Source organism: Xiphophorus couchianus, chromosome 4, assembly GCF_001444195.1.
Source record: "Xiphophorus couchianus chromosome 4, X_couchianus-1.0, whole genome shotgun sequence".
In the NCBI taxonomy this organism is placed as follows: Eukaryota; Metazoa; Chordata; class Actinopteri; order Cyprinodontiformes; family Poeciliidae; genus Xiphophorus; species Xiphophorus couchianus.
In genome coordinates this window covers 5041288-5113376 of record NC_040231.1, presented here as the reverse complement: position 1 = coordinate 5113376, position 72089 = coordinate 5041288, and the positions used below count along the sequence as shown (strand labels likewise).

Below are 72089 nucleotides of genomic sequence, written 5' to 3'. Positions count from 1 at the left end.
TCATTTTTATTTTTAAGCTGCTACAAAGGATTCCTGCCTTTAAGGTAACATACACAAATAACTCCTTTGTTTAATTCTATCTAAGGTACTTAAGGATCATAGTGAGCCAGAGCCTGCCCAGTATGCATTGATATTTCTGTGTATGTGGCCTTCTCTGTTTGTTAATCAGGTTAAAGAACTATTGATTAAAAGTTTTCTCATAGAATGGAATGTTTTATAGCAGGAGTTCTCAAATTCTGCCAATGTTGGTGGCTTCAGAAATGATTCACAGAAAGAGCAGAAAGTGAGGAAAATTATTTGTATCCTTTTTCTTATCAGTTAAAGCCAGAAATGGTGAAAAGGCCGTATTCTCAGCTGAAGATCAATATCAACAGGTTTGCCCAGTGGGGAATTTTGTGTGCAGCTGCTTTTTGAAGCTTCTTCATATGTCTGTGGCTGAGGTGCCCTACAGCCTTCAGTAACCTCTGAGTTCATATCTGACAGCAAAGATTTTTAGAGTGCCTGAGATGGTGGTTAAGATATGAAGTTGGACAGAGAGAAAATGTGCGTGACGAGCTGGCACCGTATATACGTTTTTCTCCCACAAGAAGAGGAAGCAACTCCCACGTTACTCTCTCAAAGGACAACGTCTCAGAAACCTGAGGTCACTTCAAGCTGCAGGAGTACGGACACTTTTAAATGGTGTGTCTGAAAAATGTAGCTGAGTCATCGCTTCATGACTAAGCAAAGTTCACAAAGACCAAAGACAACCAATGAATGTAGCAGTTATAGTACAGGAGACTACAGCTAATTAGGGAACTTTTGTAATGTAGAACTGAGACAACTCAGAGTTTAAGTGAAAAATCATGTTGAAAATGTCACAGTAAAGTGGACAAAAGAAAGATGCAAGTGAAATGAGTCACATTTGACATTTATTGTCTGAATGCAAAAAGAAATGTAATTAAAAACTGTGGATTGCATAATTCATCTGTAAATGATCATTGAAATACTGAGGTATGTTATACACAAAAAGCCTCATAGGCCATTTTTTGAATGTTATTTTAAAGTTGTAGTATTTCTCTTTTATTGAGACTGAGCAGATGATGCATTCATGAAAGTGTGAGATTAACAAAATCAGTTTGTATTTTAATCCGGTTAATAAAATTAAATGACATCAGACTTGCATAGAGCTTTAAAGATGATTTACATGTAATCAGTTAATTCTATTCAAGCTCACATTCATATCATTCATGTTGAGTATTTTTATTTAGGATGAAAATATTTTATGACTGGTGACATGTCTAGGTTGTACCTTGACTCTCCGGAGGTACGCAGCAACTCACTTGCAACACTTCATGAATAAGTGGTTACAAAAAAATGGATGAACAGATGGATGGTTAAAAATATTTTCATTATGAAACTTTTGGTAAAAGAACATTTTTAGTGAAAGAAAATCATAACTGTGCTCATGTGCTTGTTATCAATTTGCTTTCTTAATATTCCAACACTAGGTATAATGTGTTTTTTTCTTATTGATCATCTTTTCTTAACAAAGTTCATCCATCATAAAATGCCTTGTTCTCTTCAGATTTTTTAAAGCTGCTAAATCTGTTGATCTATTGATTTTAATCTGAGAAAAGAGGCCAAAGTTATTCAGCAGACTTGTGTTAACTTGTTAAAAAGAAAGGTCATGATCAGAGGTGGAGGTTAAAGAGCAGTCTGTCAGTGGAGAGCTGAGCTTTAATTAATAACTGAACGTAAAAAGCAAGTAAGGAGAGTACACTTTTAAGAACAAAGACAAGATTTATCATTTAAAGTTTGTCTCATCTTCAGTGAAAATTACATTAAAATCCCATCAAAAAGCATAATTATTACAGAACAGACAAATCAAGATGTTCCAGAAACATATTTCTCCTAGTTTTTTCATCCTTGATTTTTGCTTGATGTCAGCTGGCTCTGAGCAGAGTGCTGCACGAACAAAGGAAGACGAACTGAGACCAGGTTGAAAAATCACAATGAGACAGTGTCTACAAGCATGTTGGCACCGACAGAGCTGTAGGAGTACGGCTGTGAGATTCCAGTGCCTCTAAAAAAAAGATGAGGCTGGAGTTTTACTTGCCAAAGAAAGAGGACATGACAGGGTTAGAGAGGGGCTCTGCTAGAGGAAAGAAAAGGACTTAACACCACACCAGATGTCTGGTAATATGTTTGTTACACTATTCAGGACTGTTGTTTAATGTTATAGTACTTTACTATTTATTTATATGATAATTTTATAATATATTTGTTCTTGTCAGTGAAAGGCAACACTTTCGAAACAAGTTCTGAATCATGGGAAAATAAATTTCAAAGTAATATATTAACAGATTTGCAGACATCAAGGACTAATAATCTAAAATAATGGTGTCACTTTAATGACATCTTTACATTTTAATAACTGTAAATTGATAATTAGACATATTTTGACTCTTTTTCACCTAAAGAAAAACTTGGAATACAGACACAAATTCTTATCAAAAATCTTAAAAACACATACCACAGTCTGAAAACTAGAAAACTACAGCAGTTTTTATTGAAATAAGAATGAATAAATCTTTAATATGATTGTGTTTACATAGCAATACCTCCTACCTGCTCTCTTGCTGCAATAGAACTTACCCAAAGAAAAATTAGGTTTTGCTTAATTAAAGCTGCAGCAAGAATCCTCCTCCATGTTGACCAGAGAAGCATGTGGGGGTGTGTGTGCGTGTGTGTGGGCGTGGACAGGGGTGTGTGTGCGAGTGTTTACCTTGTGTGTGTCTTTGGCCCTGGCTATGAAAAAGAATTTTCTCCTGATATATAGGTGATTTTGTTTGGCTCTCACATTTAATGTATTTCAGATCAAAACAATATAATTAGCAGGCACAAATACAAAAAGCAGTTTTAAAATGGTGATTTCATTTTGTAAGGGAAAAGGGAGACCCAAAAACAAACTCACCCAACAAGAAATTTCTAATTTTCTGGACATCTGAGTTCAATTTCAGACACCAGGGCCAGGCTGGATTACTAAATGATCTGTAAAATCACAAAATCACCCAAAATATAAAAGCATGGAGTGGACTTAACCATCTCAATAAGCAACTCATCAAAAACATTTGCAAAGAAATTGAGAGAGTGAAGATATGAAACAAAATTGCTGACCTCTCTGACTTACAAAGGGTAAAAATAAAATTTTTAAGATCCACTCCTGCAAACCATAGTGAGAGCCAGCCTCTGAAAATGAAGAAAACATTGTCTAATGGTGAATCTTCCCAGGAATGGCCAGCACACCAAAATTGCTCAACAGCACACTGATGACTCATCCATGAGGTCAAAAATAAACCCAGAACATTTAAAGCACCGAAGGCTTCACATGTGTCATTTAGGGTCAGTGTTTATGATTCTACAACAAGGAAAACAGAAGGCAAAAATATCATACATGGGACAGTTGCAAGGTGAAAACAAAACAAAAAAAAGTTTTGATGGTCAAAACACAATTGAGTCTTAAATTCACCAAACAAAATGCATTGATCATTGTTAATATTTTAGGTACAATTTTCTATGGACCAATGAAACAGATATGAAACCTTTTGGAAGGTGGAGATCCTGTTAGACTTTAAAAAAAATCCCCACCATAACTACACTTAAATATATAATTATATATTTGTGCCATAATGATATGCAAGCCATTCTTAGTGAAAAAACACTCTAGTGTAGCTAGAATAAAAATTATTCCAAGAACACTGGGCTACAATTCCTCTACTGTGATGTAAAAGATCTATTGCAGTGATGGCAGTTAATACCATCACGGTAGTCACAGCCAGTTATTAGATTTAGAAGGGACTCACATTTTCACATAGAACCAGGTTGGTTTGGATAGTTTTTTTTAATCTAAAATATTTAAGTGTGACGAAAGGGAAAAATAGAAAAAACTCTGAAAGAGGGCAAGCACTATTTCATTGTACCGCTTGTCACAGGTATGACACATTGCAATGCAGAATACATGATGGTTTCATATTTTCTTCTGTCAACAATTCTTCTTCACCTGACATGACAATATTATGCTTTTTGATATATGCAGCATCTCCCAAGACTTTGAAAGCAGGTAGACAGGGACACAACATAAACAGTTTGTGTCCTATGTTTGTGTCCTTCCAACACATGTAAATGAAATACTTTTAGTTGTTCAGCTCTGTTGTATCTGCATGAATGCTGTTGCTACTGAGCTGAATGAATTTCCCAGGGGAAGGAGTGGCTAAATACAGCAAATGGGAAGAGCACAAGGAAAGGTCTGCAGGCTTTTAAAGAAGGAGGTTGGTGGGTGAAAGGGGACCTTGCTCGGGGCAAGGATTGAGCAAAAAGCCGTCTGCGTTGCGAGGTTTATGTCTCTCTAAAGACCCTATGTCCCCTCGACTTCCTTCATCCTCAATCGTTTCCTTCCCAGATTTAGCTTTTCAATAAAGGGCTTGAGGGTAGGGGTGGGGCCTGTCACATTTTTGTGTGAAACGAAGGGGAACACAAAAACTGGTGGCAGCTATCAGACACCTGAATTGGTCCTCTCAACCCTGACTGTAGCTGATACAAATCGCTTTCTTTTGCATTCATGAATCCTCTGGCTCTGCTCTATTCAGACTCAAATTCATTCCATCCCAAAGATAACCCCAAGGTAAAGCTTTCTGATGTCGAAATCAGCTTTCCTGGATAAGTCTTGAGTCGTTGTGCTTTTAGTTTGTCTTTGTAAATGTGCTTCTCTGCATTTGTGTGGGTGTGTGCTGTGAGAAGACTCTGCATAGCCAACAATTTTGGTGGGGGAAATAGTCAAAAATCTAACTGGTGTGAAGATATTGTTGAAAACATGACAACTTTACATTTTCCAGAGCCTTTTCAAGAAATGCTTTATAATTAAGCAAAATGCAAAAAAAAAAAAAAAAAAAATTCTTTTCCATACTTAAAACGCAAGTCATTCATTTTCAACAATTAAAATTCTTGAGATGCAATTTGGTCCTGTTATCTCATACTGTCAGCATCCATGAACTTCTGAAGGAATGTGCAATGGCATATCTAGGTCAGGAAGTGAGTGGTGGATTACATTTTAACAAGTCATTGAAGCAACACAGTTTTATTTGGATTAGATTAAAAAGAAGCAAGCTCTTCTCTAAAGCTACTTTAAATTTTCCCTGAAAGTATTAGTTTATATATTTTTCCGGAAAATAGAAAAGAAACCAGCAAAAAACACAACAAATATTGAAAGTTGTTAACTGAGTTCGGTGGGTCATTAGACTTGATAAATGAGGTCTGATATACTTTAACTGTTAACGTCTCCCTCATTAAGAACCTTTGTAAAGAATGTTATATTATGAACTGATAAAAATACTACCCACATGTCAAACTATTTATGCTGTTATAAGAAAAACATGTGGAATCTGCAGACCATTATTGTAATGTTTCAGATTGGACTTTTGAACCACCTGCAAATATACACAGGCTTTGTTTGTTTGCTTGACTGCTTGGTCTTTCTTGTTTCTTGCAGGATGCCAAATGACCTTGGTGCCTCAGCCATACACATTACTTTCACACTCAATGTTAATCCAGTGCAAAGGATAAAATAAAAGGTCTGAATAACAACAACACCATATTGAACTGCAACAGTAAAAATTACTTTTTATGCTGTTGGTTTTTGAAAATTTTATATTGTTTTGGGACTTATTACAATAACAATATTTGAATATTTTTTAGGCGAATTGTGTTCTTGATTTTAAATTATAAGGAATAATAATAGAAGTCTATCACTCTTTTCACACTTTACACACAAAAAAATCGTCTTTCTGTTTCACATCACATGAAGCCATTCTTCATTTTTCATAAACAGTTGTTACCATGCCTTTACAGAAATGCTTGGTGCAAATATTCAGCTAGAGATTTTTTGAGTTGATTACCATGGCAACTGCAAAATATGGGTCAACTCTAACAAAAAAATTAAGATGATCCTCCAGGCAACAGTTTTTTCCTCTCCTGGCAAAAAAAAAAAAAAAAAAAAGGATTTTTTTGGTCAACTGTTTTCTATTTTTCCTTTTTTTTTTGTAAAATATTATTATTCATAAAATTGTAAAACTTAAAAAAATGCTATAAGTGGTAATGATGGTAGTGATCTTATTCACTTTTAAAAAGGCTGATGCACTTACCATTTTTAGTCCTATATTGCAAAATTCTGCAGAACAAAATACTCAGTAGTCAATGGGAGCCTAGCTGTTTCTTTTTCTTATCTCCATAACTTGCCATTTTCTCAAGGTCTGTCAGAATATAAGAGAAAAAATAAAGCTATATGGATACCATGCAGGGACACAGACTTTCAGTTCTATTTGGAAAACAGTTCAATAATATTACTTTTAAGATGTCTGTCACAAGAAAACGAGTCACTCCGCAACCATATTATATGCCAGTCAGACAAGCAGAATGAGTCAGAGGTTTAGTCATTCCTTAGTAGACTGATATACATGCCTTTGCTGCTGGTGATGCTTAGTGCAGCCACAAAAACAGATGCTTAAAATAGCTGACCTTCACTGTCAGGATGAAAAAAGCACAAATCATTTGATTTAAGATGGACTGTCACACATCTAAGAGAATTTCTAAAAAATCCAAAATTCTGAAAAAAAAAGGTTCATAGCTCCAGCTTTTTTCTTATGCACATGTCTAGGGTATTAAGTGTTCCTCTTACATATACATAATATATATCTTTTCCAAGTAAAAACAAAAAATGTGCTGCTGAAATTTTAATCATTTTTTGCTCATATTCATCTTTTTAATCTACTGCATCCCACAATGCTTTGCAGACATGGCTATGGGAGAGCTCGATCTTACAGTATACACTTTATTGTGTCTAATTAAGATCAGATCATTCACACACCACAAAGGAACTGCACCACAGAGGTGAAACAAACCACAGTTAATTTTAAGAAAACGATAGACTTCACGTATAAAACCATCCTAACTCTGTTTATTTCCTGAAGCCTGCAAGTTTTTGGAGATAATTACACGTTATCTCATCACTAATAACATTTTGAGATTGGGTGGTTTTATTGTATATTACTGCAATGCAATTTATTGGGGTCTTATTCTAGTTGGCTTTATAGAGAATGTCCTTATGTAGTTACCATAGCTTAAGGTTATAATGAAAATGGACCTTTAAGTGTACAGCTTTCCTTTTTCACGTTGCTGTTTCTTCACAACAGCAGGATAGACCAGTGGCTCAATTAATACAATTTGTCTGTGCATCTCCGATTCCAAGCTAATTAAGCTTCTCACTTCAGGCGGACACTGACCCCCAACCCAGAGGGAACAGACCAACTTTTTCTGGCCATGGAATCATGTTCTCAGAGCTAGAGGAGCTGACTTTCACCACATTCAGCTGTGAACTGCTCAGTTCATGCTGAAAATCATGGCCTGAAAAACCCAACAGAACCCAATTACCCAACACAGTAATTGCCAATTATTCAATTGGGTAAAGTTTCTTTAAAAATCTAATAATCTAACTGATAAGTACATGAATAAAACATCTATGGGACTAATAACAATATTAAGAACGCAACCATACCTAGCCCTAAAAGTTCTACCAATAAAACAAATATCAAGTCAGGTCAGACAGATGATCCCCAGAAGTGCTACTACCAGGCAAGTTCCAAATAAGAGAAAGTTCTGGAAAAGTAACTTCCTAATTCCAGAAGAGTTCTGGGATGTCAATATATAGATTCTAGGAAGATTTCCATATATTCAGGGAAAGTACATGGAGTTACCATGTACTGTTACCAGCCAATGATAACAAGGAGACTGGACAATGTGTGATATTTAAAGGTTAGGGCCCTGACCCACTACATTGTCTATCCCAAATTTAATCAGAATATTTAGGTGCACATAATCTTTGTCTTATGCATAGACCTCCATTTGTTGGCTTACTAAACTGCCATTCATGTTGTGCCCAAAAAGGTTAATGTGCAAATGTTCTAAAACAAAACCAAAAAAATAAATAAATAGAACACTTAATTTAGTGCTCAAGTGTAAAGGTAATTGTGAAATAAATTCACATGTAATACCGTCATTATACATCTGTGGTTTAACCGAGTTCACCAACACATCACATAAGCAAATTATAGACCAGTGTTTTCATGGACAGAAAAATGCTTGGAAGACAAGAGAAGCTGAGCAAAGGCTCCCAAACACCCATTACCATTATCATACCTATCTCAGTTTGTGACACAGCCATGCCACGGCTCTGTACAATCTATATTAGCCTTTTATATGACAGGCAGGGTGGAAGAATACTACAGGCAGAGCAAGAATAGTCCCTCCATTCACAAAGCATCCTTACAACGTGAATGTACAGATCTTGTTCTTTTTTTTTCTTTTGTGGAATGTTTTGTTCTGATTTTAAAATTGTACTTTCTCTTCTTCCTTTATCTGCTATCATCAGCCATAATATTAACTGCCATAGTCAACAAGACCAACAGTAATCAGCCCGCAGGATGATTAAGAGAGGAGTGGAAGGATGCAGATGTGCCAGACTAATCTGAATCCTTTGATAAGCTGGTGCTGCTGTTGTTGTCGCAGTGGAGTTTTCATTGCATTAGCATCATTACAGCACATATCTGCACCAGACATGAACCTTCCCACATAAGATATGAAGTAGTTGCTCCTGGATCACTTCAGTATAAACAGTATAAGCAGTATAATAGAGACCTAATATAAATTTTAACTTCAGGGTTAACCTACCAGGGTTAAGTCCAGGAGTATAAGACTGTAGATACATCAAGAACACCGATCTATAAGGATATGCTGCTTTTCTTTTTTCTATGGCAAATATTTGTGTAAAGCATTTGTGGCTACAATTCCCTCATGACATTAAGGAACCTTGGTACAGGTTTTTGGTGAACTGTTAACAGACTGGAAGAGTTATCTAGCCATCAGTTTCTCCTGTTTTATGTGGTTTGGTTCTCTCTAAATGGAGCCAATTTCTTTGCTGTCAGTCCAAAATACAGCCAGGCCTTTCAGAGTTGTCTGTCAAACGATAGGACTCTGACAACCAGATGTTCTGCCATTTATTCAGGACTTCAACCAGATGGCTAGCTGTGAAAACGGAATACACAGATGTTAGATTGTTTGCCAAGCAGTAATTAATGCATTCATAGACTAAATTATTAAAGAGCATATTTTGAATTTCTTGCCATTTGAAAAACTGTAAAATTTGTGACTTGGTAAAGTGCAGGTTGCAGATCTGTAACTTGGTAAAGTTACAGATCTGCTTATCGATTTCTTCTTATTTTAGATTCTTTGTTGCATTTAAAATTTTTGCATCATGAAGCTAATTTAAGTCAATGTTTTATATTCAATTTTAGAATACTGAATTTCTTCATCAAGGAAAAAAGGTGTCCTAATCCATCCATATGAGGACTGCCTCCTAAATGTAAGATGTGTCTCACAAAGTATTTAGATTTACATTTACATTGGTATGGAGATATTTTGGCCTACTCTTCTTTGCTGAATTGTTTACATCCAGACATATATGAGGATTTTCTTGTATGACTAGGCTTTTTAAGGTCAAGCCAAAGCATTGAGCATTGCATTTAAATCAAGGTTTTACTTTGAACTCTTGTACTTTATTTAACACTTTTGAGTTATTCAGAAGTGAAACTGCCGGCGATGTCTTGATTATTTTATTGCTGCATAGTTCAGGTATTCTAGGGTTAAGGTCCCATACCAATGACCAAAATGTATCCCTTCAAAATTTTCCTATAGAGGCCAGAATTCATTGACCCATGAATTGTGATAAGTTATCCATGTCCTGGAGCAGCCCCTGACTATCACAATACCACTATCATTCAAATTTAAGGTCAGTGTAATGTTTTATTTATGTTTTATTTATTAGTTTTGCAACAGATGTAACAGGAGAGACAGCTACAAAAACAGTCAATAGAGTATTTTTCCAGAAATCTTGGGGCAATCTCTGTCTTATTGTTGAATTATGAACACTGACCTTCACTTTTTAGACCAGAGAATCCAGAAAAGGTGCACAACTGTTTTATGTTTTCTCCACTTGTGAATGATTGAACTTTCTGTGGCTTGCTGGAGTCCAAAATGCCCATAAATGTCTCTGTTAACCTTTCTTGCTGTCAAAGACTTTGTCAACTGTTCTTGAATTTCTTGGGATTGGAAAGTTTTATACAAACTTATGTTGTCACACAGGTTCTACTTAAGTGATATTCTAGAATCTAGATTATACAAGTCAGCTATAATCAGGCAGAGGTGTAGCTATTAAAAATGAAACTGAAAATGTTTAATCACAGGTAATTTATTCCCTCTACACTTTATTGATAAAGAGATTTGATCTGCAATTTCAAAGCAGATGAATATGAGCAAATTTAGTAAGAAAAAAATAAAAAATTATCTCTCTCTCTTTCTCTCTCTTTCTCTCTCTCTCTCTCTCTCTATATATATATATATATATATATATATATGTACTGTATATATATAGATAGATAGATATGTAGATCTATAGATATACAGATCTATATATAGATATAGATGTATATATGAGCAAACATTAAAGTTTTGACTTAGGTGAATCAACAAAGGGTTATAAATAATCTCACAAATCAATTCTATTTCCTCAGTTCAGTCAGGTTTTTATAAAATATATAGATCTTCAAATAGCTCATTTAAATCAGATATATGGAGTCTGTTTAATTAAACAGAAATTTGACAAAGAACCCAGTACAGCAGAATGACAGCAGCTGCTCTGTGGGTTTGCACTGCATTAAGCTCATCCTCGGGGAGAAGCGTGTTGTTGGAATTTCAAGCAGGCTGATGCACATAAAGCAGTAACCACTGCTGCTTGAGATGGGAGACTTTTCAGGTCACTTACATATTCAGGGTTGGTTCTTTTTGTGCTGAATATAAAGCAGTATCCCATTCTTTCTTTCAATAATCATGGCTAACTCTGAAAACTGTGCTGACTAAGACAGATCCACAGAAACTTAGCAAAGTTTAATTATATTACTATATTTAAACAGATTTTGTCCGTCAGAAGTTATTTAACCTGTAAAAACTATTTTCACTTACACTGTCATTTCAAACAAATAGATTAACAATTACAAATATTGAAAGACGCAAAAAAACAACCTTCACCTCTGAAACATTTAATAGACACAGAAACATTTTTCTTGACATTGCACAAAATAAAACTCACTTCTTATCTACCATCTACTTAAAAATGGAATTTAACAGAATCATAGAGGTATTTTGTGGGTGCAAATCTGAATAAATCTTATTGTTTAAGGCTGTATGTGTATGCAGTCGGCAGTATAACAAATTTTATGATTGTCGTGTAATGTTTATTTTATATGTAAACAATGATAGAGTTAGATCTGGAACTGTGCACATATTTTCACTATATTAAGTCTTACTGTAAAATTAAACATTTTATCCCTGTCAACATTTGACACAATCAGTTAGCAGTGTCTGAAAGATAAAGTTATCCACTTTCATATAATGTGACTTAATAAGCTGCCTATTTCCAATGGAATTGAGCTGACATGAATAGATAATTTCTATCTAAAATCTATCCAATGGCCCATTAGGGTTTATGATATGTTATATCTCATAAGTAGAAGTAAAGCAATGGCTGTTTAGGGAACAGAGCGCAAAAATTATATTCTTCCTATCTGCAGGGTTTCTAATCTAGGTTGATATCCAGAAATCTCAAGACGTTTCTGGTTGTTCATTAATCTACTACAACCACAGAAAGAATATAACATTTTCAATTTAACTGAAAACATTACTGTAATGACTGTCTCTGTCACATTTTTCCCCCATCATTGTTGGTGTTTAAAAAATTCTGTTCTTTGCAGCATTTTTAATTAAGCTGATGTCACTATCCAATCTGTTAACTGAGAAAAGTGGTGTTCTCATTGTTTTTCTTGTCTATTCAATTATGCAAATGAAATGGACAACAAGAAAGCAAATGCTCCCAAAAACACAATAGTCTTAGAGCCATAACATCAGACATAATATAATCTCTTTCTGAGTTCAAGCAACATTTTGGATAGCTTTTCTGTATTGTGTAAGTCACAGACATGTTTATGCAAAAAAAAATTAAGTAAAGTCAAATTTGGAGGGAATTATGTTAATCCCATCACCACTGTATTTCGGTTCTCTACTTGAGGAGTGTAAAAGTATGCACAATTTAGCAAATAATGATCCTGCATCAGTTCCGATATGTTTGACGCTGCAGCAGACACAACTTGCTGTTAGAGAATTTTTGGATATATTGAAAAATGAAGGTGTTTAGCATCACTACTCTGAGATGGCTTTATACAACATGTCTCTCTCAATACAAACTGTTGCTTAAATATAGAAGCAGTGACCTAATAATATTAATATATACATGTTACACTATGCAAATCTTCAGTCAGTGTGGATGAAAATTAATTTACCCCATCCTGATACAAATAAAAACTACAAATGTTGTATCCCTCACTACAGTACACACAGCTACAATGTAAAGTGGTGTGATTTAAAAATGACATGTATGACATGGAAAAACATCATGACTCACAAAATATCCTTCTCCCATTCACATATAGAGCTATATAACACAAAGCATTCATGATTTTTGTTTTGTTTTTAAAACAAACATTGCAGTGATTTTGACAAAATATTCAGATTTTCACCCATGACAAATGAGAGTGAACTGATCCCTACGACTTTAAGCTTTTATCCAATACTGGACTGTGCAGAAAGCTCCTCACTACACAAATCCTACATCATAACCTATAAAATGTAGATGCTGCTTACAGTATTAGAACTTCTTGACCTGCCCTACCTTTATGTAAAAATGACTCGATTGCTTAAATTCCTTCCTTGTGCAGCTTTGGGTGTAGTCTGTGCAACATTTTAATTATCTAATCCCTTATTATGCAGCTCAGTGTTGCTTACCTGATAACTATGTAGGTGGATTGGGCATCATCCAAACTGAATGTTAGCACATCATGCCCTGTTTGAAAGCCAAAGTCTTTTTTTTATATACCAAAAAACCTGTTGGAAGGGTACAGTTGTGTATTGGATGCAAGCATTTCTGAGAATAGGTTAAATATAAGGTGCCTTATGGAATCTGATTTGGGTTAAAAGGCACAATAGAAGTGCAGCCCATTCTCACTCAATATGATCAGGTCACAGCTTATAGATGACCTGCTCTTCAGGAAGGCAGTGTTCGTAACATGTGCCTGTCTAAGTCTGCAGCAAGCTACTGCATATAAAGGAAGAAGGAGACAAATATCCCACAGCTGGGCTAATCAGTCTCACCTGGCACAGCTCCACAGGCTGCCAAGATCCACCTCTTCCACTGAATCTGAGCCAAAACCACAGCACATGCACGTCAGTAATATTGGGTACATTGAATTGATGGATGATTAAATGATTAATAATCAATTAACAGTACCAAAATAATTGTATATCTTAAGCCATTTTTAAGCTCACACTGTTGCAGAAAAATGTATATTAATAGAATTCACCTTACAAAGTACCTTAATATGATTTGGAAAGTTCAATCTTGTTAAAATCCTGTAACAAGAAAAGGCCTATTTCCATCTGAATGCACAGCAAACAACTAGAGCAGCTAAGGTCCATGATGACAGCTACATGAATATACAGAAGGCCCAAGTGATAAATACTAGTCCTATTATTATTTTCCAATTCACTTACCATGACAACCTAGAAAAATTCAGTCACAGGCAAAGATTTTTTTCTTCTGTTAAATAGTGCCCTGGCTAGCAATCTCATTATAGCCTTCTTTTCCACCATGACTGAAAACTGCTTGTTTTTCTTCTGGAGACAAGGGCATAATACATAGAAAAAGCTTTGTTGAAGGAGAATTGAATTTATTTTTGGGAGCCTGAGAAAACAGATTTGTGGTGTGACATCATCAGGAAATGTTCAACTGTGTAATTCTCATGGTCAAAATCTGAGTTAACAGGCTAGTTGTAAAATACATATTACATTTTAGAACTGACTGTTAACTTGCCTTTAGCACCTTTCTTTACTCTTATGTTATGATAAGTAATAAGTTGACACACACAAAGTATGCTTGTGCGTACAATAATCCACAATAAATCAGCCCCGACCCCCACCCCGCTTTGAATAAAACCAGGCTGCTGCAGGGGGACAAGTTAGAGTTTTCTGAGACACTGCTGTTTTTCTGAGACTCGCCCTCGTTGCAAAGAGGGTGAGTCTCTCTGCAAACCCTCTCTGTTTGGTTCTTTATATGTACAGGTTAAAATACCCTACACTATGCAAGGGAGGCAATAACAAGCAAGCACATGCAACCAACCAAATATTCAGTTGTCTGGATCTTGCCCACTTAGAAAACTGCCCATAAACCGCACACTGACATGTTTTTATTTTTGCTTTTATTTGGGGTGGATTGTGCTCTTTGTTTTCTTTCTTACAATTGGCATTTTAGGATAGTTCTGAGTCAAGCTGAAGAAATTATGCAGGTGAAGAAGATCTTGTATCATCTCCATGATACAAGATCTATGCATAGTGTGGCACAATGTCTTTTGACCCCAGAAAATCCATCTTCAATTGTAGCTCTGCTGGCGTAGAATTCTCCAGGATTTGTTCATGGCTTTCTGAATCCTGCTCTGGCCAAGTATTGATTTTTTACGAGGTTCATCTATTTCAGAAGACTATTTCCTTAATTTATTTGTTGCATGCTTAGGTTATGGAGTGCTGTCAAAAGTTGCATTATTTTAGTTCTTCTTTTGTGTGAATTAGCATCTATTTGATCCAACCTATATTTGCATGAAAGTGTGAGTCAAACAACATGTGCATTTTGCCAGTCATGTCATGGCTCTTTTTAATGAAGCCTATTATTCTACATTGATGTGTCAGAAATTTCATCTTGAGGAATTCATAATTAAATCTTACAAACAATTTCAGGGTAAGTCACGAAGAGACAACAGATTTTATTTACATGTAAAATGTACATGTGATAAAAAAATATTCCAGGAGGCAGTTTTAGAGTTAAAAAGCTGTTATAAGTAACCAGATTTAATCATCTTAAATGGGGAAAAACCTATCTATTTAATTATTTTGTTTGCCAAAATCAATTAATTTAGGCTTTTTCCACCACATTTAATAGAAAAGGTAGCAGTCAGGCCTTACTGATACAATACACCTGATAAATTAATAATTAGCACATATGATCACATTTATGAAAGCAGATTGTTTTTGCCAGTTTTAAGAATGCAGGTAAGAATTAACATAATTCCAAAAGCAAAAACATATCCAGCAATATGTGCCACCTGTCAGTATAAAGGTTATACAAGGCAATTTTGAAACAATGTAAGCTCATCAGTTACAGATGAAAAAAAAAGATTATTCACCTTTAAAATATGAAAATGGACAGAGGAAATTATACAGGTGAAAATCATAGACAAACCTTAAAAAGTCCATACCACTCACCTCGGGCCTTAGTTTTTGTGGTTCATGTTAGCGCTCATTAGCTAGATAAAAAAGACCAGACAAGAATGTCTTGCTTAATAAAGTTGTCAGGAGAGTCTCTTAAAAAACTAAAATATGATTGCAATCTCATCCACTTGAACCACAAAACTACTAGAACAATGTTCCTCTGACGCCAAAGCCATAAGGCACAGCATCATATTTTGTGAAATCCAAACACAGTATATAAATGCAAACCACAAATACAATACAAAATCATTTCACAGGGCAAAGATCCCAAACGAATCAGCAAACCTGCAGCAGTTTTGAAATATGAACAAATCAGGATGCTGCACACTTTGGTTCGAGTGCAACACAGTGGTGAGATCTTGACATCGAGTTGGGCTTAAAGAAATCTCTTTGGAATTGAATGAACTGAAACAATGTTTAAAGGACAGTTGTACAAAAGTTTTCCAGTTGCTTTCCCCTCATAAGAATGTGTCTGAATTGATCATTATGCCCACATGTAATATTCTTTAAATAAATTCTTGCTTAGTATGGATTTAAAATGTAATTGTAAGATTAAAGGTGGTAGAATATGTTACTACGGTTGAGGAATTAAACTTTACAGCATGATATGTAATACTGTATAGAAATAGTCAGATTTTACACCAATACTTGAAGATGCTCTTTGATCTGCCTCCCTCATTTTGCTAATAAGAACAGTGCAATCCTTTGGAATCGTTTTTTTTTTTTCACACCGAGTTCCAAGTAGTGAATGAAAAATGCCAGACACAAAACCACGCTTCTGTCGCCATGTGAATGCTGGAATAAAGACGATTGAGAGGAGAACAAAGCAGAATACCCCCTCAACCCCTAACACACATTATTTAGCCTGGCACGTTATGAATCTACTACAAATCCCTTTTCAGCATGCGCAGGAAGAATAGCCTTATGTGATAATGTGCTGAAAGGCTATCATGCTGCAGCAGATGCCTAGCTTCAATGTGGGAGAGCGTCCCTTGACAAGGCTTCCACAAGCTGGGATGTATTGACATGAACACTCTGGAGACAGCCATGGAATCAGGGCTGTATAGCTACTGCTTTGCTGGCCTCCCCGTGGCACAGCTATAAGCGCATCCAGAGCCCTTTCATCTGTAAAGTTGAGACAATAGCTGAGAAGCTCTGCGGAGCATCTAGGAAAGGGTAAATAAATGTGACCATAAACATGTGCGCAGAGAGACACAATCAAAGACCTGCTGAAGCAGATGATTGCCTTTGATAGTCCATGTGATCTCTACTAGAGAACAGTATGCATCTGCGTTATCCAGGGACAACCGCCAGCAGCAGGGAAACAAATGTTTGCATTGCAACCTTTCATATGGCCTACTGAAAAGTATCTCCATGGACTGAATACACTGATGGTCAGGGCTCCTTTTGCATTTATTTCTGCCTGATCATGGTGAGGCATGGAGGTTCTGCTGTCTCTGGTCTTCTTCTTGACAACAACCCATAGATTTTCTGTGGGGCATAGGTCAAGCAAGTTCACTGGCCAGTCAAGTGACAGTATATTCTTTAAAGCAAGTATTGTAATTGAGGGAAGGTGCAAAGCTAATTTAGCATCTCCATAAGGCAAAGAGAAGAACACAATTTCCTGATAGAAAGCTGCACTGATTTTAGACTCGATACAACACAGTGGTCCCACACCAGCTGATGACATGGCTCCCCAAATCACTGCTGAGTGTGGAAACTTCACACTCGACCTCAAGCAGATTGGATTTAGTGCTTCTTCCACTCCTTCTCTGCACTCTTCAACCTTGAAATTCACATTAAATGGAAAATATACTTTCATCTAAAAAAGTGATTTGAACCACAAGGATACAGAATGTCTTTCAAAACATTTATATTGCTTCTGCAATAAAGAATCAAATTGAGCCAAACCTACCAAATGTTGACTTTAACCTCTGTTCGTGTTTTGTCAGTTGTCAAAACTGACAAAAGATGGACAGTTTAAGGACCTTGTCATTTTTATTTTCTAATAAGAAGCATAAGCCACTTTTAGACCTAGAAGTTTGGTTCAGGCTAAAACTAGGCAATATGCAGGCTTGACTCATTATGCCTGTCATTATTAGCTCTAAATCAGGACTACATATAGTAGAATTAACATTGGCTCATGTCTAAGTAAGGTCTTGCCATAATGTTGAATTTAGGTCTATTGCTCAGAGGGAAGACTGCAATCAAGTCAAGTCAGGTTTGAAGTTGAGGCATTGTCTAAATTCTACAGGTATTCCTGGTATGGCCTAATGGTAATCTTTTGAAACGCAGGGTGAGGCTTGTTCTCTTTTATCTTGGAGGTAAGAGTTAGGAAACCAATAAATTATTGTATTAACTTACTGATTAATGCAATACGTTAGCACTCATTGCATTAACCATCTCATTTGCTTTTCTTTGCCGTTTCTTTCAATCCTACATTGTCTGAACATCCTACATTTAATTCCCATATCAGCTATTAGCTGGCCGCCCACTCTTTTATTATAGGTTGTGTATACCCAGAAGACAGGGCTTTGCAGAATCTCATAAGCCAGAAGTGGTAATGCTGATTTGACAAGTTAGTCTTTCCACTCTCCTTCTATTTTTTTTAAACCCAGTTAAGATTTTCCCAGTTGAGGCAGGTGGCCCTAATCTAACCAACCAACTACACTCCCAAAAGATAAGTGAGCTAAAGCTAAATGAACCCACATAAGATGCTGGAGCCACCCTGCCTCATGCAAATCAAACATTTGCAATCAAATTAAATGGAATCACTGTGAACACGCTGCTACTTTGGCTGAATGACAGGAGCTGATTTGCGTGCGTGGATAGTAGTGATGATAATGTCTCTGTGTTACTGTGTGTTTGACAGATAGAGAGAGAGAGTGAGAGAGAGAGAGAGAGTCAGAGGGAGAGAGGCAGGTGGATAGGGGGAGGGGTCGGGGGTGGTCCAGACAGTCGGTCCTTGTGTACCCTACCTCACTCTCTGCCTCTGCGCATCACTGAAGGGGGAGTTTGGCCGCCGCTTTCCTCGGCCAGTTTCACCGCCTGGCTGGTTAATAATAACACTTCCGCTCCTGCGTTACTCCATCATCGTTTCTCTCCTGTTTTATTCTGTGTGTCCGACACCATCCGTTGAACGCGAACGCCTCGCCCCCCGCGAGTTAGATGGAATACAGGGGGTTGCCAGCCGCGTTTATCTTCTCCTAACTGGGAAACAGCGCACGGGAGGGGGGCGGGAGGGAGACGTTTGAGGACTAAAACACAGCCAGCCGTGATTCATGGACGCACCGCGCATCATGAGGACACAGCCACCGACAACAAGGTATAACAAAACTCTATTCAAATACAACCTCAATATTTTTTTATTTTTTTTTAAGTAGCCGAATTCGTGCTTCCTTGTATTTATTCTGGACAGAAAATTTTGAAACGTTTGACTGTGATGCGTTCATGTGTACTATATATTGTCTTATCGCTGCATTGGTTAGTATGCCTGCATCACGGAAAAATCTTTGACAGCCTCTAACCTGTCCCCGCTGCAGTGAAATGGGCCATTTTTTTCTACAAAATGTCATTGAGGAGAAAGCACAGATGTTCTCTGTTTATGCTGTTTGCATTGTGAGAGCTATTAAGCAAGACATCCCCGTCCCTGGTTTAAAAACGCATCCTCCAAGTCTCTCAACCCAGACTAAGTAAAATCAGCTGTATTAGTTATTATGTAACAAATCTGGAATTTTATTTTTAGGCTGTCATGTTACTTTGAAATAGCTTTTCTCTATATTATGCAGGCATATTCGCAATTTATTTACTTTATTCCATTTTCATATAGCTCTTGAAGTGGTGATTTTATTCTCTCAATTAAAGTTCACTATACCGAGGCCGTATATATAGGAGTTATTTAAAAATCCAAACAGAACTCATCATTTATTGTCTTACTTACAGGACTACTTCCCCTTGACATGACATTGGCAGTGAAGCTTGAAACTACATTGTTTACCTTTCTGGGCACTTTTTTCTTCTAATGTGAAGTGGCTTACAGCTCAATGATTTGTCTGTCCTGTCAAGCCAAATTAGATGCGGACATGATTAAACAGACAAAGAACAAGCCTAGATGCATAGTAAGAGGTGATGCAAGATTTATTCTAGTATACTTTGTCTAATAATTATTGTGTGAACTTGTAACATTTCTCAATGCATAAGGGAAAGGAAAATGTATATAACATGATTGGTCGAGCAATTTCAAATCAGAATGTGTCATACTGTATTTTAATACTGTATGTGCCACGCTGTTATCTTGGCTCTGATACTGCTGCACATGTTTTGGCAGGCAGTGTCAGTTGACTGGAAAGTAACCAAAAGCAGGGTCTTAGAACTTCTTTATCTATTTTAATTTCCAGAAATTAGACTGCAGAGTTGGCAGGAGAAATGGGAAGTAAATTGAATGATTAAGACAAGTTATTCTGTCTTGTGGCTGCAGCATTTTTTTTAAAATTCAGATCTGCTTTTGTTCTTTTCTTGTTCGGTATATAAATCATATTTAAACTCATTTCCTCATAAGTATAAAAATCAGTAGGAAGATTTGTGGTAGAATCACAACTAAATACAATGCAGGCGGCACTGAAACCACTGATGACTCACAGTCCGTTCTAAAAATGGTCACAATACAATTTATGTCTTTAAGATCACTAGAAATTCAAATGAAATTGTCTTGTAATGTGGTCTCTTTCTCTATCTCTCAGTTCTGTGGTGCTTGCTTAGCATTTGATTCAAATGGAGGTTTTGCATTTTAGCAAAATAATTTCAAATATTTTTATTAAATAACCTAAGATATGTACCTGCTTCTTGTAATAAAGACAAAATCTTGTTTGTTCACAGGGAGGACCTGGCATAGGCATCTCTGGCTAGATGAAGTGGTTCAGCCATGCAATGTTCCTGGAAGTCAGTGATTCTGCTGGCCTTGGCTTCGATTGCCATCCAGTACACAGCCATCCGGACGCTCACCTCTAAGCCTTTCCAGCTGTGCCCGCTGCCCAGTCCCCAGAACTGCGGTCTCGGGGCTCAGGAGACAGATCCTTCCTTTGAGCGGGGACCAGCAGGTGGGGCAGGCTGTGATGACTACCCTTACTTTTCCATCAACGCCACCCGTAAACTTCATATACTGGTCTTAGCCACCACTCGCAGTGGCTCCTCTTTTGTTGGCCAGCTGCTGAACCAGCACCAGGAGATATTCTACCTGTTTGAGCCTCTTTATCACGTTTATGCCACATTGGTCCCACGTCAGTCACACACCCGCAACCCTACCGACCGCCGCGTGACGCTAGGTGCCAGTCGAGACCTCTTGCGCAGCCTGTATGGTTGTGATCTCTACTTCCTAGAGAATTATATAAAACCAACACCCACAAACCACACTACGGACAAACTGTTCCGTCGAGGTGCCAGCCGGGCATTGTGCCAGCAACCTGTCTGTGATGCCTTTGGTCCAGGGGATGTTAATGTGGAAGAAGGAGACTGTGTGAAGAAATGCTCAACCCTAAACATGACTTTAGCAACAGAGGCTTGTCAGGAGAAGAAGCACGTGGCCATCAAAGTAGTTCGGGTTCCTGAAATCGGAGATCTGCGGGCTCTGGTTGAAGATCCACGGCTGAACATAAAAGTCATTCAACTTGTGAGAGACCCACGTGGTATCCTGTCATCCCGGATCGAGACATTCAGGGACCCATACCGATTGTGGCGCATTTGGAGGGCCACAGGGAGAAGACCGTATAATCTAGACATGAATCAGCTCACAGTTATCTGTGAAGACTTCTTTGGTTCAGTTTCAACTGGTCTTAGTCATCCCCACTGGTTGAAAGGGAAGTACATGTTGGTTCGATATGAGGATTTGGCCCGAAATCCACTTCTAAAGACTCAGGAGATCTATGACTTTCTTGGGCTGCATATGGATAAAAATGTGAAACACTGGATACGTGCAAATACTCGAGGAAGCAATGAACCTTCGGCAAAACACAAGTTTGGAACAGTGAGGGACTCAGCGGCTAATGCAGAGAGTTGGCGTTTGAAACTGTCCTATGATATTGTAGAATTCACACAAACCATGTGTCACAAAGTACTGAAGCAGCTGGGATACAAGGCTGTGAAATCAGTAGAAGAACTGAAAAATCTGTCCTTCTCTCTAGTGCAGGACAAAAGATTTGTACCATTTTTGTAAGAAAGATAGTTCTCTAATAACTATTTTTGATATATTTATATTGTTGCCTTATAAGTTCCTCAGTTTGTTTCATTTCTTATGTGATTTTGTTCCATGAAATTTGCACTAAATTTTGGAGGTGTCTGAATGCACTAAGGGAAGTGTTAAGTCCCCTGTGATACAAAACCACACATTTTTCACACATAAAAGATGCTACGTTGCGAAATTTAAAATTATTTGTCCATGAGTGGAATGATTTCAAGGCGCTGTCTCCGTTATTTGCTGTATAAAATATGTCATTTCAGCAGAAGTTAAATATTTGTTACTAAAAACATGGAAATCAGGAAGGACTCCGTAAGGCATACATGTTTTTTTAAGACCTGTCATGGCAAACTTTAACTGTACAAGCTCTACTGTGCAATAAATAGTGAATGTCGCAGTCAACCTTTATCACTGTGCCATTTTTATCCATGTGGGAAGAGGAGAGATACCTCTGACAGATGCCATGCTTGCAAAGGATAATTGCAGACAATTAATAGGCTCTCAAGTGAAAGGGACAGAATCCCATTGGAGGTCACGGGCATCTCATCTGAGGATTTTATAACCATCTGTGATAGACAAACACTCACAAATGAGAGGTAATGCTAAGATCTTTACTATGGAATCCTTTTTTTCCAAAAGGATTATAAAATTAATGTAGACCATAAATATTCCAATGCAAGTAGATTATGAAGCACTGCAGTGAAGAGCCATTGATTACTTTTATTGTATTTATAATTTTGTTGTAATTTGCTGGGGGGTTTTTTGGTTAAATTTATTTCCCATCCATTTCCGCCAGTGATTACAGTATTTGTAACACTATTATATGTTTGCAGATTCAGGTACTTAGTTAAAAACTAAATAATTTCCTTCTTTTTATGTCGCCTTATAAGCAGGGATTACATAATAAATAACACAACAGAGCAAACAGACCCTATGCATTCTTTTTCAACCAAAAAGCACAGCTATTTTGACATTCTGCCTTGTTTTTGTGTTTATCTCGTAGATAAAAGATTTAGAACCCTGAAAGACAAGTCCTTGTGGAGCAGATTCAAGTGTTTCCAGGATGTGTTCCTGACCAACACTAACACACAGCAACCTTTCTAAAGTTGCATCTACATTAGATCATACACAAAGAGTATTACACTAATGGCTGTCCATAATCTGGGACAAATCCTTTGATCATTAGTGCAGCTGGTGTGCAGTTTTAACCAAGCAGTGTTAATGGACTCAAGGTTGAAATACAGAACACAGCAGTTACATAAATAAATGTGTCAGTCTTTCCTCCAGCTTGCTAAAATAATACTAAACTCATGCGACAGCAGCCAAGGCTTTTGGAAAATGTACCACTTTTCATTTAACTCTGAGAGAAACAGACACCTAATTCCATCTTCAACTGCTTTCCTAAACTCAAGAGCAAACGTAGGGTAAAAATGTGGTGGTCTCATTTAAATTAAAACATAGCATAAGCTGTTGGGTATTGATGGAGTCTCCTGTCATTATTGCTGCAAAAATATACAGTTTGCTCCTCCAGCTGGTGAAAATCTGTATGCTTGGTTTGCACAGTTAATTTGCATTTTGAAGTCATGTTATTTTAGCAGTGGCTTATTAGGTAAATTGCCTTTCCAGTTAGCGGTCATTTCATGCTGCATATTGTACTTTATAATTTCCCTCTGCTGCTATAGGAGCTTAAAATCTATGGTGGTTCAGACTGCATTGCGCAGAAGCTGGTAAGGATGTGAGCACAACGTATGAAGTTGCACCTCTAAAATGCTAAAGAAACACATTTTAGTGTGATTTTGGTAAAGGCATTGCATAATTAAAAAAACCTTGGTGTGTATATGCTACACAGAAAGCAGGTTACTTCAGGGCAAGACCAGATATGATTGTCACTTTTTTTTCATTTGAATTTTTTTCAGAATTCCAGAAATAAAATACTTGCATGGTTTGAAAAGGTAGAAAAGCCATTTTTGTTTTATTAATGAGAAACACAATTAATTAGCTAATAAAAATATTTATGTTGAAACTAATAAATCAACCAAAAAATGGCAAAATACTTAATTTTCTTTATTTTTGGGGCTATTAAATACTTAGGTTTTGGGTGCTGTGAGATACAACTCTTGAGTTAAGATGTCTATTTATTTGCAGACAATGACCACTTGTTTTCCCATAAGATATAAACCCTGTGAATGTAGCATCACACGCCCAAGCTCATCAGTATTGGTGACCGGATGTCCATTGAGATGCAGAGCACAAACCTTTGATCCTCCTCTGTTCTGAGACTGGAGGCAAACTCTCGCTCTTTCTCTCTTCCTGCGCATTCTCTGCCATCTACTTCTTTCTTTCTGTCTTTTTTACAGACATCTCAGGGGATTGTTCCTGTGCTTCAGTGCTCTCTATGTGTTTTTTAAACTTCAGCTTGGACGTTTCTGAATGTGTTTAGAATAGTTTTAATTCCATACTAAAAAGAGGCAGCAGAAATGGAAAACTGTGTATCTTTTTGGCACTTACGGAATGTATTGACAACGAAGGAAAAAAATCCTTTTGTCAGAGAGTAAGACAAGGGGACTAACAAAAGTTTTCATTTTCTTAGCTCGAGTTTGATTTTGTACACTCATTAATAGTTTACCAGTTACCAACTCAGCCAAGATGTTACAATCAATACTAGCTGAAAACAAACTGTAATTTAAATTTGTTTGACAAAGTTTGTAAAATTGTTCCCCTTACTGGCAACAATAAACAGATGAAATCAAATTTACAATTTCACATTCTTATACCTTTAGCAGTGTCATTCAATATTAATTATTTGAAAATGCATAAGCAACATTTGCAAGCTTTATTTTTTTGAGGTTATTAGTACGTCTAAAATAAATGATATTATTGTAGAAACAATTTGAAGTTGAACAAATACGTACATGTTAATGGTTTAATTGCAGATTCTCTCCCATGCACACATACACACACAATCTGCATCATGATCCCCATGTGTCGGTGTGTTGGTGCATCTCTGAGCTTTTGGTGACCCTTGTGTTGTTTTTTGTGTCCCAAGGCTGAACATATGGTTCACAAGCTACTGGGAAAAATGACCAAAAAAATCCTCTTTACTCCACCTCCCCTACCCTCACTGTTTTATTCCACTCCTCTCTTGAAGTGGATACAATAATTTGACCCTGTGACTGCACAGCAGAGCAGATAGATCTCTGCTTCTCTATGCTTTCTAAACTGTGCTGTCAGAAAACGTTCTGGTCATTACATGCAAGAGAGTTAAGGTAATATTAAGTGTGCAGAATTTGCTGTTAGTGATGATGTTAATCTTGGATGTTTTCCGATGAAAATTTGCTATCTACGTAATTTTTCCTTTGTCTTTGTCTCAGTCTGTGAGTGTGACTTGTTTTGTGCTGCCACTTAGGAAACAGTCTTGGTGCAAAACGAAAAGCCCACTGAACTGCACAGATCAGCTGAATTGTGCTGCCTACTTGTGTCACTGCTGCTGAGGCGGATGTGCACGTTTTTTTTTTTTTACTCTGACAAGTACACCTCATCCCTTGACCATCAACAGATCACCTTTTTGCGAGTTGATTGGTGTTCAACTCTACATACGAGCAGCCCTAGCTGCAGTTTGCATAAGTGAGTTGATTTTAGGACAGAGCTAAACAGATCCATGAAGAGAATTCTCTTAAAAATCATGGAAACGTTTTGTTCAGCTTTCCTGCACAGGTTGTCAACCAGGCTCTTATTTGATTGCTGGTAAAAGGACAGTTGGGGGTTGGCAACTGGAGCTTTGCTAAAAATGATACAAGCCGTTTAATTGAAGCTGTCAGCAGGTCAAGGCAATAGAGGCACAGCAACCAGGTCATTATGTAGTTAGAGATCCAGAACACCATGTTACGTGTAATGGGCCAAAGTGCTTTTGAAAAAAAGGAAAAATTTTCACTGTAATAATCAAACTGGAACCCCTAGTCCTGTTGATAAAAACTAAAGTTAAAATACTCTAAAATCCTACCTTGAAATAACATCTTGAAAATAAGTAAATCTAACACACAGATTATTTGGATTTTGTCGGTGCGCTGTTTCTCGACACATTTGATGTTGCACGAAGCATGCTTTTGAAGTATTTCAAAGCCTGAAGTTGCAATGAAATATCACTTGTAATATAATCATTGAATAAATTACTTTTTGTGGTAACCTATTTTTTCATACTTAAAGGTTTAATAAATGAAAGCAGTAATTCTTGTGTCATGCCTGAACTTATTTTAAGAAATTAGTAAGGGGGGTGAAAACTAGAAATGATGATCTGACTCTTAAATACGAGGAGATGCAGCTGCAACTGGCACGGAGAGGATAGTCTCTGCGTCTCCTGCTCTCATATTCCAACACATTCTCACTCCCAACACTGAGAAGCCATTGATGGTAAATCCCCCCGTGGAAAAGTGGTTATAGGTGAGTGAGAGAGAGCGTGTGCATGAAGTTTTAGTCCAGCTTACGTCACTGTGGTCAGCTGTGACCAGGTGTGGTCGTATTGCATTGCTCTCATTGCTCAAATTCTCCCTTTTGCTGGCCTGAAAAACTGAAATGAGATTAGCGCGCACGCACAAAGGCAAACAAGCAGGAGCAGTCATGAGCTTAAAATGAAGCTCTCAGAGCTGTGGGAACAGAGCAAATATTGAAGGATCTCAATTTTGACAATAGGATATGTAGATTTGCAGATATTAACTTGCAAATCTAGGCTGCGGAAACCATGTGCAGTGTCAACCGCACAAGATGCAGAGATTAAAGCTGAACAGGGTGGTGTGTGGACATGTCAACTTTTGAGAATAAATTCTGATCAAACTCTTGACTACCAGACAAGCATTTGTTGGTAGTCTGGTAGCTCAGACTACCAACGGTTGTAAATCAAGGCTCTAGCAGTACAGTGATGAAGTTTTGAATGATGCCAGCAATGCAGAAGTGACGAATGCCTTCTTGGAAAATCCTATTTGTTTTATGAAAGTCCATATCTTGACTCATGATTTAACATCCAATCACTTTTTTTTCTTTATTTTTATATGGAAGAACAAATGTTCACTATAATTCTGAGACAAATCGATTTTCTTATGCATTTTCTGCATCATTATGTAGGCTTGGGTGTAGATTTCCATCAGCACTTTTGCCAAACAGGTTTGTCATGTTCTCTCAAAAAGAGAACATTCCTCCTACATTTCTGGGGTTCTGACTTGCAACATATGTTCTTCTCTACTCTGTCAGTTCTGTAGGAACCACTAACACATGTGGAGTCTACTCTGTCTGCTGTCTTTGCATTCAGCATCCACCCTGAATAAGGCTTTGTATTATTTAGACTAATATTTTATTCAACAACAACCTCAGTGGCTTTGAGGCTGTTCCAAATGACAACACTTGATATGAAACGCTAATTGCAGCATCAGAGATTAGTCTGTTGTGAGCTCCCATGAACCTGGAATTCAGTAATGCAAGTCTATTTAATACACATTTTGTCAACATATATTTCTAGATACATGAATTGGATTTTCAACATCTCAAACTTTAGAAAAAGCTATTTCTTTTTATAAAGCTTAACAAAAGAAACCGGGTCCTACAAGGAACATCAACTATGCAAATATGTGTAAAAATGCTCTTAGTTGCAGGAGCGGTTTAGGAGGAGCCTGAAATTGCTTAAAATATTATTGTTGCATATTCGGCATCAGAGACTCCACAAGGAGCTTTATCAGTCAGCAATGTGTCTGCGGTCAGCTTGACTGCCTGGCAAAAAGCATAAACTTCAAGCAGAAAGTGTTTGTAAAGAATAAAACACATGCATGCAGACGACGGTCTTCCCCCGTAGGAAAAGAAATCTCATTTCAATTTAAGTGTAATCCACTGGCCCTGACCAAAGTGTATTATAATACCCCTTACAACACTGAGCCCAGGGATACTGGAGATATCCACACCAATATCAGTATATGTAATAATATCCACAAATCACTTACTGTTAGTATAAACTTAAGTCAAGCGGATTGTAAAGTTAAACATTTTTTTGTAAAAAGGAATGGCTTTGGAATAATTTGATTGGTTAATAAACATTACTGCTGAAGGATGGCTTCACAGGGCTCACATAATATTAACTTTCACTTGTTGAATGATTTTAAAATAAATCCAATTGTGTTTTAAGCATTTTATCATGATTCAATAATAATTAAATTAGAGAATAAAAATGTAATTAGACAGTATACCACAAGTTATAATGTCTTGTATATCATATAGTGATGACTTGTTTGATAATGGTGAAATATGAATTTAAAGCCCACATTTTTGTAAAATATTCACAATCAAAATGCATACCCTCCAAAAACTTCCTCTTTGTCTTGGCAGTCCATATAATATTTTATAAAAAGTATTAGGTTTTCTGAAGATGCACGTTGGCAAACATGAGGCAGAGTTTTGTATTCGTCTTGGTGGTTTTGCCCAGCAGCTTTCTTATTGTTGCATCATGAACACTTATCTTAAAAGAAGGTGAATAAAACCTGGAATGTTTTAGATGGTGCTCATGATTCCTTTGTGGTCTCCTGAAGGAATAGTCAAGGATTTTGGTACATTTTCTCCTCTTATCAGTTTACTTTGCTGGAGCCTCATGATTTTAGATACAATTAAATATCAATGTCTATCAATATCTTCTTGATTTTCTTCAAATCAGGATTTTTTTTAGCCAACTTCATGTTCTCAGACAGATTCTGCTTTGTAATATATTGATTCTACACATCTTGCAAACAACAATGGATGCAGCAAAATTGAATCCAAAAATGTGGCTATTCACAGTTATTTCATGATTTAACAAGATGACGCAATCATATTTTCACATGGCTCCAGGTTTCTTCAGATAGTTTTTTTTTCTTCCTAATAATTTTCTGAAGTGATGCTACTTTTCTTTGCAATTGATAGCTAACATCTATTATCTTACCTATGTACAGTTCTGTGTTAATAATTTGTTGGCATTTCACATTTTTGTTTGTTACTGAAACAGATTTGAGGTCTGAAAAAAAAAACTGCTAAAGGATGAACTGAGCCAGTCATCTACAGTACAATGCTGTCTTCAAGCCTTCTGTACAGGAATTAACTTTTTCCACACAGGCTCCTCAGTCTGAATACATCTTCTTCATTAGTGGCCTTAATTTGTCAAATTAATTTGACAAATTACATTACATTTTGAACTTTGGATACCCACTGAAGAAAATAGAAAATACAAAATTCAATCCATCTTGATGCCAAAGTAGTTTATCCAGATGTCATGGCCCACTGCTCAGTTGTTAGCACAGTTTCCTTGCAGCAAGAAGGTCTTAGATCTTAATCACAGTCTGGGGTCTTTCTTCCAGGAAATAATGTTTTTTAATGTGGATTCTCTCTAAGTTATTCAGTTTTGTCCCACAGTTCACAGTTGTTAGCTTAATTGGTCTTTCTAAAATTGTCCTAATGAATGAATATCTGTGTGTGTGTGGTGGTTTGTCTTATATCTCTGTGTTACCCTGTGATTGATTGGCAACCTTGACTCTTATAATAATTTAAGAGTTCTGCTCTTTCATCCCCCACAACTGCAACCACCACAATGAACCTTGCAAGAATTAAGTGAGTATATAAATATCTGTACAGGTGAATGAGCACAGTGCTTCCACCCCCAGGACATGTTTGAACACCAGTGACTCCCAGTTTATCCACTCAATGGCAAAGTCACTGTTTTTATTAGTGAAAGCCATCAAGTGGAAATTGAGTCAAAAAAGGCTAATATCCATTGTCATCATTACTCAGTGTCTTCCAAAACAGGAGAAAAGTCATTTCACACTCTAAGTGATATTATATTACAGCATTGCCAAAAGATTGCAGCATCCAGAAAAAAACATTACATGGTAATATTTAAAATGTCAAGTGTGAAATAAAATATATTCCTTAAACATACTGTAAATCAGTCACTGCGGATTCTTTAAGCCTTTGTTCTTCTACTATTATTATTTTACTTTTTATCAAACTATGTACCTTTTGTAAGCTGGATTTTTCTATTTGGAGAATAGTTAAAAGTAAGTGCCTTCTTAAGGAAGGTGGGCATATATTTGAGGAAATTAACATCTTTGACTATCTCTATGCCACTGTGGAAGCTTAACATTATGGAGCGTGTATTGATGAGTTTTCTGAAATGCGGTCCATTAAAGCTTCAGAGATGAATTCTTCCAATTTTATCTGAAAGCCTTAATGTTTTTAGTGATCAAACATGGAGTAACACTTATAAAAAGGCTCTCTGCCTTATTTAACACTTTTGAGCTGTGACAGCATAATTAGTCTAGGTATAACATTGGAAAATTGGTAGATTAATGTAATAGCTATAGTGCTCTGTGCAGTCCTTCCCTAATTATGAAAAGAGGGTAGATAACTTATTAGAACATTTTAGTTCCAAAGCTCTCAAGATCTCAATAGTATCTGATAAATGAATTAAGATCTGTGGAAAATAGACAGCACCATGAAACAACTGCATCAATAGTTCATCACAAGAAGGAATGGAGGAAGGCTGAATAGAGTCAGAGAAAAGCTAAACTTCAGAATCACTATGACAAAAATTTATGAGAAATTTGAGCGATGCAACTGTGTTTTATGCACAGCTAGGAATCCTCATCTTTAGTAGCATAGAAGCAATGATAACAGTCATGGATAAAATACTTTTGTTTATAGCCTCTTACAAATACCGTTCTGCATTCACCACATGATACCTGCCGGTTTGACAGTGAAATGAGCTGAAAATATCAGACTCCCAATTAGACCCACTCAGCCCTGCACTGACATCATGATCTCATCACCGTTTGGAACAAGAATGGCTCCTGTGTCTCGCTGCAGTTATTGACAGTTTGGAAGAAGTGAGGCAACATCTTAAACAGTCTCCCTCCTTATTAAATAGTCCACCTACCAGCCCTTCAAAGATGTATTAGCTCTTTGTCAGTGGATTTGTTGCATATTGTAAATGCTCCATTTCTCTCAGGAACCTTTCCAGTCTTATTAAAATATCCATTTGTCAGGCTGCTCTTTAAACAAAGAAATGTGAATGGTTTTTTGTTAAGTTTCTGAAGAACAATCTCAAATTGTTTTTTCATAAGTAAAATTGTAAAGAAAGTTGATTTTAATTCTTATCAAGTTAATTACTTCTATGTCGTAGACTTCAGTAAAACCTCTACACTCATGTAATATTTATTTGGAAGTCTCAGCAAAAGTGTTGGTATGAACTGATTATTGAAACATTTGATATAGGGAGCATGCATATTTTTAAAGAGACTCTAAAACTGCTTCAGGCCCTCCTAAAGGAAAGCTTTGTGATATGCAGCTTCAGATGTAAATTAAGAATCTGAGAGAAATATCATGTGATATCTCACCTTCTGAGGTACCATATATTTCTATTGAGTGTTTGTGAATATAAAGAGGAAGCATATGCTTCCAAGTACTACAGAGCAGTGCATTCAATAGTCTGCCAAAGTTTGCATGAAAATTTCAGGATAAAAGTCATAATGTAAATGAAACACTGTTCATTTTGGCTTTACTTGGAGGTCTGGCTGGAGTAAAGCTATTTACAGTCTTGCCAAACAGAATGGTATTTTAGAAATCTTTGCATCAGTTTTGCAAGGATGGATCTAAATGCCTCTAGGCAATTAGATCTATAAAAATAATTCCATTCATCATATGGGTTCTGTTGGATTAAGTATACTTGATAAGAACATGACAAGTAAATCCTGGGAAATCCTTCAACCCTGAAAAATCTTGGACATTCAATGGAATATCTTCCAAAAACTTGGTTAGAAATAAATTGAACAACTTTTCTCATTAAAATGAATAAGTATGTGACATTAAAAGAGTTATAAATATGTAATGTATCTGGTAGCTCCACTCTTAGCTTTGCAGGAAGAAAATAGTAAAGAGTCCATGTACCATCCAATATGGGAGCATAAATTTGGGCTGATGACATCGCACATTTATCTTTTGTGTCTGTGCCTCCAGTTTCAAGTTCTGGACGCAAGATATTGTTCTTTCCCAGTTATCGTTTGTCCAAAAACTGTGTAGTCTGGATATATCATCAGAAAAATCAAAGGGTCAACACAGAAACCTAAAGTTACAAATTATTTACATGTTTTTGGACTGGAACTTAAGCCATTTGAAAAAAAGTCTAGTTGAGAACATGCAAATTAAACACAGAAAGACTGAAGATGTCAATACTTTGGTACAATTCAACAAGTCAGGTCTAATTACATTTTGCTGACAAAATAGATACTTTTATATAGATTTATAAGATTTAATTGAGTCCCTGCATAATTGTGTTTACTAAGTTGTATTGACCTTATAAAACACAAATGTGATACGACACAAGTCAGCATAGGGCGGGGCAGCATTCTTTCTACACTATATCACTGCCAACTCTAAAGATCTGCAAAACCCACTTTTGTACTTATAAATTTTAGTACCTCCTTTTATTTGCTCTAAAGAGCTAAGACTGAATCACGGTGCACATAATGGTTAAAGACGTTCATCAATTTATCCTTTACACATGAATCACAGCTGTCTTTTTTATTTTCTGCAATATTTTCCCCATCCATCACTATTATGTAGATAATATACTTATGCAAGCTTGATCACAACGAGTCTCTGTAAAAGCTTTTCATCTAACTCCAAAAATAAACATTTATAAACTTATTTTCTGACATGAAAAAATATGCAAGTGGTAAATAAAATGCATGGATTACTACATTCCACGAATCTTCATTTACTTTAAAAAGAAATGCTAACAAAGGTGTGCAGTTCTGTCACAGTATCTGCTTTAGCATCAAATAATGCAGCTGAAAAACAGTCTGAGTGCATCATAAGGAAGTCACACAGAGAGGAAATAATGATAAGCCAGTTGGACTTCAGCTGTGTTGTAGCATGTGACATTAGTCCACCCTGGAGCACTGTGCAGATGAAAACTGTTAGATGGTTTAGCTGGTGTAATTTTTCAATACTATGTTTTAAAAAAATATTGTTTACATATAATCATTATTAAAAGCTTTACTGTCTCTTTAGTGCAGCGTTAGCTATGATGTTACTGAGCTGCTTTGAGAATTTGTATTATGTGCAGATTTAATGCTGCCCTCATTTACCTAGAAAAAAATCCAGCACACTCTGTGAGAATGTTCTTTGAATTATTTGATGATGTTATATAACATCTCCAGATCAAATCTGCCATTAAAGCATCACCCAGAAAGGAATGGTGTCCTAATGCAGTGGGTGACTGTTAGCCAAAAGCACATTTATGCCACCTTCAATAAACTGAAGAGAGGAGAATATTTTACTGCTCGAGAGGAAATAACACATCTGCTTAGCACATGTTCTTGTGGTACTGGATGAACTATGAGACAAAGCTAGAAATGCTTTGACAGCAAGAAACAGTGAGTCACAGAAACAGCCTGGGATATTGCATGACCTGGAGGCATAGTCTCATTTAAAATATAATGTGTTTGAATTTCCCATAATCAGCATGGAAAGAGGTGTTTGCAGGCCCTGATATTTCATTATATGTGAGGTAAACCACTCCATGTTTATTATGTGTAAATGCTCTGTTGGTGCATTTCAGAATTGTGGCCAGAAGTCAGAATTTCTGAGACAAAGTCCAAGAATTTAACAGGAATGTTCCCTGAAGTCACAACTCCAATTTGAAAAATGAAGTTCTCCTAGCAGTGCTGATCTTAAAATCTATTGTGGTCCGAACAAAAGCAAGTTTCAGCCGCAGCAACTGTGTGACAGTGTGTGGTTCATTAAAGCAGTCTCACACATGCAGCTAAGCCCCAAATTATTCAGAACCTTGGCAGATTTACATCTGAAATTATTTTCATTCAGCCAAGAAATCTGTTTACAAAAGGCAATGTAACAGATAATAAAATAATGTAAAAGGAATTTCCATTTTGAAAAATAAATTCATCAGTTTTAATTTACATGTAATTATAAAATGGCATGTTAAATATTATTGATACTCCTCTCAATATTTAGTGGAAAATCTTTACTGGCATTACAACAATCATATCCTTCTCATAACTTCTAGATATTTTTCCATGTGTCTTGTGCTGATTTATCAGTGATAATAAGTTCCAAGTATTTGAAAATAGATGACTTCTTTGCAAACACTGAAATCTTTAGATTTTTTTTATTATCTTTGTTTGGGGCACTTCCAAATATCAATAACTTCTGGTCAGAAATGTTGGCCAATTTAAAAGATTACTTTAAGCCTAACTCTTGACCATTACTGCGTTGGGTGTGAAGTCTGGATTTGAGTAAACGCACTACAAGACGCAGAGGCAACACATCCTTTTCTCTGCTTTGCTGTGAAGATGATGGCAGAAGAAACTTGCAACTTGAAACCAACCTCAAAGTGAACCCAAAGGGTTTTTAACAGGTTTTGTGTATAAGGAGCATCTTTTGGATTTTAAAGTGTTTTTATGTGTGTGTGAAAATGAGGCAGGTGACAGGCATGAACATCAAACAGTTAAGACACTCTTCTCAAAAATAGTAAGATGTCTTTCTTATCAAGGGAATGTAGATCTTTTCTAAAAGGAAGTGTCTTGGAGTTTCTTCAATTTTGAATCAGTTACATGTGGGTGTAAAATATAAACCATTTGTGATTTTCAATTTTGTTCAGATATAACACTGTTGATTGTCACTGTTTAACAAAACTAGCTTCATATTTTTCAAGACTTTAGTTTTTATTCTTCTTTATTTTAGATTTTTTCCTCTGCCATCCTTTTAGTGTAAAGTTTTTTTCTTTTAAATGCCTGGCATGTTGCAATATTGCTGCAATACCTATGTTGTTTTTGCAGAACGGCAATGATAAGCAAGATGTGAACAACAAACTGAAACACTTGCGTCAAACAACCAAATGGAGCAGAAAATCTGCAAAAAGCTACAGATATTTAAACCTGGATTTATTACCAGGAGTGATAACTGTAAAGGGATTTATTTATTCCTCATAGCTTCTTAAGGTTTAATATTGAAGTCAGAGTGTATATTTCAGAGCCCTGCAAAACCATAAAATTCTGTAATTAAGCTGTTTCACATTTTGTCCCATTACAATGGCAAACTTCAAAGTATTGTTTTAATAATGTGATCAATTTTATTTTATTAAATACTTACGTAAACAAAATAAAATATAACGAATTGATTGAAATGTGTGGCATGCATGTATTTATCCATCCACTGCCTATACCTGCTTATCCTTGGGACAAGCAATCATGCACAGATACACTCACAATTTAGGTGGACCAACGAACCTAACAGTTGTGTTTTTGGACTGTAGGAGGAAGCCAGAATACCTGGAGGGAACCAACAGATGCACCAAACCAGGATTTTAACCGACTATTATGATGCAAGGCCAGGAGAGGTAGTTAATCCTGAAGAGTTGTGAATATGATTGCAGTAAAAGGTGGTTTTTCAAACTATTAGGTCAGGAGACTGAAGGCATTTATGTGCAACACTTTCCCGATTTACAATATTACCATATGTAAAATAAAATTTGAAAACCATGAAACCTTCGTCTTTACACAGTTATGCATTTGTTTCTGTTGGTATATAATATAAGAATCCTAATGAAATACAATTACATTTTTGAAAAGAATGTTTTTTAATGTTCCTAAATTTAATCATTCATCACTAATTCTTTGCACTTACCTGGAAACAACCGGAGTCTCTGCTGTGACTCCTCTGTGTTTTCTCATTGCAGAATATTTTTGATGAAGTGGAGGTCTGACTCAGCTGTGAATGAGCAAAACAGAGGTTTTGAGTCTTTGACAACTAATGATCAACTGTGCCTGCTGGCAGTGTTTGCAGACTCTAGCACAGTGTAGTATAATATAAACATACTTTGATTCATGAACATTCACACTTATTCACACCCATCTGGTTTAAGGCAATTTGTAACTCATACTTGTGGTATGATATCTGCATTATTATTCACTGTGAGATTTAGCACTAAATAATGGTTTCTCGTCAAATTATTATTCATGTGAAACCATGACTAATGCTTTTCCTGCTTGTTTTAAATGTACCCATTGCATTTGACCATTTCCTCATGGCTACATCAAATACCAAAAGGAAAAAAAAAGACTATATATTCTTTTACAGATAAAGTATCATGTCAAAAATAGAATAAAGAAAAAATCATCAATAATGTTGCTCTGTGCTTAAAGAAAAAAAATTAATTATTTGGTTGTGCATTAGCTCAGACCTGGCAAACCAAGCAAACATCTCTTTGCTCAAACAACAGCAAGAATAAATCTATGCTTCAATTACTGCTCACATACTGAAATGTCACAAGGCAGCGGGTAAATTAAGGCTGAAATTCGGAGGCATTCTTCTTTAATACTCCAGTCACAGATGCCGTACTCCTGAGTTTCTCATTCTTAGATCAATTTGTCGTGGTTGCTCTGTTGGCAAACGCAGAGACGGATTTGGCAGGGAAAGCCTGTTATGTATAAACCACGTGTCAAACCTCCCTTTTTGCCTGTTTTCAGGTCATTCCTGACAGCAACAGCTGTAGAGGGGATATATTTAGAAACTCGAGACAAAAGAATATGAAGCTACTGACAGCAGTAGTTGAATAGTAAAAACCATAAAGGGGAGAAACTACGCATTTCCACTTGTCAGATGTTGGTAGAAGAAACATGGGATTCATTTTGTGGTTAAACTCTGTGGGGCTTTCCACATCACTACATGTACGATAAATTGCTTAGTAATAACCTTTATGTACAGCACAGATTTGTGACTAATTCTGCACTATACTACAAGACTAAAGATTCCTTTAATTTACATTTGTTTTTCATTCAAGCAGCTGTGGAGCGTGACATTCATTAACTTAAATATGGCTGTGTAAATGCAACTTTAACTAATGACTCTGTACTCAGCTATTATTTTCTGCTACATTAAGTACATGCCACATTTTATGTTAAATAAATAAATGTTTCTCTATTTTTTAGCTGAACTTGTTGACAGAAATTTAGCAATAAACATAAATTATGCTTTTTGTGATGTCACATATATGACTAAGGAAAGGGATTTCAGACATATGAAATGACATACGTTTATGTTTATTTACTATTTGCCCCTTAAATATATTTGTGATTGATTTAATCTTTCTATAGTTGGTTATAATGCATTGATTTAAACATCACTGTCATAATTCTGCTTCACTCACTACACCGGGTTTGTTTGTGGTAGCATTATGTTGCAGTTTACATCTGTGTGTATGTTTTATTAAAGCTAACAAATCATTAGAAAAACATATTTCTTTTTTAAGGTACATTTCCAGTAAATTATTTGTTAGTTTCTTTTTACTCACCATTGTTTGGCCTTTTACATGCTACAAGCAGAGCAGGTGTGTGGGAGGGGCCGGCCCAGGATTTCCTGCTTTAATAGGTGTATGATGTCACTGATTGCATCACTGGGTTCTACCAAATGGAGGGTTTTCTTTTTTTTATATTGTTTGTTTTCTGCAACATAACCTTTTTATTGTATTGTATTAAACATTTTATTTTGCATACCATTTAGTTATGTAGATGAGTTTGTAAATTAGATTAATAATCTTATTCCTGTTAATTTGTTCAGATTTTTTTTGTTTGGTTTGATCTGTTCTACCATGGTATAATCTAATGATGAGCAGGTTTGTTGCCTTGCCAACTCTGTATAGAACCAGGAAGATTTTGGATGTCAGAAACTAAAATCCAGCAGAAGAACTTGGAACTGGCTGCTGACGCTGCTTCCTTTTCACCTTTTTTGACCCTTTGACTACACTACCTCACAGACTTTAGCAACTCTCAAGTAAATGAATGCTACAGTTTAAAAACGCTTGACACTTCTTACTGTTAAAACTGCTAAAGCCTTTCAGATAATAATACATTTTGCTGGATTAAAAGCCAAAGTTGCAAAACTATTTTTAATATTAAGATGCAGTTTTATTACTATTATGTATACGTTCAAACCATTTCTACTTGATTTCTAGGGCAACTGCTTTAAAAAACACACACACACACACACACACACACACACAGAAGAATATATGTGTTGTATTTTTTGATGTCAAGATTTGGGTTATTTTGAAATTCTAATTTGCTTTTTTTTTCCTGGACAACATATTTTTAAAATGAACACAATAAAAGTGATATTAATGAAAGCTTTGGAAGTCACCCGGAATGACACAATTTCAGGTGTAAAACACTAAAGAATTATGACTACTGTGAGTCATATAAAATAGTTTATGTTCAGTTCCCATAAACTATTTTCATTACTGCTTCAAAGTCATGCTACCTCAGACGCTCTCCAGGCTGAAAGAATAGGGTATTGTGAGAATTATGTAGCAGTGTACAGCATGTCTGCAAAGCATTGTTTGGGACAGTCAAGGTTGTTTCATACATGTTACTGAATAAGATTTGTTTCGCATTCACAAATTTGACAGTTTTGAAGTTGTATGATATGGAATTATTTATTAAAACGAAATAAGATGATGAAACTAATTACAGGAAGAATTTGATGATCTACTTTTAGTCTGATATAGAAAGGTCCAAAAGCTCTGCAGTCATGTAAACAGAACGGTTGCATAACAAGTTGAGGATAAAGACCTATTATTTAGAGTAATATGGTTTATTTTGACTATTGAAGAGGTGATTTTGTCTAAATTATAGAGTTCAGCTTGCCGGCTAAAGAAGACATGGGGGTCTTCTTTATATAATTTTCACGCTCTATTCATCCTAGAGAGGGAAAATTAAGTCATTGTAGAGATGTCAAAAAGTTGTTATGCAAAGATGAACTTTAAAGTTTCCTCAGAGGTCAGACAGTAATTATTCTTTTTATATTTTTCCAAAATGCTACACCTTTACTGACAATCAGCATGGAGACATCAATGTCTGACTCTTACAATGTTTTTACTGAAGTACAGACATATTTTTTTATCTTCATAAAACTGCTTAGTTTTAATGCTAACTCAATGAGTTTGCCCTTAATATGTCTATTACATATGGTTATGCATTTGCGCTATTTAAGAGCTAAAGAACATTTGTTTGTTGAAATAGTTCTGAACAGTAAAAAAAACACAATCAATTAATAATAACTGCAGACAGGATAACTTACACAGCTGTACAGGTGCAGTAACCACTGATAACAAATCAATATTTCTTACATTCGCTAGTTTATGCTTGTCAGAGACCTTGTTAGACAGGGTCACCGTTGTTTTCATAAACAAGCTCCTCTGATGCTTTAAAAAGCACCTCGTGTACAAGCCCAGAGCAAGAATAATCACACTATCCAACAGCTTGTATGCTTTTAAAGTTTCATGCGCAGAGAGAGACCAATTAACCTCATTTGGGTGGTGGGAGGTAGCCAGAGTTCAAACATGCAAACTCAATGCAGAAGGACTCCAGGCCAGGATTCAAACCCAGGACCTTCTTGCTGCAAGCCAACCATTCTACCAACTGCACCACTGTACGTGGTATTTGGATTTACTTATTTTTGAAATTTTACAGACTAAACTGCCAGTTTGTTTTCAAGTAGTCCCTCAAGATAAAAACAAAAACAAAATGGATTTTCTTTTATATATGAGGCTCCTTATTTTGGGTTCTACTGAGTAGATTGTAGAACATAAAAATTATGTAGCTTTATGTTATTAAAGCTGAAGTTTAATCAGTAATACTTTTATAACAAATTTATGTCAGATCATGACTTCTTGATTAATGTTAAGTTGTCATAACGAAGATATTTATGTCCAGGTTAATGACAAGTTGTCATTAAAATGTTACTGTTTTCTGTTATATGAAGATGCCATTCTGGTCCTACTCATGTTAGCTTAGGAAGCGGTCTAACTTGTTATTGCAGACTTCTTTGTGGTAACGCAAAAATTAATACGTAAAACTATTTTTTTCCTCTACAAGTTATTAAATTCAAGAGCAAAATATCAAACAAAACCAATCGTGTCTTATGGTAATGCCATTGCACTACAGCCTTGCTAACTGTTGAAAATGTACGCTTTTTAAATTATTTTAAAAAAATTCAGTATTTTTGTCTTGCGGATCTAGAGTATATATTTCCATCATTCCTGTTTATCTTAAAGATCATGGGGATGGCGTCTGACCTGATGTTGAAAATAAGGTCGACATTCAGGCGTTGGTGACCTCTTGAACTGCCTTACGGTACAATGAAGTATCTCAAAAAAATGCTATAAATGTAGCTTAATTTCCAAATGATTTTTTCCCTTGCTGTGCCAGTAGTGATTCTGTAATATCCATAAATTAAGAACAGCAAGATATTTTTATATAAAGTACCTGCAACCAATGAGGACACAGTAAAATCAGTGCACTGAATGCACATCCATAATCAATAACTGCTCCCAACAGAGTACTGATCCACCTATATCCATATATCATTATTTTATATTATGGACTGGTCAGCTGTAAATGAATTATTACTGACCTAATTTTCTTATTTTTCTTTGCCAATCATGTAAAAGTCTTGTTGAAAATAAAATGTATTTTTGTAGCGAGACCTGCTTTTCATTTGGCAAAGAAAACAAACCTTTTTTATTCTGTTAGAATTTCCTTCTTCATCTTATTCATGTCATTTAGAGTTCATTTGCAATCTGCTACTGTGAGGGTAATTGTTCTATGATTAAAAGTGACAGCCGGGTTTCTCTGCCAGAACTCTACTTCTCACTTCTTCCTTCCTGCAGTTTTTCAGACACTTGGTCATCAGAAGTGACTTTGATTGTGACAGAAAGTGAATGATGCATCAGATGACCTTCATAGCTGAGTGGCCCAAGTGACGATTTCACAGCTTAGCAAGAACTACAAGGGCAGAAAACATGTGGGGCTTTCTGCATGTAGAGCACATAAACAGATTGTTTGAATGTCCAGATTTGTGTGTGGTAATGCCAGTGCTCTGCATGCAAACCTTTCTCCCTGAAGCAGCCTTCTGCTCTCCAATTACAGCATATTCACTGTTCACAAAATCACTGCAAGGGTGTCCTAAAAAAGCATTAGCTTGAGAAATTATCTTTCAACTTGCGGCAACAAACTCCATATCTCGGTCGAGTTGTGAACATTGTCTGATGCGTCTGACTTTTCCTTGCAGAATGTTCGCATTTGGATTTCAGGCTGTGTGTGTGAGAGTCTTCTCTGCTGATCTCCCCAAGCATAACCTGCCACATTGAGTTAATGGATCAATCTACACCTCACAGGTGCACCAGATGGGCATCACTTCGACTTTAAAATTCTACACCATCTCTGCCAAAGTCAGTTTGTATCTGACCAGCTAAAAATAAGAGGGGGAAAAAAGTATGTGATAAACAGAAGTTGGACTATTCAGAAGCAATGACACAGTGACTCAGATTGATCGAACCAAGCCGTAAACAACTCTTTATCTGCAAAGTGTTTGAAGAGATGTTAGATTTTGCTTTTCATGAAAAAATGAGTTGAACTTCTCTCTTTGCAAGTGAAAAACTAATGAATGAGTTTGGTGCTCTTACTGACATGTTTAGAATGAAAGATATTTAATTACATCAGTAATGATTGGATACAATGCATTACTGTATTTTTACATTTTTGTTCAACGTAGAAATGTTGAACATTGTAATATTTCAATGGGTTTAATACAGATGAACCATTGCATTATGCAGCTTAGATTCAGCATTCATCCCAAACTTGACACTACATTACGTGATCAATGTGATTGATAGATATATGACTTGATTTGTTGTACTGTTTAACCCATATTTACTACCGATATTACATCAAACAGCATATGACCCAGTTGTTGTGGTTGTTGATGTGAAAGTTACATATTTTTAAACCCTAATTTTGTTGTTACCATATAAATTTAACCTAAACGTTCCAAAATTAACTGGATCTTTATCTCACAAAACAGCAGTCTATGTAAATAATTTCAAAATAAAAAGCGAAAAAAATACAGAGGTTCAAGTTAAGATGGAAATAAAAGAAGACAAATATTTTACAGATGCTCAGAAAGGGAAGCTTAACCTTTTGGTTCATGATTGTGCTTTGTAGCAGAAAGATTCTTGGCTTCATTTTCTTTAAAGTTGTTTAAAAAGTAGACAGGGGAAATAGGAAAGATTATGTGTCTAAAAATAAATAAATAAACTCAGTCTTTGCACAAACAAAGCGTGTGTGAAGGTACATTAAATGCCATGGTGCAACTGTTAATGTTGCCATTCTGATGAAATCAGGGGCAGCATCTTTTTTACTGCTGACTGTTTTTATGTATAAGTCTGCATTAGACAGAGTTACATTAACAGGGGGTGAGATCAGAAACAGATTCTTCTTTTTTTTTGCTGTTTTTCTTTAAAAAGACCTGCTGAAAAAATCTGCATCTATACACAAAGTCCTCTGTGTCTTTTCTCAATAAACACTCAAAATCAGAATGTGAACAGCTGATACAAATATTTAAAATATATATATATATATATATATATATTTGTAGTGAACAACCCCTACTCTCTTGGAGATAAATTCTATTAATTTAATTTATACTTAAAGCAAATAAAAAATTAAAACTAAATAGTATTAAGCAATACTAGAAACAAAGAAGGCTTTTTTTTTTTTGCTTTGTTTTGTTTTGTCACAGGCAAATATTGTGAGCTGTTCTGTTGCCTCATAGCTTAAAGGTCTAGAGTTTGGACACTAGCAAGGCGCTTTCTGTTCTGTACAAGTTCTTTGTAGCTTTCCACCCATGCTCCAAATTGTGTTTTGTTCGTTGTGCGTGGATGTGTACGGTGGTTTTACTCGTTTGTCTCTTTTCAATCTGTGTTGGCCCTAAAAACAGTCTGGCCACTTGTCCAGTATGCACTTCGATGTTTGTGCCCTGCAGCCCTCGCAGGATTAACCGGGTATAGAAAACGAATAGATGGATGGATGAATGTTGGGGAAAAAACAGAATATAGAGGATGCAGAAAATCATGGTGCAATTTGTAGCCATCAAAGATGGGTTTTATTGTTTGTAGGCTGTTGAACACCACTACTTACAAAGTATAGCCGATTATGTTTTATGTTTTATTTAACAGAAGTCATTCAGTGATAGAAAATAAGGCATCTAAGCTCATGTCATCACATGTAAAGCACAGCTGACCACTGATACCAGGAATTGGATCTTCCAGCAAACCCCGTGTGCTTGACAGCACCTTTCCGTCATCCCCCATCATTCTGTTAGCCGAGGCCTTCCTCTACCCATCATTCTCTACTTCTCTCCACAGGGTCTGGCACAGACTTGAAAGCAAAGGTCTATCCTGCGGATAGCTCACCCTGTTGGGCTGGAATGACAGCATGTGAATCAGTCTCTGGTTCAGTGTGCCCAAATCCTTATTTTTATTTTAATATTTAACTAAGAAGAATCCCAGAACATAGAAATATATTTTGGTGAGTTTGAAGCAAATAAAAATGTGGTTTAGAATTGTTCCTATTTTCTTTTTGATCATTATGTTAACCTAATAATGACTAAGTTTCAGTCTCTGACTCAATTATTTATTTTTAATTCTTATAATTTCGTGGCCTCTCCAAATTGTCACACAATGACCATTTTCATGTAAATTGTCCCTTTTCCTGCCTTATAACCCTCTCCCATTGTGTTGAAATATTTTATTTTTCGATGGTGGATTGTGAAGTTCCTGCTGTGAAGAACAGCAGTGCAGTTGGCAAGAGAAATAAAAATAGCTTGGCATGTCAGCAGGGGTTTATGATGGCCTCTTTTTCCTCTGAGAACTCATATTAAGTCCTACCCACATCTTATACAATAGACCAGCTGGTTTAGGTTGACAACTCGAGTCATACTGAGTGCAGCTTGCAGCGTGTTTTAAAGTGACCGTTTCTCTAAAAGGGTGTTTCTACCTTCTCAATATAACTTTGTGCACATTTTCATTTAAAAACAAACCACTGGCCACTTTTAAGAAGGCATGAGTTTCACCTGTAGCGAAATGATTAGTTTCCCTTAATTTTCACAGTTCAAACTATTTTTTTTCTTAAGCTCATCACACTTTTCTTGGAGTTTCTAATTAGTGGTTCATGACTTTCCCTGGGGCATATGTGACATAATAGTACATTTCTTTTAGCCACAATGCAGAACTAGGATCTATTTTTGCCATCTCACACAGTAAGGATGGTGAGAGTGTCGTGTTCTGTGTTTTCTGTGTGTTAATTTTGAGTTTTCGGTATCTCTGTGTCTCCGTGTTGTCCTGCTCTCCCCTTGATTAGTTCCCAGGTGTTTCTTGTTCCCTGATTACCCCCAGTGTATTTAGTGTCACCTGTGTGTCTGTTCTTTGTCGGGTCCTCGTCTAATGTGCGTTCGCGTTGTTCTGTTGTCCCTTCATTTTTACGGTTGCTACCGGCGTCGAGCCCTGGTTTCCGCTCGGCTGTGCTGCCCGTTATTTTGGACTGTGTTTTGCTGGACATTCACCATTAAAATCATTCATTTATCACATCCTGGGTCTACAGCGTCTGCCTCACCACCTCAACAATTCATGACAGAGGGTAAAAAAAAAATCCCTCAAACTCACAGTGGGAGAATAGGAGCAATGAGTGGCATCTTGTGCCCACCAATTCTCAATAACAACCACTAGACAGTATCTACAGGCCAGTGTGGTTGGGACGCAGGCCAGAAATAAGCTTTTCTCTTCTACTATCAGTAGAGCAAATATGTGTAGTTTGCTCAACTCTGCTCTGACCATGGAGCTGTGCGTCTGCTCAGATGAGACGAAGATTGAGCTTTTCTAAAACAAAAATAGTCTGGTGTGAAAAAGGATGAATTTGTGGAAAATTACGGCCTTTTCCCTATTGAGTACGATGAATGGCACCATAAACTCTGAACGATTGGGAGGTTTTAGGAGAAACAATCTGACAACAGAGATGACGAGTCAAGTTTAAGACTTCAACTGGAATTGCAAAAATAAAAGACTTCAGATTCAACTTAGACCTTCAAGACCTGACTTGCTATATAATAGTTTTTATGTCATATAATGCAGCTGAGGTGCATATTTTACTACTGTGAAGGAATTTGGCGGTGGTGGATTATGAGGTGCTAATATCTCAAAAAAATCTATTTATGTTCCTTTCGGTTTATGAAGATTACCACATGAATGTATTCTGGAGAGAAATGGGCTGGTTAGTGTGAGAAAGCTTGATCTCAGTCAAATCCTGGGTCTTTCAACAGGATATGATCAAAACAAACAGCTAAAGCATCCAAGAATGGCTAAGCATAGTGTAGAAGTAAGTATAAAAGTATCTTGCTGTGATTACCTCAACAAAATATTAGGTTACAAGTGCTGTTATTTTTGTCCAGGCCCAGTTCATTAGTTTGGTTTTTTAAGTGATTCTGTTGCACCACAATTGAAAAGCAGTGTCTTATTTTCACTGGTTAAGTTTTAGTGATGTTTTGATTTATTTATTATTATTATTGTTCATTATTACTTTTGTAAATTTCAAGTTCTTTCAGTGGCCATTGTGGTTCTTTTGTTCATTCATAGAGGGACACCAATAATTTTGTCTGTAAGTAATGATCAATTCTATGGGATACTGACAAAAAGTACGCAAGTAGAGTATTCAAGCACAAACTGTTTTCTGCAGAAGGTAAGAAAACACTAGATCGGTGTTTAAATATTTATTGGAAAATGCAGTTAATGCATGTGATGAAAATGTAAGCAGAAAGGGTTGTGGAACAGAAGGGGCTGTGGAAAAACAAACCAATTTTTAGCATTTCAGAGGCAGCTGATGGTGCACTCCAGCGAGAACCATCAACATCCTGGAGGCCTGGCAATCTGTCCTCATGAAAGCTTTGCTGGTACTGCGAAATGGAACTAATAATACTATGAAACTCATTTGCAGTGAGTTAAAGAGGATGAACAATGTAATCAGTGGGATAAATTGTTAACTGAGAGGGGGCGGGGTTGTGTGTAATTGCAAATTGGACATATGAAGCCAGATGGGACTGGACCTTCCTGATCCTAAAGCCAGTCCACATAAATCATCAAACTAATTGAATGTCTTCTTACATAATTTAAAATTTTCATGCATATCACAGGAACTGGAGTGGAAAAAAAATCATTTTGGAGTTTTCTGAAGAAATAGTGCTTTGTAATTCGGCATTGTCAGCTGACCGAAGTATTTGGGGATTACTTTTGACATGTCGTAAACCACGCAGAAATTGGTTCATCAAAAATGCAAATATTTTAAATGTCTCAAATAAATAAAAGAAAAAAATAATATCTGAGAAATCTGAGAAATCCCCAACATGTGTCTTTTGGCCCATTTCAGAAATTGAGGTACTGGCTTTAGTAAATGCAGACTAGAAAGTTTCCATTCTGTGAGATACTAATAAAGGAAACATTTTTATCATGCTGTGAAAATCTGGAATGTTTTCTGGGGTTTTTTTCCAAAAGATGAATTTTGTTAATGAGAATGAGAATAACATGTTTGTAGTGCACACAACAATATCAACACATCATTTATTTAGTTCTTTAAACCTCTGAATGCTGCCATTGGTAACCTATTTAGTACTGTTGGTTATTTGTCTGTTGGACTGGAACTAGCACTGCAAATCTATAGTTTTTGTGTTTATTCTTTATTTTTGATTAGTGTGTTGTTGGGGATTTATGTGGGTGTGTATGTGTAGGGGCTTTCCCTTTAAGAGGTGCAGCCCAGCTGCATGTCATGTGACTTCGGCCAAGAAGCCAAGCTGAGTTAGATTTCATGTCACCCATGTGTTTAGTCAATCCAGTTCAATCTGTATCCATCTTTGCCCGGACGAAGCATTGTGGGCAGGTTATGTTTAATATATTATTATACATCATTATTTCTTACATCATTTCTGGTTGTTGAAGGTGGATGTTAAATAGTTTTGAATGTGTATTGTAAGGACAGTATTTAATTTGGTTATACTAAATTTGTATGTACATGCTTGTAAAAAGAATGTAAAGTCATGTATCCCCTTTTTGTGTGTTTCAGTTTCACACTTCCTTGAAATCAATAAACCTGTGGACAAAGGTCAACTTTCCTCAGAGTCTTTGTGTCAGGGAAGAATTTAGCTGTACTGTCTAGTTGCATGTCATATGGCAAAGGCAGTTCAATCTGGAGAGACTCAGACAGAAAAGAATAAACGATTAGGAAATTTATTGACAAAAAATGAATAACAGTTCTTTGGCGCTCGGGCCCCGGCTAGAGATTTGAGCAGTGAATTCCGGCGAATTCAGATGAGCCCATCAACGCTGAATAGGGATACTCCCCCCGGGGCCCGACACTGGTGGTGGAGGTTGGGAAAGATGACGTCTTGAAATGCTGGTGGAGAAGGGGAGGAGGTGGGTTGAGCAAAGCTGGAAAGCAACTGGCGGCGTGGGTGTGGAGCCTTTTAACAGAGCTTGATTGAAGATTGGAGAAGGCGGGTCGAGGTCCAGTGATGAAGATGACGCAGTAATTAGATGGAATGGGTGGAGCGGAAGTCTTCCAGCTTGAACTTGCGCCTAGGCTTCATTTCAGTCTGGAGAGACTCAGACAGAAAAGAATAAACGATTAGGAAATTTATTGACAAAAAATGAATAACAGTTCTTTGGCGCTCGGGCCCTGGCTGGAGATTTGAGCAGTGAATTCCGGCGAATTCAGATGAGCCCATCAACGCTGAATAGGGATACTCCCCCCCAAAACGTCTGGGCAGATGCCGGGGCCGAGGCCAAGACTTTGCTACGAGAGGTGAAATGCAAATGGGAGAAATCGAGGTGACGGATGGCAGTGAAAACCTTGTGGGATGACGCCGCGCCATCTAATAGAAGAAGGCCGACTGAGGGGTTACTTACCTGGTGTGGAGTCGGGCTGGTAGATGAAGGCCAGCTGGGGTGTTATTGGCGTGACGCGAAGTTGGGCTGGTAGATGTAGGCCAGCTGAGGGGTTACCGTCATGATGCGGCGTTAGGCTGGGATGATGTGGAGCCGTGCAGGGGAATAAAGGTAGCTGGGGTTATGAATATGCTTAGAGTTGGGTAAAAGAATAGCTACGATTCTCATAAAGGAAAGAGAGAGAAAGAGACGCCGATGGATACGAGTTAGCAAAGACTTGTGAAAAAGCTAAGAGTAAGCTGATAGACAGAATTTTAGCGAGGCCGCCCCAAAAGAAAAGAGAAAATGAACTAAGTGAAGTCGGTGAAAGAAAGCCGGTGGTAGTAATAGACTAGAGACAGGAAGAAAGACACCAGGAAACCGGGAGCTGAAGATCTAAGCGAAGCTGGGAGTAAACTCACCGGATAAAGTTGTTAGCTGGCAGGGACAAGAGGTGGGATTACTTGAAATGGAACCTGAAAGTGGCAGCACGGGAGGATGAGCGGGGCTTTTATGAGTTCAGGACTTGAGCTCTTAAATGGGGTGAACCATCCACCACCAGCGAGTTGCGAAGTGCTTACCTAGGCACTGAGAGACCGTTGAGCTGCGAGAACGGCTAAGAGGTCTGGACGAATGTAGGATGCGAAAGCTGAAGACGACCATCGGCCGAGTTGCTGGAGGGTTGACGTGGGAATACCCTGCGCGGCTGCGGATGTAGCCGCTCCTATTCTAAAGGAGTGGCCTGAGAATTGGCTAGGAGGGAGGTTGGATGCGGCTAGAAGTAGCTTCAGGTGTTTTAGGAACCAGGCCGAGGACATGGGGAAACCTTCGGGGGTTAGGAACAGGGGTTCGGGGGAAAAACTCAATTTGTGTCTTAAGAGCGCGAATTTGAACATGGCTAAAAAAGGGCAGAACGGACCATCGGTACGAGCTATGACGATGGTGCATGCGCCTTTAGATTTAGTATGCTTGAGGGATAAGCTGTAATAATTAACGTGGAAACTGAGGTCAGAAACCGCTAGGTCTCTAGAAGGGATGAATGTGTTATTTGGGGACGTGAACTCGCCTAGACGAAGGAGCCCATAAAAAGCTAAAAGAAACGAACTCGAGAGGAGGCTCTGGAGATAAGGAGAGTAGGAACTGAGTCGAAGGGTATTGAGTAACTTAATGAGAATGGGAAGGGTGATAGGTTTTCTACTATCTGGGAGGGAAGGACGAACGTTAGAAATACTCTTTAACAGAAGCTTTATAACATTGTCACGAAAAAGGCTAACAGAAGAGGAAGACTGGGAAAGTTGGGAGAAAAAATTTATACCTGCGACGAGACTGCGGATATAAGAGGGCTTCAGATTAAGATGAACGAAGCAATGGGTAATGAAAGCGATGACTGAGCTAGCTTGAACGGGATAAAGTGGGGTCTTGTGAACAGAGCAGAAGTTTGCAAACTTGTGCCAGGCGAAGGTGTAAGATTTGAACGTAGAATGAGCGAGGCCATTTTTAATGTAAAAGTTAGCCAACTGGAGCAAGGGTAAAAGAGAAGGGGAGATTAATTCAGGATGAGGTTTTCGAAGGAGGGAACAGGCGTCGGGAGGCTGAAGGGCAGAGGCGACGAAAGGTCTGAAATTGAAGACGAGACAGAGCATCGGCAATGGCGTTAGAATGACCTGGAATGTGACGGGCAGAGAGGATGAAATTGTTGATCACGGATTGCCATGTAATACGACGAAGAAAAGGCATAATAGACTTGGAAGAAGAGCGGCCTTTACTAATAGCTTCTACAACTGCGGCATTATTGCAAAATGCTACAATGTGCTTGCGTTTCCACTGGCTTCCCCAGAGGCAGCATGCTGTAGCAATGGGGACTATTTCATAAAAAGCCGAAGATTTTGACCGAGGAACCGAAAGAGGCCATTTCTCAGCGAACCAGCTGCCCTGAAAAAAGCCCCCGTATCCTGCGGAAGGAGCAGCATCGGTGTAAAACTGGGCAGAATCAGCGGAGAGGATGACGTCATCATAGAAAAAAAGAAATGCCGTTCCAGGAGTTAAGCAGAGAGGACCAAAAAACGAGATCAGAGCGGCAGCCGTCATCTAAAACGATTCGATCGAATAGAGAGGGAACTTAATTAGCGAGGTCGAGCAACCTGGAGATAAAAGAGCGACCTTGAGGGATTATGCGCATGGCGAAGTTAAGATGCCCGAGCAGCGAGAGAAGCTGGCGCTTGGAAAGAGTCGAGGATGAAAGATAAGCTTGGGAGATTTCACGAATGCGAGCTAATTTATCGGCTGGCAGCGAAGCTACCATTTTTTCCGAGTCCAGAGTGATGCCGAGAAATTCTAATTTTTTTCGCGGACCAACAGTTTTCTCCTCGGAGAGGGGAATGCCGACGCGGAGAAAAAGGTCTTTCAATTTGCTGAGCGAACGGGGAAAAGGGTGGGGCGGATCTATAAGCAGAAAGTCATCAAGGAGGTGGAGCACGGAGGGAAGTTTGACAACATTTAGCAAAATCCAGCAGAGCTTCAGAAAATGAATTAAAGAGACTGGGGCTGCTCCTGCATCCAAAAGTCAGACGGACAAAGAAATAAAACTTTTCGTCCCATTTAGCACCCAGCAGGTGCCACTGAGAGGGATGCACGGGCAAGATCTTAAAAGCGTCAGTAATGTCGGCTTTGGCCAGCCACGCTCCTGGACCGGCTTTCTTTATTAACGCTATGGCATGATCTACTGTGGCATAAAAGAGTGAAAAGGGTGGCTTCGGGATAAGGCTATTAATGCTAGGGTGGGAACCAGAATGAGGCGCAGACAGATCAAGAATCAAACATTTTTTCCCTGAATATTTGCGGATTGCGACTCCGAGGGGATTGACGCGAAAGAGGGAGAAGGGAGGGGAAACGCAGGGGCCGATGACGTAACCTTTAGACACCTCTTTCTGTAATAAGAGGGAGACGGCGCTCGGATCTAACAGCGCTGATTGGAGATTTGGAATGACTATAGAAGAAGCGGGGGGATGAGGTATACCTATGAAAAAACCCTGGGAGAGACCAGTGATTAGGAAATTAACGATTGATCGGGATGATACTGTAAAAGAAAAGCCAATTCGGGAACTAGAATGGGAGTCGAAAGAAATTGGAAAACTAATTCCTGAAACCTCGACGGTTTCTGCTGGGAAAGGTGCGGCGGGGGCAGACGGACTTGGGATGAGCGTCCCTGCAGAAACTACAGATGTGAAGGAAAGCACATTTGGGAAATGAACAGACGCCTTCATTAAAGTTATTGCAGATAGGCATGTTATTATGAACCTGCACCTGTCTGCCGTGACGATCTTGCGACGGGATTTTGAGAAGAGATGGCAGAGAAGCCGCGGCGGGAGGACCTGGCTTAAACGGGAGAGATGGGCAGAAGGCGCTAAGATGGCCCGAAATGCCGCACAGGTGGCATGAAACAGCTTGGGTAAGCATGATGAGAATCTCCATATCCAGAGTAGACCAGTTGAGATTCAGACCAGAGCGGGAGAGGACGGCGGCAGCTTTGGTAGCGAAAGCTTTGTGATATTGATAAAATAGAGATCGACCATATTGCAAATGAAGATCAGCGATCAATGCCAAATATGCATCCAAATCTATTCTGCGCTCAGGGTAAACTGAACAGATGACATCCCTAAAGACACTGAATGCGGCTAGGAACTGCCCGATAGACAAATCTTTCGCAAGGCGGGGATCCAAAGATTTAATGATGGCTGAAAATTGATCGGATGAAGCAATACTTTGGTCGACTACGGGAGAGGGAAGGAGAATGGAAGCTAAATTGATGTACTGTCCTTGCAGTATCTTTGAGCGCAGTCTGGGAGAGATGTTGGCGTGCAAAGGCGTATAAGCCGCACCTGTTAAGGGAAGGATATGGCCGAGGAAAAATCAGAGCGATTGAGAAAACAAGAGTAAAGTTTAGAAAAACGGACTTACCTGAAGGCGGCGCAGGCCGGGCGTTAGCGAGGGTGAACACCGTTGGAGGTGGCTGAAGAGAGGGAGGAGGGGCAACTGGAGCGGCAGAGAAAGGGATTGAGGACGCCACCGCAATGTTAGAAGCACCGTGTTGAAGCTGGTAGGACAGCACTGATAAGGAACGCTGAAGAGAATCCATGGATGCGACGAGAGAGGACGCAAGGACCTGGTCAGAAGAGGGGGGAGGGGAGGCAGAGAGTGGGGACCTGAGGAGGGACCGGGGGCTTCTGGAGGTACGACGGGAGCGTTAGGAGGAGGATTAGGATTTGGCGGTGGAGCTGAAGGAGGCCCAGGTAAACAAGAGGACAACTGAGAGGAGGGGGGGCGGCCCTTGCGTCGCTTGGCTGGAGGAGCGACGGACTTGCAGGATCTTTTCCCGCTGACCGATGAAGGGGGAGCAGGGGGAGACGGAGGAATATAGGGCGGAGAGGTGTCGATGAACGGCATGAGGGCAGCGAGAGAGGCAACCTGCGGAGATTGAAGGCCAGCGGCGAGGGAGACGCCTTTGGATTTAAGGAAAGAAGCTGGGGAGAGGTGGTCCGGGCGCATGGCCAAACGAGAGCTGCGGCGGACGGGAGAGGAGGAGGGGGGAGCTGGATCCTCACGAGAGGCGACCGGAGAACCAGGAGGGATATCGGACTCGAAGTCAGACATGACGAACGCGTACCAACTTGAGCAAAGCTGGAAAGCAACTGGCGGCGTGGGTGTGGAGCCTTTTAACAGAGCTTGATTGAAGATTGGAGAAGGCGGGTCGAGGTCCAGTGATGAAGATGACGCAGTAATTAGATGGAATGGGTGGAGCGGAAGTCTTCCAGCTTGAACTTGCGCCTAGGCTTCATTATAATTAGTTTCCATTGATGTTCTCAGATCCATTGTGCCATATTATCTAGATTATTATTTTGTTTCTGTGTAGTTCAAATTTTAAAACTGCTAAAGGAAAAATAGGATGAAAAAAATATGTGAACAATTAAATTATACATGACACTAAAACATCAGAATGAGGAAAAACTGAATGTATTGCATGCACAAAATCAGTTTCCTTTTACAGATCTGCTTGAAGCTTTACCACACTTAAATGATTCAGATCGTTAAGCAAATTTTAAAATCCAAAAAATTAAACTAGAGTGAAATAGAATGATACAAAATGCATTGCCCTTTGTTGAAAAATGAAAATTGTATTTAAAATTGGTTTGATGATCTGAAGCATGCACGTGTCAATAATAAACCAAAAAAAAATAAGACGAAAAATACATTCTCACACTACTGATATAGCATTATATGGGATCTTAAGACAAAAACTGAAGGACAGTAAAGTAATTGATTGACATACACTCTAATAATATAATAAGCGGAAGCAATTTAAGTTGAAGCACAATTCTTTTCTTTTTTTTTTCTTTCAGTGCAAATCGCAGATAAAATGAAAAGTATTAACATTAAAAAAACTAAAGGCTCTGGCATTGTTTTCAGTAAGTGTGTTCCAGTTATGACTGCCCAGTAGAAAACAGCAAGAGTTATTTTGTCTGTGCATCAAAAGGAAGTAAAGAATTTATAATTATAAAAGCAACAGAGAACGAGAACAAAAGCTTGGCCCACTCATTTTTTGTTTAGCTAACTTCTGAGGGATTGACAGCCGGGCACAAAATAATTTTCCACATCATCCTCTTCTTGTCTTGACACATCAATCAAGTAATTATTTGCGGAGACAGGGCGGCTGATGATTGGTGACTCATTTAGAGAGAAGTCGAGACTTGGAGCAATTCAGAGAAGTGACTGCTGTGTGAGTAAGAACAACACAGCAGCAAGGCATGAGGAATGGGCGTTTGTGGGCCAAATCACAACTCTGGGACCCAGGGTGCCAAATGTGGAAAAAATTAAACACATTATTATTAATATAGTTTTGGTTCTGTATTCACAGTATGAAGACTTCAGGCAGTGTAACAATGACAGGTACTTATGTTGTCACTCTGAATGTTTCTGTTTTGGTTTGCATTAAAGTCTTTCATTTAATGAGGCTAACGGATAAAATAATAATGCATGTTTGACATTTATTTTCTTAAAAATCGGAACATTTTAATATGCAACAGGTTGCGATAGAGAGTCCTTTTTTGAAGGTGAAAATGATTCTTGATGGCAATAGCAACTAAGTCTCAAGTCATTTTCTATGTGATTTATTTTCTTCCGCCTACATAGCATAATTAAGAGCTGTATTGATCTAATATTAAAACTTTGTATGATACCTCACTTAAAGCATTGCCCCCTCAGTGACATGTTTGTCTTAAAATGTGAGGAGTACTAATGTAAAAATGACATAAACCTTTACAGTTGAATGTTGCTTTAAGATGAGACCAGAATTGGCCTGAAAATGACTCAACAGTGATGGGTAGACAAGATGTACATCGGACTGAATAACTCAAGCAGAACTGACTGAAGTGGATGGAGGCTGACATTTCTGAGGCTCAAAGACCAGGAACAACAAGGTTCTCAAATGTCAGAATCACTCCAGAGAACAGATTCAGAACGCTGGAGAGCAATCAGTCCCAATAGTCCAATTAAAAACAAGTGAGCAGGAAAAGTTTATTTATTTATTTAGATTTAAATTCCATGCAATGCCTTTATCTCTGCTCCAAAGTGAAACATCATGCACAGCTTTCAGAATAATGTCTACATCATAATACCAGAGCAGCTCCTTTAAGTCCTACTCATTGTGACTTATTTAAGACTTTCTTATTCTTTAACATCTGTGTCTGTTGGACTTAACTTTTGGTACTGACTAAAAAATGACCATTACTAACCCTTTTGGAGTCCTGAGCTACAACAGAAACAAAAAAATGTGGATAAATGTTTTTGAAATATGAAAAGACTATTTTACCCAAAGTGGTAAAGGTTTATTCCAGAATAATAAAGTAAATGGTTCAATCCATTTAACCTTCATCAGCCTGTTCAGTGTCTATAGCTATTCTGCTAAATAATCTACATTTTACATGATAAGAATGGTGGATTTCACTCAAGAATGTCTTTACGTTTAAAGTGACATTCACAAAATGCCTTAAAACACACATAGATGTTGCATTTTTTTATCTTTAAAATAAATAGAGCATTCTATTTAATTTATCAACCAGCTCCTGTTTTTCACTTGTAGTCCAACATCACCCAATCTTTACTAACTAACTCTGGCAGCTGATACCCCCTTAGCCTGCTAACAAGCATCCCTATCACTCTTCCCTTGTAAACCTCTGAAACCCTGATCCATTAGTGGTGACCCTGCCTACAGAGCTGTTTGTGTTCTGAAGGACAGGAGGCAGAGTCCAGAGGCTCCCACACCAAAGCCTGGATTAGTTACTAATCCTTGGAGGTATTTCTCTCTTCTCTGCTTTTCAGGAATCTGTTTGCTGCATGACTTAACTGTTCAAGGAAAGGGAGTGAAACAGAAACATGTAGGAGTCTACAAATGAAAAGACAAGAACCAAGCCACTTAATTGAAGTGTCTAAAAGAAAGACACTATGTAGTGTAAAGCCTTCTTTGTGGCAATTATAGGACTTTTTCCTTGCTGATATTTCTTCCATGATATTCCTTTTACCAGTGACCTTTAGCGTTAGTGTCAATAGCTTAAAACAACCACGAGAATATCCTGAAATAACAGCTTGGTTATTAAGTAATTCATCACTGTAACTAACTCTGCTGTCAACTGAAATTAGTGTTTCACCAAATACACATAAAAAAGACAAAACATCACATGGAAAAAGAACTTAAGAAAATAAAAAGCTAAGGAAATGTAGTATTCTCTATGATGGATCTGCGGCCATACAAGATTTAAGTGAATACCACAAAAAAAACTGAGAGTATGTTTTATTCATCCCAATAACTATTTGCAATAAAGCTAGAAACTAGGTGAAACTCTGACCTCCGCATCTAATTTCATGTAGAAGAAGTATATGTAAGGTTAGCTAGGGTGATTTTTAACATAGTCTTATTGTTACGCTTGAATGAGTATGATAAGTAGATGTCACTAAAGTACTTTGCAGCAGTTTGGGCTGAATTCTGCTTTGTTGGGATTAGAAACTAATCTGGAATACAGTATGTCAATGGATCATTTTTATAATGTCATGATGCTAAAAAGCTTTATTTAACTTAATTTTCTATGATGACGCTACAATATTTCAAGACTATACTTTTGCCCAAACCTGAATTGTTTTGGCAACTAACCCCACTTGGTAAAGTTTAAGAAGAGACTACCATTTCAATGAAAGACATGCCACATGCAGTTCCTCTCAAAACCACTAGATGTTGCATATTCTCCCAAAAAATTAAGACTTGTCATTCCATGCATGAACAAACAGTCCATGGGGGCTTTTTCCTTTATTATTCTTATTAGCTCCACATGAGGTGTGATTGACAGCCTTTGATGAGGGCAAAATGATAACTATCATCATCACGTAACCATCTCGCTAATTACCGTGTCATGATCACTGCCATCATGGAATTCAGTGCTGAGCCCTCATTTACAGAGGGTAAAATATTCAAGCTCCTCTGGTGGAAGTTGAGCAGCCTGCATTTTAAAATGATTACTCTCTCAAATCTCTGGAGGGGCATGCCAAGAAGAAGCTGTTCTAATCATTAGTTTTGTTTGAGTTTTATCCAAGTAGATCTGATAAAAATATGGACAAAGACTGATAGATTATTTGTGTGAAGACAATAAAGCTGCATAGATCCATCTGGTCAAACCAAATGAAATTGTCTTTTCTTGCAAAAAGATATCACAAGCACACAAAGCAGTGAAGTTGTTTATTTGTTTCTGGGACTTCTTTGCTGTTTGCCCCATCCTCTGTTTCCCCAGTAGAGCAGATTGGATTATACTGAGCAGTGGCAGTAGAATTAGTGTTGGATCGCTGCATTGCACATGCTCCCCAAGGAACAGTGGTCTTGCAGAAAGGTTGTGTGTGTGTGTTTCTGTGAGAAAGAGAGAAAAGGCAGGAGAGAAAGATTTAGCGAGGAAGCAGATGGTTGAGTTACTCAATGCTCAAATATCCCTGGGCAGTAGTCGGGTGCACATTGTTGACTCTTCACTTGTAATAACAGCAGTCTGATCTTCTACAGCCACATTCTGTGCTTTTGTGGGTGGGTGGTGCAAATTATCTAACTCATACATCAGAAAGAGAATGACCTCTCTTTTATGACTGAGAGATTGTGGTTAAGCAAGAAAATGTACAATTAGGAATGTTGCAGGAGATTACCGTCAAAGTTTCAATCCAACAAAAGAAGAGATTGGATGGAACACTTGATAATGAACCAAAGTGGATCTATTTGTACTGTACTTTATAAAGTCTGAGAATTCCAAATCACTGCAATCAGTCATTCACCTATTCATACACACATTCACACAAATGGTAGTAAGATGCGTTGTAGCCACAGCTACCCTGGGGCAGAATGACAGAAGCAAGGCTCTCATTTAATAATGGCCACCAGGCCTTCTGACCAGCAGCTGGTTGAAGTGTCTGGCTCAAGGACATAATGACTGAGACAAACAGAATGAGGATTCAAACCTGCACTCCAAAGGTTACTGGACAAACCCCTTCTCCTGTTTTTGCTATTGTGTCACCTTTATATGTTTCAGATCATCAAACTGATTTGAATATCATACAATGATAACCCAGGTACATACCAAAGACAGTAGCAGACATGGCCCGGATAAATGACATTATACTCAGGCAACTCATTTTAATTGTCGAAAGTGTCTTATGCCACCACAGGGTATTTGTTTTGGGGGGTAATAACCTTTTCTCACAAGATTGGGTTCGTTTTGTTAGCTTTTTCCCAGTTTTTTATGCAATATGAAATGTTCGAGTGCAATAAAAAGGTAAAAATGGAAGAACTCCATAAGGCAGCAAATACTTTTTCACAGTACTGTAAGCTTGAATTGAACAAAGACCCTACAGTGCTAACACAAAGACACGGTTTAAGAGATTCTTTACTTTACAACATAAACCAATTATAAAACATCTGTTTCTGAGCCATTACCTGTAATTTGGATTCACCTCATTTTGTAAGATTAAATCTTTACCTGCCACACTTGGACACCCTCTACAGCCATCAACTCATGCTGTTGTTGGATATGAGCCTTTTTCTTGTTAGGCCAAATAGCACCCAGCCACCAGCAGTTTTCTGGCTCACTGCCCTCACTACTTCTGTTTAAATCTTGGATACATCCTTTGCTCTCTGCTCCTATCATTGTTATTAATGCCTAGAGCAGAAGGGACTCTTGTTATGGCACAGAGATTAGTTGGTTTGGAGTAGCCCACTGAGTGTCCAGAGGTGCAACACATGGTGATATCAGTGGAAGAGAGAACTCAGACCCACACAAAGCCCTCTTGTTAACTAAAGCACTGGAAAGTAAGACTTTCTGAACACTCGTCTATTGTTGTTTAGGCCCTTAAGTGCATGTTAATATGAATAATTCCATCTTACATCCGATAAATTAAAATTGGTAAGTCTTTTTAACCTAGCAGACAGTGGTTGGTGAGTATATTGATTCAAAACACAGTGAGTTTGGAAGGGGCAAAATCAGATTTTCCAGAGAACTGTCAAAGGTTCATCCCAGCGGTTAAATGTCTAATAGGAGACAGGCAGACATGAAAATCAGAGTGCTCTCAGCTATACCTGTCCTAAAAGATGCCTTCCAAAGGCTGCAATGCAGTCTATTTTATTGAAGTTACGTTCAGTGGAGAAATTGGTCTCTCTGCATCTTTAAAGTGGGTGCACTTTTCCTTTATGAGTGTTCAGAGTGGGAGCAAAATGGCTTTTCTGCCCAACAGTGCGTGGTCCAAGGAACTGACATCAAAAACCTGATTTGATGTCCGGCATTAAAAGCCTGAAAATACCTTTCTTTGAAGAAACTTTAATCAGATACCAACATACCCCAGGATGGAGAGGAAGTTAGATAGAAATTTTATTTTATTTAAAGTATTTTTTTTTCAATGATGCTACAAATCTTTTAATAATTTTCTATAATCTTCTAATCATCTTGATAGGAAAATAATTATTTTCCTGTATCATACGTTCTGCTTTATTTTTATTTATTTATTTTTTTAATAGTAAACCAAACACATGTTCATCACTTCGGTTCCTGCCACAACACACATTACAAAAAATCCAAGGTAGGATCTCTGACAGTGGCCTTTCTTGATTGCTAGGATATGACATATTACAAAACAATTGTTTCAACATCAAGGATTCTTTCAAAGATTTTACTCTGTCTATTTTCAAGTGTCCTTCAACTTGTCTTCAGTTCTCCTAATGTACCATTAATCTTTATGCTTGAATTGAGTGATTTTAAAAAAAAACATACTCCCGATAAGGTTTAGTCTAGCTTTCAGTAGTCTCCTAAAAATGGTGTTTCTACTATTGTTTGGATCATTATTTTGTTGGTGCGCTCATATCAAAGTAAAATTAAAACTTTGCCTATTTAAATAGCTATTAGCAAGCAATAACATAGAAACTGCATCTTCCATTAGCTGTTAGAGCTTTAACAATTCAGTAGTCTTTAGAATTTTATTTTTATGTATGTAACCGGTAATAATAGATCATTTTGACCCCCCTTATCATCTTGGGGTAACTGGATGTCAAGTTGCAAGAGTAAAATCTGAAACAATATTGTAAGGATATATAAGATTGGAGCATATCACATATTTACTCAGCAAACCCAACAAGGCTTTTGTTCCTTGCCAAGGACTGGGACGAAGAGACATTCAAAAGAGTCTCCACTCACATCCTGGCTACCCACCTCACAAGATTTCCACTTCAGTGACAAGAGCACAATAAAAACCAGAACAAAGTGATCTCCATCTAAGCATAAAGTCTATTCTGTTCTTATTTTATTTCTATCTGAAATAATATGACAAATCAGAATAATTCAGTTCAGTTCCTTTTTTGTTTGCTTTTTACCTAAGAGAAAGTAGTAACAATGAGGTTGGCGAGTTTTTTATTTCTCCCAAATAGAGCCTAAGGAAAAACAGAAGTATTTAGCTGCTTCAGTGCCCACGCTGTAGGTGTGAGCATGGAGGCTGCCTCCAGTCAATACAAATGAGAAGCTGAGAAGAAGAGTTAAAATTCTTAAAGAATCTAAGACTAAAAGTAGCTCCTAGTGACGTCAATTTAGAAATAACCTTTGAATCTGTCAAATTCTAAGTTTTCTTAGAATTTTACAGCAGCAAGACATGTTATTCACGAAGCACCTTAGGCTTTGTTAGGAGTAGTGAGGAGGGTTTTTGAGTGTCTTCAGCAGGAAAGATTCCAGATAGACTGAAAGAAGAGATATTCTCCATAAAATGGACAGAGGTGGGCCAACACCAGGCACTGCCTTTGTCTTGTTTGGCTTTCCCTTCCTTTCTTCTCCATTTTATGTTGGTTGTTTAGTTATCCTTAATGTTACAAGTTTTATGCTGGCTTCTACGAAGCTATTCACAAAGTATTTGCAAAAAGAAATTTTGAAACATAATATCATCATATCTTTTGAATTTGTTAAAAATGTTGTCTTTATGGAATTGGTCTGCAGTGATTTCTTTTTTATTTGCATTGTGTCCCTATGAAATACAAAAAGCAATGATTTATCCTAGAGTTTTTCAAAAATACTTTTTTACATTTTGGCTATTATACAAGTTCAATTAATGATTTTTTATACATTTGGAATTTTACATATTGTATCTTAATAATTCAGAAATTTCTAGTATTACAGAAAATACCAATAGTTCAGGGATACAACTAGATTCAAGGTTAGGACCATGTGGCATTGGTACTTCAAAGGCTTGTAGAAAAATAGGTTTTTTTTGTTCAGCTTTTTCACTCTGGTCAAAGTTTGTGACATCTAACAGTTTGATAAAAACAAGATTTGCCCTGATGTGCCCTGAACCTGAAAAGCTAGTGCCTTGCAACTTAAAAAAAAAAAAAAAAACACTTAGCAACACTCAATATCACATTCAACAGAGACATTTCAGTCAATTCATTTGGAAGAAATTTGGAATTGTCAATATCCTAATTATTAGAGAAAAGTTACATAGAGCTGGCTTTAGGACTTGCTGCTTATTCTACTTCTTTAAGTTTTATGGAGGATAAAGTCTTGTATGAGATCCAAACCACTTTTTTCTCAAACATTTTAAGAGACAATTTGTGCACATTATATTGTTTCAAAATGTAAAATAAAGGACAGGAGCCAAGGAAGAGAGTAACCATGGTAAAAAATAATTGGTACTCTTCTATCTCTGCTCTGAGTTTCATCGTGGGAGAGATGGTCACAATGTCACAAATCCCATCTTGAAGAGAAAGTAGATGTCAAGTGGATGTCATGTCGTTCAAATCTCAAAGAACACTAGAAACTGGCTAAAGCATAATCAGTACACCTGAGATTATTTCTCATCAGTTTGCTAAATGATTTTCACAACCAGGTCATTTTGTCAAAACTTGACTAGTTCTGTACATGTTACAGTATAAAGCTCATAAGGACTTAAATGATAAATGCTGATCTTTACATGCAGGCAGCAGGTTTCTGAATGAATTAGAAATAATACATTTACACATGTATCAGTCTAATATTTCAAAAAATAACCTCTTCATGCAATTCTACTTGCTAGTAATTTTATAATATTTAAAATGTGTTGCTGTTAAATAAGTGTTATTTGTGTATTTTGGATGTACTTAAGATTACATTTAATAAGCAATAATTAGCAGAGGAAAGAAAATAGGAGGAAAAGTTGGGTCTTAAAACATAAAATATGAGATAAATGACCGGAGGACATGATCGTTTAAACATGGCGTAATGTATGCCAATTTGAATGTAATCCAAGTGAGTGTATTGAAAAGAAATAAAACATGTCAGTTGTTCCAGTAAAATAACTCCAGCTTGATGTTTGTGTAAGTCTCAAGCCCCAGGGCAGGCCACAGAGGGCAGGATTTGCCCCGTTGGACGCAGCCTTAAGGAATTCAGCAGCGTTGTCTCCCAATGCCTAATTGCCTCAGTCCAAAAAGATGAACCAGGGCAAGTGCTAAACAAGCCTCCAAATGTGGAGAAGAACAGAAGAAGGAAGTGGCAAAAATGAAGGAAGGAAACTGAGAAAACAACAATTAAAAGAGACAGAGAGGGAAAAGAAAGAGAGCCTAGATTATTCTTTGCTCACTTTTTTTGAAAGAGGAAATAAATGATCAGTAAGAGGCTGGGGAGAGAAGAAAGCCAGAGAGCAAAGGCTGATTTTTTTTTAATTTTATTGAACCTTATTTGAGATGTTCTAAATGAAAACTTCTAAAAGAACTTCATTATTAAAATGAGTGTTTCCCACTTATGGTGCTCATTAATCACTACCCTGTGTGTTTTAGATGTTTTTCTGCTTCAATTCTGCTGATTAAAATGGATTGATACTTAACCAGCTCCTTAGCCACCTGAATCTTGAAAGGTTCATTTTAATCATTTGAATTTAGCATGTTTAGCAGAGACAGCTAAAACTTTAAAATTCTTCAAAGTCTGGATTTTAAAAAAACACATATTTTATTGATGTCACAAAATGAATGAGGAGGTAGCCTGAAATCAGGATACCTCATCATATCTGTCCATAGCATAAATCTTTAAGTTCCCATTTGGTATTTTGAATTATGTTTTCCTTTACTGTTATGTAATTTCACATATGAAAATATGCATCTTTGTTACTGGAAGAAGCAGGAAACTGGTTCTCCTATAAATTTTTCCTATAACAGTCCCCATCACTATCCCACATACACAACAATGTAAGGTGTGTGACATTTACACAGAATTTTACAAACTGATCATATTGGCCTTTGAGGATTGTCCTTTCTTTACTATTTCATATGTGTGTGTGCGGGGGTGTATGTGTGTGTTCTCATACAAGCTATTCTGCTTTTAAAAGGTCAGAATATAAAAGGGCAATCATTCCTCTCTTCACATGCCTGCCATAACAGTCAGGCTTTCAGAAAGTGACAGAAGGTAAACAAAACAATGCAAAGCAGTAACTTTGGCCAGAAAAGAGCACCATTATAAGAACAATTCCCTACATAATTTCAGTGCATGTAGCTTGCAGTTGTCTTCAGGCGTTTGGCACTTGATGGCTATAAATGGCTTTACTAAATATGGTATTGATGTGATCGTTTATGCCAGTCTATGTTTTCATCAGATACAAGCACAAACTCTCAAACTGTTTCTCAGAAGAGATTTTTTTCTAATAAGGTCTTATATTTGATTTATTTTATCACTACCACCTGAATATCCATTTGAGTTTCAAAAGCAGGATGAATAAAAATTTAAAGCCACATTGTGAAAACAGTAAAATGGATTTGAAATAATTGAATTCTATTCCAACCAAAGCCAATGCAAGGCAGTTTAATTTGTATTTGTTTCAAAAAACCTCTGGTTTCCTTTCTTCCATAAACTACTTTTAGCCAAAAAAATCCAGTCAAAATACTTCATAAGTCTCAAAGGGCCACTCGGATGTGGACATATTTTCCACTGTTCAAATTAATTTGTTTAGGTTAAAAACAGAAATGATCATTTTATAGAAAAGAGAAACAAGATATCAGATTAATAAAATACCTTGTGGATTCTGACCTGAACCTGATATGTTGTACATTTCAATCTGGAGAGACTCACACAGAGAAGAAAATAGCAGTTAAAAAGATTTAATGGTACAATTCTTTGGCGCTCGGACCCGGCAGAAGACCGTGAGCCGAGGATCGCCGTGAGCAGGCGGTCTGCTCGGCGAGCTCGGGATAGTCTTCCCCCCGGGACCGAAACTGGTGGTGGAGCGGAGCTTGGAGAGGAAGAGCACAAGGGATCCTGGACGACGACCCTCATGGTGAAGGTGGAGAAGGGGAGGAGGTGGGTCGAAGCACGGCTGACGAGCAGGAAGACCCCAGGGTAGCTCGGACTTTTGAAGGTGTCTTTGGACGATGATTGGCTGGAGCGGCGTGAAGCTCCGGTCCGGATTGGCTGCGGTCGGGCGTAGTGATTAGATGATGTGGTGAAGCTGGTCGAGTCTCCCAGTTTGAATTTTCGCCAAGGCTCCATTTCAATCTGGAGAGACTCACACGGAGAAGAAAATAGCAGTTAAAAAGATTTAATGGTACAATTCTTTGGCGCTCGGACCCGGCAGAAGACCGTGAGCCGAGGATCGCCGTGAGCAGGCGGTCTGCTCGGCGAGCTCGGGATAGTCTTCCCCCCAAAAGAGGGAGCCGGGCCGAGGCCTGGCTGGCCTGCAGTCGGATGACTGATAGGCGCACCACGTTGGTTGGGGCCTGCAGTCTGACGAGACTGATAGGCGTCGGTTGGGCCTGCAGTCTGACGAGACTGATAGGCGTCGGTTGGGGCCTGCAGTCTGACGAGACTGATAGGCGTCGGTTGGGGCCTGCAGTCTGACGAGACTGATAGGCGTCGGTTGGGGCCTGCAGTCTGACGAGACTGATAGGCGTCGGTTGGGGCCTGCAGTCTGACGAGACTGATAGGCGTCGGTTGGGGCCTGCAGTCTGACGAGACTGATAGGCGTCGGTTGGGGCCTGCAGTCTGACGAGACTGATAGGCGTCGGTTGGGGCCTGCAGTCTGACGAGACTGATAGGCGTCGGTTGGGGCCTGCAGTCTGACGAGACTGATAGGCGTCGGTTGGGGCCTGCAGTCTGACGAGACTGATAGGCGTCGGTTGGGGCCTGCAGTCTGACGAGACTGATAGGCGTCGGTTGGGGCCTGCAGCTCGGCGAGACTGATAGGCGTCGGTCGGGCCTGCAATCTGACGGGACTGATAGGCGTCGGTAGGCCCTGCAATCTGACGGGACTGATAGGCGTCGGTAGGCCCTGCAATCTGACGGGACTGATAGGCGTCGGTAGGCCCTGCAATCTGACGGGACTGATAGGCGTCGGTAGGCCCTGCAATCTGACGGGACTGATAGGCGTCGGTAGGGCCTGCAATCTGACGGGACTGATAGGCGTCGGTAGGGCCTGCAGTCTGCCGAAACTGATAGGCGTCAGTCGGGCCTGCAGCCTGACGAGACTGATAGGCGTCAGTCGGGCCTGCAGCCTGACGAGACTGATAGGCGTCAGTCGGGGCCTGCAGTCTGCCGAACTGATAGGCGTCAGTCAGGGCCTGCAGTCTGACGAGACTGATAGGCGATAGGGCCCGCACGCTGGCGGGACTGATGGCGAAGCAGCGTGATGGACTGCGAGGCCAAGCCGGCAGGGCTGAGGGCCTGTTGGGCCCTGCTAGCTTCCCTAGGTGTGAAATAAATGTTAGAGGTGACTGTAGCGGCCTCTCAGAATGGACAGCCAGATGCAGGGAGTTCCGAACGGGTGCAGTTTAATCTTGACCTTTCTTGTCAGACACCGTGAAAACTGTAGCATAAATAAAGGATACATAATGTATAAATAAACATGAATGTTCACAAAACACAATTGCGCACATTCCTACCTCATTCTGCTTTCCAAGAGCGCTATTTTACAATTTTTCTTTTTCTTCAGGCTCTAACGCTGACTCTGCGTGGTTAGCGAAACAGGAAGTGCCTAACAAAATATGCAAAGAAGAAATCTACCGCTCTTCAAAATAAAGCACAAATCAACCACTAAGTGTCGCTGTGGGACCAATGAACAAAAGAAGAATTTCACCATTTAGTAGCCATTTACGGTGACTAGGGCTCCACCACCAGTAATTTGGAGAGATGCTCACCTGCAGACATTGCATGTGGAGCTTTGAGCACAGCTGAAAGATTTGGTAGGATATAGGATGAGAAGGCCGGGGATGACCAGCGGCCGAGCTGAAGGAGAGAAGCTGAAGGGACGCCTGACGATGGCAATGTGGCAACGCCTACTCTACAAGAATGGCCCGAGAAGTGGCGAGGGGGAGGATCTCAGCTGAGATCAGTCTGAGGTGGCAGATGAAACGGCAGCGGTTGTAGTGGTCAGGGAAGAATTTAGTATCGAGTTAGATAGTCTCTAACTGATTGAATACTTTAGATGCAGTGTGAATTCACTCCGTACCTGAAATCCATAGAAGGCTAGGAGGAAAGCGCATGAGTGGAGCTCTGATGTAGGGGACGAAGGCACCGGATTGGTGTGCAGTGATAAGATTCCCAAGTGATGGGAATGAGATGGGTTTCCAGCTATCAGGATTAGAGGAGCTATGCTTAGAAATCCCTTGAGAAGAAATTCACGGCGGGGTTCGACTAGACTAGATGACCAGACTAGACTAGATGATGTGGTAGGTAGCTAAAGCTTAGCGTGAAAGTTGCTTCCAGCGAGCAGACTGCGGATGTAGGAAAGAACTGAAGAAGGGAAGCTGTAAGAATGCTTTGCACGGAGGCAGATGTGGGAGTTATAACTGGACCTGGAGGGACAGACTGGCTGCCTGTGATCTGCTGTAATATGATTAAGTTGTACGGATATACGAATCCTGCTTAACTAATTAATTATTTAATGCAACTACGGATGAATGCGTGGATGTAATTCTCGAAATCCTGGAGTGTTTTTATCTTATGCTGGGGGCAATGAGACGAAGTTGGATCGCTAAATAATAGGGGCCTGTAAATCCCCCAAAAGCTCTTTAGAGAACGCAAGGAAAAGGGTAGAACAAGTCAGGATTCCTACTGCGCGGTAGACTAGAGCACGTACACGAGACCGAGAGTCGACGTCGGGCCGGAGTTTAGTTTCCTGCCAATGAGGATCGCCATACGTCCTGCTCCAATGGCTGGTAGTGACCGACAGAAAGGGAGTACCGAAACGCTTTTAGGTAATCGGCCACATAACAGGGAAGTTAGATCTTCGTGAGCCATATTGCCAGCGACGGTCCGGCTTGGTGGTAAGCAGTCGGATTATTGGGGAACGGGAGGCTTGTTTTATACGAGCGAGCTTTGTGGTCGGCTACGACTAGCTCCAGCGGTAATTACTGACCATCCATTTACCAGAAGAACATTGGCTGGGTTTATCCCGTCGCGTGTATCGAACTGACGGCTGTACAGATGACGCTGACCACCTAGCGCGCATGTCTGCGTACCAACTGTGTGTATGCCTCCTTGATATGGGTCGGAACCAATGGATGACGAGGAAAGAAAGCTGTCAGAGCGAGCGGCGATGTGAACTATGAATCACTTGAAAGAGGACTCGTGAAGTTCGTATCGCTGTGCAGGTGAAGCTGACTGTTCGAAGGTGGAGGTTAAGATTGACGACTGGAAAGTACGCAGATGAGATCCGGTCTGGCTGCAATGAAGCTGCAAAATTAGAGAGCCTACGAGCGGCTTCTGACAATCAGACTACTCGGGGTGCGACATTGGCCCGACTGAGGGGGAAGGAGAACCATCCTCCCCGCTTTGTGCACCAGGAGCGGCCCCGTGATTAATGGTGCTGCTAAGGTGTGTGTGCGTGACTGTTTCTCCCCGTGTATGTCGGCTGCCTGGTTGGCTTGTGTTCCTGATTGCTCAACTGAGATCGTCAAGCCATCTACGGTCAATGGCTGGGATTGCGGTTGTTGTGGATGCTGGACCTACTAATGAAGCCATTCGTGTGTTCCTGCAGCATTGTTACGTTTCCACCTGGTTCACCAGATGATAAGCGTGGATCTAGGTAGGCTGCGTCTCTGCTCTCGGGTAATCTACCTGCTGGGTCCATAGTTAAGGTATTTTCTCTTTCGGACACCTGATGACTGCACCATTTTGGAGCTGCAGCGCTCGGACGCTCTGCCATCTGTGTGGATGGGCTGCTTGCATGGATCTGGAGTAGAAGGGGCAGCACGGCTTTTTTTTTTTTTTTTTTTTCCAGAAAAGAGAAATTGTAAATAAAAGATTGCCCATAACTCCGTTTGTTTTCAGGTGCGTTTTATATGGAACCTTAGGCGGATCCCCTCTACTAGTCATGAAAAGCTTAAAGAAAATGGTGCTGCGATTAGGAAACCAGCGGCAGCTGGGGCGGAGGCCAGAATGAGCTGAAATGCAAACTGGAACTACTGACAGAATTTGGAGCGATCTTAGCAACAGAGGGCTACGGCGGCCTGAGCGGGAACTAACGGAACGAGCTAGTCGCGACCCTGGAAATGCCAAGACTGACCGGCGATAGGAGGCGTGGTAAACGTGAGTTAAAGGCACTGGTACTCTGACAGAGACGTAAAGCGAAGGGAAAATGAACGAGTCAGGAGCAGGTACGTCTTACCTAGACGACGCCCAATGGGCGCAGATGAAGCTGCGGGTTGATGAGGCTGACAAGCCAGCTGCGAGCCGAGATAGGTGGAGGTGAGCGTAGCGGTCTGATGCGACGTCCTCTCGGAGGTGAACTGGGAGAGACGATCGGGCAACGGATCGAGTCCATGGTGGGGCGAGCAGGAAGAGCCGACGTGCGTCGGTGCAGCCACGGCGGATCGTGGAGACAACCAGCGCTTGCTGCAGGGGACAGCGCCAATGAGCCGCAGCAGCCTATGGTGAGCCGGAGCGGGGAACCGGGCAGATAGCGGAGGACTGCGACGTCAACGAGGGGAGGACGGAAAATTCCGGCTCGTCGTCGCCGATGGAGGCCGAAGGAAGGCGTGATGAGGGCGGTTAGATTGGTGAGGAGTGGCGGGGAGTCGACAGGAGCGCAGCCGGCCGGTGAGGGACACTCCCTGGATCTGGGCGGACGGAAGGCAGCTGAAACTTGTTGACTGAATGACGAGAGGTAGGAGAAGCGTTCACGTGGGTCGAAGCACGGCTGACGAGCAGGAAGACCCCAGGGTAGCTCGGACTTTTGAAGGTGTCTTTGGACGATGATTGGCTGGAGCGGCGTGAAGCTCCGGTCCGGATTGGCTGCGGTCGGGCGTAGTGATTAGATGATGTGGTGAAGCTGGTCGAGTCTCCCAGTTTGAATTTTCGCCAAGGCTCCATTTGTACCACCATGATAAGTCTTTGCACAATAGGACACAACCGTTTAGGCTTTCATTAAAAAAAACAATGTGGAAACAATTTTTTTGAAGTGATAAATGAATGCTTTAATAAAAGCAAAGTAATCCATACTGAACCATTTTCTTCAAGTGTATTGTATTTTACTTATAATGGGCTACATTATAACATTCCATGTGGCACTAATATTAATGATGTCTATTTTGTTGATTAAAGACTTATGAGATTCACAGGCCACAATAAAGCTATAGCATTCCTAAATATATGTCCCCTTGTGGGGGCAGTGTATTGTATTGCAGTGGTGAACATAAGCTTGAGTCTCCACAATTATTTCAGAAATATATTAGCCTTCAAAGATTTTCTTTTAAAATGAAGTTCTCCATCTGAATAGACCAACAAGCTTTTGCTGAAGCTGTATCGTCTTTCAGAGAGGTCATTTCCATTCAGAAAGCTAAGAGCGCGTTGGTTACACTTGGTAAAGCAATTTATTTCAAGGTTCACATGAAGATGTGAAGCTAGTCCTGTCTATGAATACACCAGAGCAATCAGAAAGACTGATTCTTTGATCCACTCACAGAGGAATCACATTAATTTTATTGTTTTCATTTAGCCTTTTCTCAGTCAAACATACACAATCCCTTTACCCACTCTTTGAGATGTCACAACAAACATACAGCATTATGCTTTTGTTCTGCCTCTCTTCACTTTATGTTTTTATGATTTAAAAAAAACCAACATAAAATGTAAAGAGTGAAGTGTATATATGACATGGTAAGACTCAGCACTATGCACGTGTCAGTTATTTATATGAACAAATTTGTACATCTGTAGTAACTGTCGACACACATTTGTTGTATATCAGACATTTTATGAGTGACTGACAACTTTTTTTCCAGTTGAAAAAGGATGTATGGAAATATGAGTTTTGATGTATTGATGATGCAATAGAAAAAGCCATTATTTCTTTGAGATATTTATATTGGCTCCCTTGCAAACACATCAGTCCCCTAGGCCCAAAGAATTTATTGCTACTGTTCTGGCACCAAACACTGCAGTACACCCTTGGCTGTGTTTGACTAAGCCCTGACAGGGAACTCCAGTGGTCGGTGGTAAAAGCAAGCCTGGAAGGTTGATCATATTGTGGTGACTTCCCAGTTCATGTCAAAGACTTATTGGTAGATTAAATTTATTTTTACCTCATTCTTGCACCTACACCGTGGATATCATCCCTCTATATCACTTTCTTAATCCCAAACACATATTTTCCATTACAATTCACTGTTCTTAAAGGTAATGCTTGAACATATAAAATAATGTTATAGCTGTATTGTTGCTTAAGAGTCTTTAAAGAACAAAAATCATGAGTCCCTAATCCTACTTCCAGTGAATAAGTTCCTGGATCAATAACCATTGTGCTTTTAATTTGCTTAAAGAAGTATTACGCTTGATGTATTTAGGAATATTTAGAATAAATCATTGTCTTGCCTAGCACATGCAACAGATAGCGTGTTCTCAATTCTCAAAAGAAAGGAGGGCAGATGACAGAAAGGCAAAGATGGTTAGCATAAACTTAATTAAAAAGTATATTCCATGCAATACATAGTGCAGTCTGGGCAAGCTCAGATTTTTTAATGCATATAATGCATTATCTACACTTAGTCAGATGCCTCAAGTATCCCAAAACTAATGAGTTACTGCCTGACTTTTTGACTAAACTTGAACACACTCTGGTTGAGACGTCTCATGCTAACCCTAAGTAGCAGAATACGTTTGGTTTAAAATAACCTTCATTGACCCACAGTGAGGAAATCCAGGTGTAACAACAGCATCAAGATTTATAAGTTCACACAAAAGATAAAAGTGTGTTCAAATATTATCCATTCCTGATTTTTTTTAAAAAGTGATCAGAAATAGAATACTCAACCCAGCTGCTGAGAGGAAGGATCTACGATATGTCTCCTTTGTGCACCAGTCTGTCACTAAAGGAGCTCTCCAGTTCAGAAAGAATTATTCCTCTGATATCATGTCATTGGGCTTTTATATTAAATGTTTAGAAACTTCTGCCCTTAAGATCAATAAACCAGGAATTCTTGCATAAATTCCAACAGATTATTTGAAATTCAAGAAATCCCGAAGCCATTGCAGCTCTCTATGTTGTTTTTTTTTTTTACAATAAATAGAAAATTACTATATGTATTTAATCTTTTCTTTGACATAACCTGCCTAAGCAGTCCAGTATTAGTATTCACCTTTGGAAAAAGTAATAGGAGCACAACAAGCCCTTTCTCTTATTTTAGATGCTCCTCTCTCACCTTCTAAAATTATGACATTTATGTTGAGGCTACAAAATTGCCAGTGTTGTCAGAACATCCTGATGTGCCCCTTGATGCCCAAAGCTTGCCTGCAGCAAGTGGCAACAACAGGTAAGTGTGTTGACAGCAGCACTGGCAGGTCCTGTTTGTCCAGGTCACAATGGTTGAATGACTTGACAGGTTGAAGGATTTGACAGCTCAGACATGGGAACGTCCAAGCTTGCCAACGGTTACATGTGATACAAAATGATTTTTCCTTGGTTTTACACACAAGAGTTTAGAGGCAGCTGTTGGCCCAAGGAGATAGGGTTGTAACCCGACATTTTGCAAGATGATGGTTTGCTTCTAGCAACATTTCAAACTCTCCTGTGGCAAAACGTATCTTGCTCCCTTGTGAGTGAGTTGATGGCTAATTAAATGAATGAATACATATTATATTCTAAATATTGCTTTAGTAGTCATCCCTGCCATTGCCAAATAGTTAGCATTTAACTTATTAGAAAAAATCACGCTTGCCATCAGATGGGGTAATCTCAATGTGGATCAATATTAAGATGGAATTTTCCAACTAGAGCCAATCTCACATCTTCACTCTTTTGAAAGAAAACTCTAAACACCAAGATGTCAATGCTTATCCCCAAAATGATGGATTGATGATGAAAAGACTACCTCCATAATTTGGGAGTGGAGAACATGGACAGGCCTACTAATCAACATATATGTTTGGGCCATATAATTTGTGAAAATGCTGGTTGAAAAAAAGAATGTTATCCCACAGCAGTGAGTGGCCAGCTGGTGACCAACATGTGTTAAGTTATTATAGTTGCATAAGATCTTGAATCCACTATAAACCTTCTGTTTTGGTAATATGCAAAATTGGCTTCATATCATGTCATGTCATTCCCTCATCATGCACATACCTGGAATGTTGCTACTCATTCACGTTTGAGAAATCCTTGAACATTTTTATAGATGGATGGAAGATGACGTCCTTAGAATTTTACAACTTTTTGGACAATTTCTGTAAAATTAGAAATCAATTTTGTAAGCTTTTTTATTTTGTGGTTTTCCTATGTTTGACTTCTTCCTACAGTTAAAGATTTCAACTATTTATTTGTTTGTGATGGTACCTGGCAATTGAATTAAAGGTCTTCCCTTTACTTTAAACTACAGACCTGCATTCTGCATGTGTCAGTTTGTTAACCTAAACTAGCTGGTTGGTTACCAAATTAAAAGATAATGGGCTCAACTCAAACCATCTACTTTGA

At 38.5% G+C, this 72089-nt stretch overlaps 2 protein-coding genes across 2 annotated transcripts; one reads left to right on the top strand and one right to left on the bottom strand.

The window, feature by feature from the left end:
• Positions 1-18466: 18466 nt before the first annotated feature.
• chst1 (carbohydrate (keratan sulfate Gal-6) sulfotransferase 1) lies at positions 18467-25967 on the top strand. Its single transcript, XM_028016028.1, has 2 exons — positions 18467-18838; positions 20389-25967. The coding sequence occupies exon 2, from the start codon at positions 20435-20437 to the stop codon at positions 21719-21721; it is 1287 nt and encodes a 428-aa protein (XP_027871829.1). The 5' UTR covers positions 18467-18838; positions 20389-20434; the 3' UTR covers positions 21722-25967.
• Positions 25968-51362: 25395 nt separating this feature from the next.
• Positions 51363-52467, bottom strand: LOC114143334 (proline-rich receptor-like protein kinase PERK9). The gene is made up of 2 exons (XM_028015257.1): positions 51579-52467; positions 51363-51499 (listed from the first exon to the last, which is right to left on the bottom strand). Exons 1-2 carry the CDS (start codon positions 52269-52271, stop codon positions 51419-51421), a joined length of 774 nt encoding a protein of 257 aa, XP_027871058.1. The 5' UTR covers positions 52272-52467; the 3' UTR covers positions 51363-51418.
• Between the last annotated feature and the right edge of the window lie 19622 nt (positions 52468-72089).

Excerpts from the sequence above, each read along its gene's own strand:
- chst1 (XM_028016028.1), top strand. The coding sequence starts at position 20,435 with ATGCAATGTTCCTGGAAGTCAGTGATTCTGCTGGCCTTGGCTTCGATT.
- LOC114143334 (XM_028015257.1), bottom strand. The coding sequence starts at position 52,271 with ATGTCTGACTTCGAGTCCGATATCCCTCCTGGTTCTCCGGTCGCCTCT. Across the intron at positions 51,500-51,578 it reads CCGGCCTGCGCCGCCTTCAG|GTGCGGCTTATACGCCTTTG; the intron begins GTAAGTCCGTTT and ends TTCCCTTAACAG.